Source organism: Benincasa hispida, chromosome 11 (assembly GCF_027475165.1).
Source record: "Benincasa hispida cultivar pf3 chromosome 11, pf3_genome.v1.1, whole genome shotgun sequence".
In the NCBI taxonomy this organism is placed as follows: Eukaryota; Viridiplantae; Streptophyta; class Magnoliopsida; order Cucurbitales; family Cucurbitaceae; genus Benincasa; species Benincasa hispida.
In genome coordinates, this window is record NC_143488.1 from 25,534,617 (window position 1) to 25,606,705 (window position 72,089).

Sequence of the window (72,089 nt, forward strand, 5' to 3'; positions counted from 1 at the left end):
ATCAATTAACTGTGGTTATAAAAATTGAGCTGGCAATGGAGTCATAACAGAAAAGAGTAAGCTGAGTGAGTCACATATATTTCATCAAGCATTATGCAAGTGATTCGAAAAGGAGACCCCTTTTGTCCATCTCTTCATGTTTTATATGGATCGGCTTTAACCCGGTCAAGTTTACCTAGAAGTGCTCTTTCAGGTGTTAGGATATCGTGTTGTTGTCCATCTGTGACTCGTTTATTTTTTTGTTGATGATAACCTTATTTTCCTTAAAGCTATTGTCGAGAAATTTTGGGTGTTGAAACAAATTATTGGCATTTCGAAATCTCCCCATGGATTGTTAACACTCTTTTGTGGCTCAAGTGTTAGAAAAGTTGATATTTTCCTTATTCCAATCTTATGTAGACTTTGGACCAACCCTCAAATCTCTTATTTCTAGAAAGGCTTTCTCTAGGATCTTAATTTATTGAAGTTTGATCTTGAAAAAGCGTCCATGATGGTGTTCAATTTAGGCCTTTGGTGATCCTTGAATCCTTAGACCATCAACTTTTCGGGTAACTCCCTATTTTGATAACTCTGATTTTACGTTCTTAAACCTCTTATTTTCTAGTTGTCAATCAGAGAATCGAAAAAGCTAAATATTTAAACCACATTTAGTAACCATTTTGTTTTTTGTTTTTGAAAACAAAGTATAATTTTCTCTTAATTTTTCACCATGATTTGTATCTTTCTTAAATACAATGTTGAATTTTTAGCCAAATTTCAAAAATAAAAACAAGTTTTTAAAAATTACTTTTTAAAATTTTCAAAATTTTGCTTAGTTTATAAAATCATTGATAAAAAGTAGATAACAAATCAAGAATTTTGAAAGTAGAAAAAGTGTTTACAGGTTTATTTTTTTTAAAAAAAAAAAAGTTAAAATCAAATAATTACCAAACAAAACCTTAATATTTCAGGTCATAAACCATTAGGCTACTTAGTTTGAGTTCCTCCCAACACGAGTGAAAACGTTGCCACTAACGAACAAATATCCATAATTTAGATACCAACTCCATTTAGCAACTATACTTGACCGTTGTTAGCTTAAAATGGATGGAGGGAATTCAAGGTTGTTTTGAATGAACATTTAATAAGTTAGGCTCCATTGAGTTTATAAATGATACCTCCATCCATAAGTTTCAGTTTTATCATCTATTTTGTACCTATATTTTTAAAAATTAAGTCAAATTTTGAAAACTAAAATAAATAGTTTTAAAAAATTTATCTTTATTTTTTAGATTTACTAGGAATTCAAGTGTCTCTCCAAGATAGGTGAAACCTAATATAAAATTGGAAGAAATTAAACCTATATAAATTTAAAAAATAGAAAACTAAAAATAAAAATCGCTATCAAATGAGAGTTTAACAATCCCTTTGACCTCTTACAATCATTGGATTGGTTATATCATTTTCATCCTTACAAATTCACTACATTTCCAATACTAATCACATTTGTCTAGAGAAAGTTTAATTTCTAGCCAACAATCGTACAATCTAGGCTATTTATTTTCTTATTTTAAAAAAATTAAACTTATAAATACTAATTCTATTAATAAGTTTTTATATTTTATTATTCACTTTCTACCGATATTTTTAGAAAACCAAGTAAATCTTCAAAACTAGAAAAAAAATAGTTTTTAAAGATTTATTTTTATTTTAAAACTTAGCTAGGTATTCAGTAAACACATTTTTAAATGCAATCATCGTTGAAACAACAAGACTTCTAATTTTTGACATATTAAAGTTAAGTAGAAACTAAAAATCATAGTTTAGGAAATTACTTTGAGAGAAATTGATAGAAATGATAAAATTTGACAGATGTGGAACGAACTTGAGAGAATTGGAAGACTTGAGAGTATAAGAGATTATTAAAATTGAGGTGTGAAGAAAGTGAAAATGGAATGGTAATTATTTATAGGTGGTAAAATATAATAAAAATATGAAATATGAAATAGAAAAAACTAAGTAATACTTTGTTATCTACAAGATATTTGGGAAATTGTAAATATGGATGGAAAATTTATGTTTTCTAATGTGAAAGTTGAAAAATTAATTAAATAAAAACATTAAAAAAAAGTTGATAATATACACACACATTTTTTTTAAAAAATGAAGAAGGAAAGAATGATCCACAAATTTATTATTATTGAGAAAAAAAAAAGTTATCAACTTCCAAAAAATTGTGTTCTCGAGTAAGTAGTCTTCTGATGCGTTATTTTATGATGTGGAATTGTGGATGAGATGCGATGATGAAAATATGTTGAGCACTCAAGTTTTCTCAGTAGAATCCAAGTGTAAACCCCACTGAGTTCCTGGTAAGTCCAGGGTCGAACTCAAGAACTTGTGAAAACAGGTTGCGATGGTAATTTTTAGAAAACTTTTCGGTAACCGGTAACTCAATTAATTGTTGGTTTGTTTATTGATTGCGGTAATGAAAAATAAACAAATACGGCAGATTTGAGAAAAGTCTGATTTTGTGATAGATGCACTGAGTATGCGGATGAATGGGTTGAGAAAGTCTTTAGCTAGCGTTACTTGGGAATGCATCAGACTATGCGATCATGCTATAACCATGCACAGCAAGTCATTTTCCAATGCAAATGTAATGCTCCTAAGTCTAGGACGCATGGATTGAATGTAAAAGTGTCCATAGAGCTTATTTCTAAGTCTATACTATTTTCTTATAACAGATTTAGCTACTCATGCGTAAATAACAGAGAGTGAACAGATATAGAGAAGTAAATTTCATTTCTATAAATGAGTTGAATACAAAATAACAATGGAAGATAAAGGTAGAGAGCTTGGTAGCAATCTCTTGCTGAGCGAGCTGAGCGAGGCTTTTGCACTGGCAATCTCTATTTGGTTCAAAAGATATTCCTGCTTCTGCAGGAGTCGGCCCTCTCTCTGATCTTGAAGCTTTTGGCGCTCTCCCAAGCTTATCGGAACGATCTGTCGGTACAACCTCCTTATCTCGCATCCGCATTAAAGTAAAAGAAAATCTAAGAACGAGGCTAAATTATGAACAGAACTTGTGAACTCGTGAACCCCTTTTCTGAAGGATGCCTTCGATATTTATAGAACTTCCAGGGTGAAAGGCGGCTTCTCTCTCATGATTGCACAGATAGGACGACTTTAATTCCTTGACTGATGTGCCGAATGTTTGTCATCGAAAAGTTGAATGTACTTGTTATCGTCTGTCAATTTAATTTGGATTCGATTATCATCAGCTTTCTGTCCCATTGTGATTAATTATGCCTTTCACCTAGATGCGCCCACCAAATTGCGCCCACCAAGTTGCGGCATTCCTTCTTGAGCAAATGTTTGCGAACACAATCACCGCAAAGCCTTGCGGTAATACTGCGCTCGACCAATGGTATCCTATGATCGCAATTTTCGCCTTGCGTCAACGCATATTCTGCATAAAAATACAAAAATCAACTGTTCCTATGCGATGAACGCATGCGACCACAATGTAATAAACTTAATGCTTTTTGGACGCAATCTAACACATTTTATCAACGCAAGCCAACATTGTTTAAGAACTTAGCACTATGATAACATGCATTTCTGCCCGTTATCATACCCCCAAATTTAAATAATGCTTGTCCTCAAGCATAAGCTAAAGATTTCCTTTAGCAAGTCGACCGCAATGTTATTTTCCTAGATTTCTCAAGGATACCTCATTCAGCTCTTATATACCAAAATTTCCTTAAGTCTTATTCAAGTCTCTTCTTAAAATATTTCTAAGACCTAGTGACCGCAAACTTAATCTTCAAAAGAACTTTACTAACTTTCGGGACATCGCATGATTTATTTCAAAAAGAAAACTTTTCCTCCGGGGTGTTAAATGATTTTATCCTTGCATATTTCTTGACATTATTTTTTTTCTGACCTTGCGCTGATCCAAGTGCCTTGCCTTCATTTTGACTTGCCCCCACGTGTGTCATGCGGACATCCAACTACGAGCAATGCGCTCTTCCTCAGACTAAACTCATACCTATTTGGCAACGGAGTTGCGATATTTATGCGTTGATTCTGGCAATTTACTTTTGTTTTGGCTTGCCCCCACACGTGTCATGCGAACATCCAACTACGGGTAAGTGCCCTTCACAACTTAACTCTTATCATCATGGGTTTCCCTATTGCGTTGATAGTGGAGTTGTTATTCTAAAAAAAAAATTTTATTATTTTATTTTTTTTCAAAATAGCAAGGTCGAAAATAAATACCTCACCCCCAAATTTAAAATGCGGCAATGTCCTCATTGCCAAAAGATTGAAAGAAGTCATGCAATGTTCTTAGAAAGCGTCGTAAAGAGAGTTTGAAAGAAAGCTAGCAGACCCTTAACTTCCAGAAATATTCCGTGAGGTGACTATCATTGAAGTATGTGTTTCATCATTGAAATCATAATTGGCAAAGAGACAGCATGCGGTAACTTACTAAATTTATCCATGTCAAATGATTGCGATAATTAAAGAGGATGCGGTGATAAAACTTTTACAACTAAAATATGATGCGATAGTGCAAAATTTGAAATAAACAATAGAAGAAATTCGAAACCGACATTAAAGGGCTTTAATGTCGGTTGGCAACGGACATTAAAGATAGTGTTATTAAAGCCTTTTAATGTCGGTTGCCTTTAATGTCGGTTTTAAACCGACATTAAAGGTCTTCAATAACACCAATTACACAGCCTTTAATGTCGGTTGCAACCGACATTGAAGGTCTTTAGTGATTAAAGCATGTTGGTTGCAACCGACATTAAAACCTGCTTTTTTTTTTTTAATTCTTAACCGACATTGAAGCCCGAATTTGTCCGTTTTATCAATTATTGTCCGTTTTTTAAAGTTCCCTTGCCAAATCCATTTTTTCGGTAAAAAAGTATAACATGACACATCATCATCGAATGCTATGGCTATGACATATTATTCATGTATGGATTGTAAATCTATTACATTTAATCCGCAAATTCTGCTATAGAATTATAATTTAAAAGGCGTACAATAATTCAGGCCTTGAAAATACAAATTACAAGTAATACAAAGATTATGATTTTACAAAAATTATGAGTTTACTGTGTACCACCAGCTACTTCTCCTTGATCTGGTTTCTCAACATTTTGAGCTTCCTTGCCTCTTTCTTCTACATCCTTGCTTCAAGTTTTGTGCTACTTGCATTACCCCGTCCCTCGGATGTATTTCCTTTGTCCCCTTTGTCACTCTTTTCCTTTTTATCTATGTCGGTCTGCCTGGTTGACACAGAGTGTTGCTCTTTTTCAAGCTTATCAATGGTTTTAGTATCTTTTGTTGATTCCATTTCTTTGACTACAAAAATAAATAGCAAGGGGATGTTAACATTTTAGTAGTAAATATAATAAAGTCAATAGTGTCTTTTAAGTAGATAAGCAATAGAAAAGTAGGGGATGTTAACATTTTAGTAGTAAATAATAAAGTCAATCGTGTCTTTTAAGTAGATAAGAAAAAGAAAAGTACCTTCCTTCCCTTCTTTTGCTTCCTTGGATATCTGAGATTTCAACTTTTTATATCAGTGCATAAATATAAAAGAGAAATCCTGGGTCTAAGAACTTAACGTGAGTCCAAGGCAACCATGTTAACCAAGGATTGGAAGGACAAGGAAATGAATCTGTAAATGACTAAACAAAACTGTGGTCCCACAAGAAACTTTAATTTAAAGTATAGCAAGCCATCCCCATGACCAATATTTTCTTAAAAGCAATGCAGCATGAACTTACACACATAACGCAAATAAATAACTTATATTTGAAAAGGCACACGATACCAAATCTTTGAACAATAAGACTTGAAAGGAATTAATGAATGTTCAATGACAGAGAAGGTAAGTTGTATATACAGATTCCAGTCATTCATATATAAGAAATTCATAATATTAATTCATACTTGGCAATCTCTTCATCTTATCAAAAGTTCGTCTCAATAATGGCACAACAGCTGGAATATCATCCTCATCTTTTAGAAAGTTCCGGTCCAAGTTGTATTACACATGGCACATTTAAAAACTTGTTTTTCATTAACAGGTAACAGCTAACAACCATAAGCTCTTCAAATAAAAAGCAGAAGAATAATAATATGCCAGATGTTCATGAAAGCTTCTACTTAGAACAAAACAATAGAAACACAAACCTCCTTTTTTGGTGCAACATGGCACTCTCAATCAACAGTAGCTTTTTTGGGTGCAAGCCATTGTTCCTTCCACACATTTAATGAAGGGAGACAATCAGACAATCAGATGGAACCAAGTTTCACAATCACAACAACCATCGAATCATACATTTCTGAAAAGATATATGGTAAATAAACCCAATACATCTAGAAGCTATGACAGGTTAACTACTTATCCAGTTTTAATGAAGGCTATATTTAGACCCATTCAATCTTGTGTAGCACATTAAACTTAAGGTTTAAGATCAACCTGAATGTAATGGACATACAGTAACCATATACCTTTCATGCTTTATTTGTAACAGAAAAGTAATTATATTATCAGCAATTCTGAAATAGGTGCATAAAGGTAAAACCTGATAGAAATCTCTCCTTGTTCAGAAACCAGAGTTGCCAGCTGGTTGAAGATATTGCTCAATTCATGAATGGTGGATTCAACATTTTGAAGAGCTTCAGCTCTGCTCTGCATGTAAGTATCTTGTAATGGAACCATCTGTTTCTGTTGTTGTTGCTGCTGCAACAACGGTTGACCATCCCCATCCACTTGCTTCCTGTAAATTTACAAGCAACATAATTTTCATTTCACCACATGATAATAATTTAATTAACTTTGACATGATCACAGGAAAGTAAATACCAGCATGACCAAAGAAAAGGATCAAAAGCAAAGAAGCAATATAGCACAACATAATTTTTTAAATATAGGAGCTCATGTACACTTTCATTAAAAACAAGGATAACAGACCCCCCAGCTTCAGCATGACCAAAGAAATTTTAATTACTTGAAATTTTGGCACAGAAGGTTACCTCAGCTACTTGAATTGTTGCTTTTCGCTCCTCTACTTGCGTCACTCTTCCAACCCAAACAAATATTTCAGCACCACAGTCCAGGAGATAACACTTATTATTTTCCAGTATGCTTAGGCTAACAACTACTCACATCCAAATTGCTAGATTTCTGTGCCAATGAGAAGTCCCTCATTGGCAGAGGGAAGATTTGAGTTTGCAAGTTCATAACTTGCAGTTATGGAATCCTTTCTTCCAAGAGGAACATCCCAGTAAGGGCCACCCACCTGCAAAGCAAACAATTCCACCATTAACATTTTGACACTCATCAATGATTTTAGATCCAGAATATAATTTTTAAGAAGTAAGAACAATGATATGTTTCCATAATCCCCTCCTCGTTTAATAACCATTTAGGCCTTGGTTGGTAACTATTCGGTTTTTTATTTTTTACTTTTTAAAATTAAGCCTACAGACACCCCTTTCACCTCTAGGTTTCTTGTTTTGTCATCTACTTTTTACCCATATTTTAAAAATTAAGCCAAAATTTGAAAACTAAAAAAAGTAGTTTTTATAAATTTGTTTTTGTTTGTAGAATTTGGCTAAGAATTCAACTCTTGTATTGAAGAAAAATGCAAACTAGGGTAAGAAAATGAGAGAATATAAGCTTAATTTTCAAAAACCAAAATAAAAAAAACAAGATGGTTACCAAACAAGGTCTTAGTTTTTTTTTTTTATTTTTGAAGGTTAAGCTTAGAAGCACTATTTTCACAAATAAGTTTCTTTGTCCTATCTCCTTTCTTTGTTTTTGTTCTTAGAACTTGACTAAGAATTCAAATGTTTCTTTAAGAAATGTGAAAATCATATTAACGGATTTGGTAGAACAAGCATAAAGTTCAGAAAACAAAAAACAAGAAATGCAATTGAAAGCTTAAATTTGGGTTAATAATTACCAGAATCACTACATCCCTGGCTGCAATAGTGAGTATATCTGCACAAGAAACAATTCCAGGGTATTCTGATTCAAGGTTGTTCTTAATCCTATCAATGATTCTAAAGCCTTTGAGGGAATGTATGTTGATGGAAGCCTTTTTCTCTCCCTGTAATGTTATAGTGTCATCTAGCAGAACCGACCCGTCACACCCCTAATTCAAATCCTAACAACTGTGAGTTCGGTTCACATGAATATCATGCCTATATTTTCAATTCGATAAGATAAAAACAAGATAAAAACTAATATATCCACCTATGAGCTTCTTTGTTTTATGATCCACTTTTTCACAAAATTTTTCAAAATTCAAGCCAAGTTTTGAGATGGAAAAAGTCACAGAATTCTAGTTTCAGACTTCATTACTCCTGAGCTTCAAGATTTGTGTCTATTTGATTCCTAAACTTTCAAAATTATAAATTTCATCCCGGAGTATTGGAATCTTTTAAAATCACAAACATACTAAACTCAAAATTGAAAATTCAAAGTTTCATAAGATATCATATTCAAAATTATATCTAATAGATCGATTAGTTTTTTAAAATATTTTGAATTTATCAAGGACCTATAAGACACAAAATTGAAGGATTAGGACTTGTTAAGCACAAATTAAAAGTTTAAGAACTTATAATCACTTTAAAAGTTTAGCAACCAAATAGACACAAACTTCAAAATTTAGAGACTAAACTTTACAAAAAGTATTATAACAAACAAACAATTACCTTACATATTTTTGTTCTCTTTTTCAAAAGAAAAAGAAAACAACAAATAAACAAGAGCTAAGACTCCGAAAATCCAAAACAAGAACGTTATCAAATAAGCCTGGCTTCACGAAAGCTAAGTTTCATTAAAAAGTAAAATCAAGAGTGGGGCTATGAACTTGAAATGCAAGCTCTAATTTAAAGAAGCAAGACAATTTCAGTATAATAAAGAGAGGTACCAAAACAAAAAGTGAATTGAAGGATGAAATGAACCTGAACAAAGCAGTCGTGAAAGTGCAATCGGACAACAAAAGCTGCATTGCGTGGTTCAGAAAGCACAACACACTCCATTTCTTTCCTCACAACCTGCAACACATTGGGACAAGATTTGGCATAATAATTCAATATCAATCGGGGCTCCCCTGTTTCAAACAAGTTGTGGCTCACAACAAAGAAAATAGAAAGCATTATGAACGAACGATTATGAAGAGTTGAATAGCCCAAACAATTATCCACATGCTCATCATTATCAAGAATGTCAAGTGTCTAAAGAAATTATTTTGCATTGAAGAATAAAATAAAATAAATGATATACGAAACCAAAGAAGGCATTACACTCCTACTATAGCCAAAATCCAAACATATACATTTCAAATATCATTTGGAAGGAGATATTTCCATTAATTGTCCATATCGAAGAGAATCAAAAGCATTTGTATAACAGAGTACCTTTTCCCCACCATCCTCAAACCGTTTATCCTTCTGTTCATTGCTGGGTTTACTTCTTGAAGTCCAAATGGAAAAATCTCCGAATAAAGCAAAATAAATAAGAGAATTGAGAACAGTAGGGGAAAAATAAGACACAAACACACACACACACACACAAACATACCAAATTCAAGAGAGTTAATTCCTTCTCTAGATTGAAAATTTTTATCTTAAAAAACAATAGATTTGGGTTCTTTCAAGCTCTCGCCCGCTTCCTTCATGACAATGCCAGTAAAGATCAAATTCACTAACCATAAAGTCAAGAACATACAAGAGATACCAAGGGAGTGGATGATTTAACTAATATATAAGAGTACCTGTTCAATTGAGTTAAGTGCTTCAACATCTCTCCGCTTCTGCAAAGAACAACATTACAAGAGGGAAAACAAAAAGAACTACCTTAAATCTTCTTAAAACATTCATATTAATCAAACATTCATATTGTACAAGGCTTTTTTTAGATTCATTAAACAGTACAAACGAAATATATGGTAAAGTCAGTTGCTTACAATGAAGGTGTAGTTGAGGGTTATTTTCTGCAATACTTCCACTTTCAAAGTCAATACCAAAAGGGAGGAATTGTTTCTTTCCTTGATTCTTGTGGGAAACAGAATGAAATGGTTTCCAATTTCTGTTGTTTCCAACTATAGGTGTTCATGATACCTATGCACACAAAGCTACATTAAACACATACAAGGCAGGGTATATTTAGCCAAAAATCTATAGAAAAAGAGATCAACACTTGTAGTAGTTGGAGCTCTGAGGTGCTGGATGGTACCTGGCGTTTTCTTCCAGTGGAAGGACACAAATCCAATCAAGTGTATCCAAACACAATATTTAGGGGTCATGACCCAATTTCCAGCCTTAATAAAGAATCCAAAAAGTTTATAAAATCTTAAGAACTTGTCAAAACACTTGAAACAATCTTTTAATACCACACAAAAGTTTGCTTCCAAACTCAAAATTCTTCTAAACCTCAAATCTATAATCCATACATTATAGGTAGTTCAAGATTAGGCCAAAATCTTAGTAGGTATTCAAGAGCAAACAAGAAAGTCAAATAGAAACTCACTAAATCTCACCCACAATAGAATCGGTGGCAACTCAAAGAACGGTGCAACCATAGATCCACAGATCTATGCGGTAGTGAGAGAGATTCAAAAGAGAGAAAGAGTGAAAAACTGAGAGAAGGAGAGAAAAACAAAAACCTATTATTCAAGGTAGGCAATGATTAACAATCCACAGCGTTTGAAGGTGTGGATGGGAGGCGTACGAGCGACAAAGGTGAGCGAAGAAGTTCCATATGAACACAGGCATGGGTGAGGGAACTCATAAGGGAGAGAGAAAAACACCCACTAAAATCTTCTGCAATCGACAACAGTGACGAACGAAGACCTGCATATGATCGATGAAGGTGGCGGCGTAGATGTGGTCGACGACGCTTATGTAGTTGAGGGTGATGAAAATGACGAGGGTCGTAAGTTAGAGAACTCGCGAGGGAGAAGAGAGTTGTATGCTAGAGTTGAAGTTTTCTCTTTCTTTTAGTTTTCCTATATATAACCAAACCCTAAAATTTGATAGGGAAACAAAAATTGAAAACTGATGGGGAAACAATAAATAGAGAGCTTTAATGTCGGTTTTAAACCGATATTGTAACCCCATCTTTAATGTCGGTTTAAAATCGACATTAAAGATCCGCTTTTTTATTTTTTAAGAAATCGACATTGTACATTCACTTTAGTTTTTTCCAACCGACATTAAAGCCCAAAATTTTTGTAGTGAAAGTTAAGGAAGAATACACCCCCAAATTTGCGCTGTCACCCACATCGTGTATTGATGCATCCTTCTTTGTGACGATCTATCTTTTATGAATTGCGGTGACGGAATGAGATAAGTTGCTTCTTCTTGTAACATCTCCACAATCTAGCGCCTCAATCGTTGCGAGAAAAACAGAGAGATGGTCAAATCATTTTAAACAAAACACAATTCTTTTACCACAATCTCCATTTTTTTTAGAATAAGAATAGACAAAAACTGAAAAGATATAGTGAAATGAAAATTCTGAGTAGTAGAGAAGATTTGAAGATTCCATGATTCCCAAAACTTGCATCCCTGATGAATTTCGATCGTCTGATAGCGCAGGGACCACCTACTTCTTTCTTTATTCAAAGTTTCTCAGTTCCACGGAGTCGACTTGGCGATGCCAGCCTTCTCCGTGATATGCTTTTACTCGCTGCCCATTAACTTTAAATGTCTGGCTCCCATCTTCAGTAATCAACTCCACCGCACCATGTTGGAATATTTCTTTAATGATGAAGGGTTCATACCAGTACGATTTTAACTTTCCAAGAAAGCGTCGTAGCCGTGAATTGAAGAGCAAGACCTTTTGTCCCACATGGAGATTTTTACTGTATATGTGTTTGTCATGCAAGCGCTTTGTGCGCTCCTTGTAAATCTTTGAATTTTCATATACGTTAATCCTCCATTCTTCTAGCTCGACCAGTTGAAGTTTTTGTGCTTCTCCTGCTTTCTCCAAGTCAAAGTTTAGCTTCTTCACCACCCACATTGATTTGTATTCCAGCTCCAGAGGCAAATGACATGCCTTACCAAATACCAACGCATACGGGGACATACCTAAAGGTGTTTTAAATGTAGTCCAGTGTGCCCATAATGCATCGTCAAGCTTTGTTGCCCAATCTTTTCACGAAGGTCTTACCACCTTCTCAAGTATCAGCTTGATCTCTCGATTGGACACCTCGACCTGACCATTCATCTGCGGATGGTATGCGGTGGCCACTTTGTGGAGAATGTTATATTTGCGCAACAGCTCCTTGACAGTATGATTGACAAAGTGAGACCCCTCATCACTTATTATGGCACGTGAGGTGTCAAAATAAGTGAAGATGTTTTTCTTCAAGAATTGAGAGACTACGCTGCATCGCTTGCGGCACATGTCACTGCCTCTACCCACTTGGATACATAATCGATGGCTAATAAAATATATGTTTACCATTCGAGGGAGGGAATGGTCCCATGAAGTCAATACCCCATACATCGAACAACTCAAGCTTCAAGATGATGTTCATTGGCATTGCATGTTTCCATGAAATGTTACCTGTGCATTGGCACCGATCACACTTCATGGCGTAGTCAGCTGCATCCTTAAACAATGTTGGCCAAAAGAATCCACTCTGTAAAACCTTGGCTACAGTACGCTGTCCTCCAAAGTGCCCACCATATGGTGAGTCATAACACTGCGATAATATGCGTTGTTGAGCAGCATTTGGTACACATAGTCGCAGGATCTGGTCTGCCCCTCTTTTGTACAGATTCGGCTCATCCCAGTAATAATATCTGCATTCATGTTTGAGCTTCATCTGTTGGTGGTAGGTATAATCTTCAGAAAATTGTTCGCAAACCAGATAGTTGACTATGTCAGCGTACCACTGCAATTCTTCAATATGGAAAAACTGCTCATCCGGGAACACCGCACTCACCTCTGACTCATTGTGGTCAACCTCAGGGTTTCCAATCTGGACAAATGATTCGCAACTTGGTTCTCCGTCCCCTTTCGATCAATTATTTCTATGTCAAATTCTTGAAGGAGGAGAACTCATCTGATCAACCTCGGCTTTGCGTCCTTCTTTGTCATTAAGTACTTTATTACCGAATGGTTAGTATGGATGAGTACCTTTGTTCCCAGCAGATATGCTCAAAAATTTTCCAACGCAAAAATTACCGTAAGTAACTCTTTCTCAATGGTGGTGTAATTGGTCTGAGCAGGATTTAATGTCTTACTCGTATATGCGATGGGATGTAAGATTGTTTTTCTCTTTTGTGCCAAAGCTGCTCCCATCGCATACCCGCTTGCATCGCACATTATTTCAAAAGGAAATATCCAATCCGGTGTAATTAACACGGGTGTGGTAATCAGTGCATTCTTCGAAACTCTGAATGCGTTGAGGTAGTTGTCGTCAAAATCAAATTTTCTATCAGCCTCCAACAATGTACTCAGTGGTCGTGCTATTTTCGAAAAGTCCTTGACAAAGCGTCTATAGAATCCAGCATGCCCCAAGAAACTTCGTACAGCCTTCACGCTTATTGGAGGTGGAAGTTTTTCAATTGCTTCGATTTTTGCTTTATCCACCTCCAACCCATCCCGGGAAACCTTATGCCCCAACACTATGCCCTCCTTTACCATAAAATAGCATTTTTTTCCAGTTAAGAACCAGATTCGTCTCTTCGCATCTCTTCAGTATCTTCTCCAAGTTGGCTAGATAGACTTTATAGGTGCGCCCATAGACAGAGAAGTCGTCCATGAAGATTTCAACAGAGTCCTCAAGATAGTCTGAAAAGATGGCCATCATGCACCTTTGGAATATGCTTGGTGCATTGCAGAGGACGAACGACATGCGGCAAAAAGCAAAGGTCCCATATGGGCAGATGAATGTGGTCTTGTCTTGGTCTTCAGGAGCTATCATAATCTGATTATACCCGGCATAGCCATCCAGAAAGCAGTAAAAATCATTTACAGCTAGACGATCTAGCATTTGATCAATGAACGATAGAAGGAAATGATCTTTCTTTGTGGCTGCATTCAGCTTGCGGTAGTCCATGCAAATGCGCCACCCAATGACGGTTCTTTGCGGTATTAGCTCATTGTTTTCATTTGGGACTACCGTCATGCCACCCTTTTTTGGCACACACTGCATGAGGCTAACCCACGTGCTATCTGTTATAGGATAAATAATGTCCGCATCTAAGCATTTAATGATCTCTTTTTTAACGACCTCTTTCATTGCAGGGTTGAGCCTGCGCTGATGTTCGATCGTTGCCTTATGGTCTTCTTCGAGACAAATGCAGTGCATACAGTACACTGGGCTAATTCCTCTAATGTCGGCGAGCATCCAACCAATTGCTCGCACATGTTTCCTTAGAATGCTCATCAACGCATTTTCCTGGTCTTCATTAAGTTTCGAGGAAATTATTACTGGCAGCTTCTCATTCTGCCCCAAAAATGCGTACTTTAGATGGTTCGACAGGGTCTTTAATTCCATTGTCGGTGGTTCTACTAGAGACGGTTGCATTGTTTTTCTTTCTTCTTTTTCTGTTGGCTATTCTTCTTGGTTTGCGATCATCCCTTCTTCCTTGCTTGTTTTTGTTATGATCGCATTACAGGCAGCAATGGACGCACTTGCATCCTCTTCTTCATTTTCTTCATCAAACTTTTCTCTTCAATTAGGTTCTGGTCGTTGTTTGAGTCATGTAGGTCTTCTTCATCAGGAAACTTCATGACACGGATTACGTTGAACTTGAGCTTCTATCCATTGATGTTCAAAGTGATCTCCCCTTTATGCACATCAATCTGGGCACGACCTGTTGATAAAAATGGTCGCCCCAAGATGATGGGCACATCTTTGTCGGCCTCATAATCCAAGATGATGAAGTCGGGTGGTAGGATAAATTTGTCGATGGTAATCAGTACGTCCTTCACCTTTCCCTCTGGATGTACTAAAGATTTACCGGCCAGTTGGAGAGTCATGATCGTGGGCGCAAGTTGCCCCACATTCAGCTGCTTAAAGATCGATAGAGGCATCAAATTGATGATGGCTCCAAGGTCTCACAATGCTTGCCCGATGTACAGTCCTCCTATGGAGTAAGGTATAGTAAAGCTCCCAGGATCACTCATATTCGGTGGAATTATTGCTTTCGAATTCTGTGTTAACGCCACCGTGGCAAACTTACCGGTGCCCCTCTTCTTGGTTACCATATCCTTCAGAAACTTTGTGTAGGCAGGCATCTCCTCAATCGCTTCACTGAATGAAATATTAATATGTAATTGTTTTAACATAGACAGGAAGTGTTGGTACTGTACCTCTTCATTCTTTTTCTTTCTTAGTATCTATGGGAAAGGTGGTAACTGCACTCTCACCGTCCCCTTCTCTGTTGGCTTTGAGGTTGATGCAACTTCTGGCTCTATTGCTTCTTTTTCACCTTCTTTTTCTTGTGTCACTGCAATTTCAGGTTCCGCCACAATGGGAGCAATCTGGCTAGGCTCCTTTCGTTCTCCCTCCACAGTTTTTCCACTTTGCAATATCACGACCTTACATTGCTCTTTACCTGATCCTCTCGGATTGCGTGGGAGTTCTGTTGAACTTGGCAAAGCCCCTTGCGGTCTGTTCTTTAGCTCACTTGCAATCTGGCCCATCTGTAATTCGAGATTGCGGATGGACGTAGCCTGACTTTGAAGCACAGTTTTGTTTTTCTCTATACACTGTTTCAACAGGCTCTCCAAGGAAGAGGATTGCGGTGGTTGCGAGCTACTAGCTTGATTGCTTGTCTGACCGTTATTACGCGGGAAGAATCCAGGTGGCCCTTCTTTCTGCGCCACAGATTGGAAATTCTGTTGTTGAGTCTTCCATGCAAAATTGGGGTGATTTCTCCACCCAGGGTTGTAGGTATTCGAAAATGGATTATTTGGTATTCGAAAATGGATTATTTTTTACAAAATAGATAGACTATGAATTCTGTGAGCATTCTTCCATTGCGTGCCCATCACTGCAAGTTGCACACCTTGCAATATTTTGACTAATTGCGTTGACTTGCCCATTTTGCGGTGTTGGGTTGTTGATCGCAATTCCCTGAATTAAGTTCATCATTGCGGTCATCTGATTTTGTAGTGAAGCAATAGCACCATTACTTGCGTCGGTATCCTTGATTCTCAGTCTCTGATCACTCTCTCTCCAATCCTCGTGGTTTTTAGAGATGCGATCTAAGATATTCTTAGTCTCGTCATATGTTTTGTCAAGCAGACCACCAGCGGCCGCCACATTGGCAGCGGTCTGCGAAGTGGGATTTAAACCATGATAAAAGATTTCCATTTGAAGGCAGTCTGGTAAACGATTGTGTGGACAGTCCCTGACCAACCTCTTAGACCTCGCCCAGGTATCGCTGAGTAATTTGTCCATGTCTTGTTCAAAATTTGTTATGAGTTTCCTTCGTCTAGCATTCTCGGTAGGTGGAAAATATTTCTTCATGAACTTCTCTACGACCTGTTCCTATAAAGTGATCTCTCCCGACTCGAGGGAATACACTCATTTCCTCACCTGGTCATAAAGAGAAAATGGAAACAAAGTTAGTCGAACTTCTTTGGCAGAGATGTTCGGGAACACAAAAGTATTGCAAATTTCTATAAAACTTTGAAGGTGGGCATGCGGGTCATTGCCACACCATCTTCCAAATTGTCCTGCAGTCTGGATCATCTGCAGTATCATCGGTTTCATTTCGAATCTACTTCCATCGCGGGCAGGCCTCATGATCCCTGGAGAGAAATCATAGAGGTTTGATGATGCATAGTCCCTAATGGGCCTATTGCGATCGTTTGCCAGAAGGATTGAATTCGCCATGACATTGTTTTCGTTTGGTACTCCATTTCCAGGCTGCTCCGCCATCTCTTCTTTATCTGACTGTTGTTATTGGCAGTCTCTTAATCTCTTTCTGAACATCCTCTCAATCTCCGGATCATAATTCGCCAGAGATTGAGAGTCTGCTAGGAAATCCAAAAAATTACAGTTAGCACACTATTTTGCCGAAGTCCTTGCAATGGCGCCAAAAACTTGATGCGTTATTTTATGATGTGAAATTGTGGATGAGATGCGATGATGAAAATGCGTTGAGCACTCAAGTTTTCTCAATGGAATCCAAGTGTAAACCCCACTGAGTTCCTGGTAAGTCCAGGGTCGAACTCAGAGACTTGTGAAAACAGGTTACGGTGGTAATTTTTAGAAAACTTTGCGATAACCGATAACTCAATTAATTGTTGGTTTGTTTGTTGATTGCGGTAATGAAAAATAAACAAATGCGGTGGATTTGAGAAAAGTATGATTGTGTGATAGATGCACTGAGTATGCGGATGAATGGGTTGAGAAAGTCTTTAGCTAACGTTACTTAGGAATTCGTCAGACTATGCGATCATGCTACAACCATGCACAGCAAGTCATTTTCCAATGCAAATGCGATGCTCCTAAGTCTAGGACGCATGGGTTGAATGCAAAAATGTCCATAGAGCTTATTCCTAAGTCTCTACTCTTTTTCTATGCGATGATGCAAGATGCACAAAAGCAACCGCACACAATCATATCCTATCTCTAGGATGCATGCAATGCGTTAATAGCAAACAGTGCTTATTCCTAAGCTCCTATCTCTTGATTATGCGTTCTAAACTGACTCTCCCGAGCCTAGATTCTGACCTAACCTTCCCAAGCCTAGATCCTGTCCTTAGACTACCCTCCCGAGTATCTCTAATGGATGAATGAAGCATACATAATACAAGATAATCGCATAGAATGAAGATCCCCAGTTAAGCTAGCTAAGTGCTTCTCAACCCATTCAACAGATTTAGCTACTCATGCGTAAATAACAAAGAGTGAACAGATATAGAGAAGTAAATCTCATTTCTATAAATGAGTTGAATACAAAATAACAATGGAAGATAAAGGTAGAGAGCCTGGTAGTAATCCCTTGCTGACCGAGGGTTTTACACTGGCAATCTCTATTCAGTTCAAAAGATATTCCTGCTTCAGTAGAAGTCAGCCCTCTCTCATCTTGAAGCTTCCGGTGCTCTCCCAAGCTTACCGGAACGATCTGTCGGCACGACCTCCTTCTCTCGCGTTCGTCTTAAAGTAAAAGAAAATCTAAGAACAAGGCTAAACTATGAACAGAACTTGTGAACTCGTGAGATGGTGAACTCGTGAACCCCTTTTCTGAAGGATGCCTTCGGTATTTATAGAACTTCCAGGGTGAAAGGCGGCTTCTCTCTCATGATTGCACAGATGGGATGGCTTTAATTCCTTGACTGATGCGCCGAATATTTGTCACCAAAAAGCTGAATGTACTTGTTATCATTAGAGGCTGTCAACTTAATTCGGATTCGACTGTCATCAGCTTTCTGTCCCATCGTGATTAATTATGCCTTTCACCCAGATGCGCCCACCAAATTGCGTCGACCAAGTTGCGGTAATCCTTTTTGAGCAAATGTTTGCGAACACAATCACCGCAAAGCCTTGCAGTAATGCTGCGTTCGATCAATGATTTCCTATGATTGCAATTTCCGTCTTGCGTCAACACATATTCTGGATAAAAATACAAAAATCAACTGTTCCTATGCGATGAACGCATACGACCACAATGTAATAAACTTAATGTTTTTTGGATGCAATCTTACACATTTTATCAATGCAAGCCAACATTGTTTAAGAACTTAGCACTATGATAACGTGCATTTCTGCCCGTTATCATCTTCAAATCTTTAATTAGTCATGAAATCATACAACACTACAATTTTTCTCCTATAATCCCAAATTTCATCAATATTGTGTTCAATATATTGATATTTTTGTACGATATTTTTAAAATCTTAAGGTTTTATAGTATAATTCAAATTTTGAAATTTCCATCGAAATGAGGAAAAACGAAATTCTCCCATTTGGTACTTGAATTTCAAGCGAAATTTAACAATAATCATTCTAAGCATTTCCTTAATCAAAATGTGAAATCCAATGATTTGAGATATTTGTAGACTGATAGGAATTTGATTTGACTTTTGTAAACTAATAGGAATTTGCATAATAATATCAACGTTCTCTTCACAAACAACTCCCTTTAGTTTCCTTAAAACTTTTATAGCTGTGTCAAATTTAGTCCATTAATTTTAAAAAACTTTAACTATGTCTATTCAACCTTTTGAATTGTATTTTTATATACTTCATGTCATTAACATCATTAACATCATTAACAAATTGATTGTAAACTGGTCAATCTAAAACTTATTTACATAATACATATTTGGGAGTAATTTTTAAATGGTTCAAATCACTTTTATTAGGTTTAAAGTCACTCTAAAACATAATTTTAACGATCATTTAAAATCAATTCAATATTAAATTTTACACTTTTTAATGTAATTTTCATACTATTTTGAATTATTAAAAGCATTTTCAGAGTAATTTTGAGATTAACAAAAGTGATTTTAACCATGTCAAAATCACTCTCAAATATGCTAATAATTTTAGATGCAATGATATATAACTAAAAGTAATAAAGATGACCAAACTATAATTTGTGATATTAGTTTGAATATATATATAATTCGATATTAGTTTGTTTCTTACAAAAAAAATTGATCAAATAACTATACAAACTTTAAAATTATGAAACATTTGCAAATTTTATATGGATTTAAGTTTCCTTTTATGCCATTACTAGCATCAAATATAAATATAGATTAATATATTATTATATGCTATAAATCAGAAGTGTTATATATATATATATATATATATATCTTAGATGTAACTTGTTTATAGAAAAAGTATCGTGTAGTTTAACAACCGTGATATATAAATGATGGAAGAGAATAGAGCAGTGGACTCCAAAATATTAAACAAGATTGTAGTAAATATTGCAAATTTATTTTATTTTTCTTTAAAGCTTCTTTTTCTTTATTATTTAAGAGGTAAAATAAGATTATTTAATATTGCATGATTGAAAGGAGATGGCAATGAAAACGTTTAATTCGACACCATTTTGGGCCTTCTTAGTGGGTTGAGTCGATGTGAATAACTGGTCCAGATCCGGCATGTTGGGCCGTTGCAACAGGCTTACCTTTGGCCCAATTGATGTCAACTTCGTGAAGGTCCGTAGAAGCCATCATTGGATGAAAGTGATAAGATTCGCAAGGTTCATACTCAAATTTGCTGCATTCATTTGCTGGACAAACATAGCCCAACATGCAATCATCGTACCGTTCTATTCTTGGCTTAGGCCAATACCCTGTCACTGGCCTTGGCCCAAAGCCTGGAGGATAAGATTCTGAATTGTGCCCAACTCTGACTCCAACTCCATTAACAATCGGATCAACACCTTTTCGCCCGGCTCTCGGACCAGCACCCATGCCACTTACCCCTAACTTAGGTCCTGAGCCGGCTTTCTGTCCGGCTCTCGGACCAGCACCAACATTGCTTACTTCTCCCTCGACTCCTAGGCCAGCTTTCGGTCCGGATCTTGGACCAGCACCAATATTGTTTACCCCTCCCTCTATTCCTAGGCCTGCTCTCGGTCCGGGTCTTGGACCAGCCTTGACATTGCTTACCCCTCTGTCGACTCCTGGACCAGCACTTGGGTCGGGTATTGGCCAAGCCCTGGGACCGGGAATAGATCCGTCATTGGAGTTGAAGACTCCATTGGCAAAGGTGTAGCTTAAGCATAGGAAAAGAAAGGGACAGAGAAGGATATATTTGAGGGAAGCCATGGTTTTTTGGTGGAAATTTGATGGTTTGGATGAGTGTGACGTGAAGATGAATAGGGGTTTTTATATATAAGAGGGAAGGGAAGTGAAGTTGGAAGCGTTTTGGGAAGGTAAAGTAAACGCAATTTGTTTGGTTTTATTTTCCAGGAATCTAGTAGTCATGAAATTCTTGTTGTTATGGACAGATTACGTCTTTATTCTAATGGGATTGTTACATAAGGGAAGAAAATGTACAAATTCTAAGAACAATTTTTGTGCTTAACGTTGTCTATTTAATCACTAATTTGAAATCTTTCCATATTATGTTTATAAATTTTGAATTATACTTATGTAATTAAACCAACATGAATATAACTCAACTTGTTAAAGCATAGTCGTCTGTTCTAAAAATTAAATATTCAAATTCTAATCTCCTCTACATTGTTAGATTTAATTGATGTGTATGCATCATATCAAACTCAACAAAAGCATATGACTTTTTAGATCTTAGCAGCTGAGAATAAATTGTTATGGTATTCTAACAATTGAAGGACTAAATAGCATGCCTAACTTACTATGCAAACAGATTACTATAGATGTTTACCACGAGAGTGTAAGAAGTTCTTTAGAGAAGCTAAATAGTGATTCAAGTGAAAGATAACTTTAAACTCAATCAGCATAATTCATACATAAAAATAAATTTGAAATCATACCCGACTAAAGGTCCATTTAGTTCGTGATTTGATAACGAACTTTTAGAACAGGAAATGTAATGGAAAGATAAAAGATTAAATGGCAAAATGCATTCTTAGCCTCCCAAGTTTGAAGTCAATATCTATTTGGTTCCTGAAATTTCAAAACATATACTTTAGTCTATCAAGTTTACAAATTCTAAATGGTCTCCAACTTAACTTCAAACTAACGGAATGTTGACTGGACCTAAGTGTTGAGACATGAATGGAATGACAATGCTTCTTCGGTTAACTACATGGTAAAATATATTAGATTGATTGGTAAATAAATTGAAATTTTATTTTTTTTAAAAAAAAATAAACTAATAAGTGAAATTAAAATTGGTTAAAGTACATTAAAAGAATCTAAACCAACCCTAAATTATATTTTCTCCACCTTGCCAAAAGTAAGAATTGTTAGTATACCATTGATGCCATCTGCCATACGCAATCAACTCAAACTAGTGTACCTTCGTTTCATCTTCAACCCTAATCTAAATCAATTTTATATTGTTGTTGGAAGCTCCAGAAAATTTTTAGCTGTCAAATGAAATTTCAAGAAAAGGGAACATAACTGGATGTTGGAGTTCGATAATGATAGATGATTTTGGTTTGCAAGTTCCTTACAGTTGGATATTGGCATTTGGTAGTTTTTCTCTGTAGCTAGCCTTCTAAATCTAAAGTAAGCCTCTACCTACAATATCCACTTTTATGCTTTCAATCTATGAAAGGATCTTGAAATCCATAAACTGATTAGTCTTCTAGCATACCTTTATTAAACCAGCAGAGGGACAAATATTCACATCCAAGCTATGCCTCTCAAGTCTTGAATGTGATTTCTGAGGTGTCAAATTGAACCACTAACAAATCGATTTAGATTAGGCCAGAAGATGAAAAGAAGGTATGCTAATAAGAGTCATGGTACACCATATTTTGACTAGGAAAATTTGTAGAAGGGGTAGAAGGAGAAATTGTAGAAGGCGTAGTAAAAAATCGTTGGAGAAAATCTAATTTAGAATTGGTTTAGATTCTTTTAATATACTTTAAACAATTTTAATTTTCACTTATTAGTTTATTTTTTAAAAATAAAAATTTCAATTTATTTCCAACCAATTAAATAGATTTTGTCAAGTAGTTAAATGTAGTAGACTTGTCATCCCATCCACGTCAATACTTAATTGTCCAATCAATAGTCCATTAGTTTAAAGTTAAGTTAGGGCCCATTTAGAATCATTTTGCAAATCTAGAGACTAAAGTATATGTTTTGTAACCTCAAGTATCAAAAAGACATCAACTCCAAACGTGGTGGACAAAAAGTGCATCTAGCCCAAGATTAAATTATATATACATATATAGAATCTCTCTTCAAAACTACCTTGGAAGTAGAAATCCATTACAATGTCGAACCAGCATCGATACCAAAGACAAAAATTGAACTATCACACCATTTCAATTCATTATCACACTGTTTCTTCCCCGCCCCCTAGTTGTACTTGTACCATATATATAGAGATAGATATATGTATGTATGAATATATGTATATGTATGTATGAATGTATGTATATATGTACGTGTATGTATCTCTGTCCATGTCTGTATGTCTATATATGTATGTTATCACACTGTTTCTTCCCCGCCCCCTAGTTGTACTTGTACTACATATATATATATATGTAAGTATATGTATGTCTGTATGTACATATATATATATATATATGCTTATCCTTGAACTTAAGAAAGTTTCAAAACTACTTTGGAAGTGAAAATCCATATAGAATGTCAAACAAGCATTGAGATTCGAGACTTAAAAAAGACAAAAATTGAACTTCTCCAACTGGTAGTAAGAGATACAAAAGTAAGATTTAGAAAAAGGTAACAATTTACACCCAGATATAGCAAGTATGTGATACTATCCAACAGATGAACAAAAGGCCTTTCCTTGCTCCAAATGGTTCAATGGTTTCGTTCGTTCCATGACCAAAAAGAAGGCTTTGATGAAGTTAACCCAAAGATAGCTCCTCATTCTTAAAAGGATGCACTGATAGAGTGGAAGCAAGGAGGTGAGCTTAACTGGGAAAGGAAGCCGTCCATTCAAAGGCACTCACAAGGTTTGTCCATAGTAGTAAGTCAAAAAAAGCAAGAGAGGAAGCGATGTAATGCAGACGACGTTGAAGCTTTTCATGAGTTTTGATGGGGCAATGAGCAATTTCCCATGGGAAGAATTTGGTTTTCCTTAGATATGAGCTTGTGGAGAAGAATGGTTAGGAATTGGTTTAACTAATAAGAAGGGTTTACTTTCTCTAATGAATTCTGTGACTGCTAAAATAAAAAAAAAGGTCAGGGATCCATTGGTTTTGTGCATAAAATGGGGAAGAGTTTAGTGATGAGATAAAAGATGGGTAGGTGGGTGGGGGGGATGAGTCTTGAGTATTGACCAGCGCCATAGATTTTGCTAGAAGACAATGTCGTTTAAATCAGAGGGGGAGGGGGGATGAGTCTTGACTCTTGAGCATTAACCAGCACCAAAGATTTTGCTAGAAGACAAAGTTGTTTAAATCAGATTTCCATTCAGGTACATCGAGGAGAAATCTATTATGGTCACGGTTGAGAGATTAGTGAAGACAAACATGGAGTAAGAAAGAGCTGAGAGGGAGAGATAGAGCTGCCATTTCTAAAGTACAATGCTCTGCCTCAAGGCGTTCCTCCTTCCTTTAACGATCATACTTGTAAACTCATCCAGAGTAACAAAGAGATTGGCTTTCAAGGAAAGATGAGGTGTTGGAAAGGTAATACCCTACCTCTTAAAGAACGATATCAAAGGAGAAGATGCATAGGTCTATTGACTAATGAAAACATTAAAAACACGTTTTTGAAATTTTTGAACTTCTGAGATGTGTGTTTCTGAATCCCATTTCTCAAATTGGCCCACTAGAAACTGATTCAGTATAATTATTGTATCCCATGAATTCAAATAAGATTCAAGCTCATCACCAATAAACACGGCTCTAATTATTTCACAATGTTGGAAACTCACAGTATTGAATTGTAGCCACCATAAGGGATGGAAGCAATTTGCAAAGGACAAAATCTTGATAGTATGGAGCTCACATTCCGACAACGCCCTAAAGTGCCTAAACATTTTCACCACTGCCTCCTGATTCCGCGTCTTTCAGACTCTCAGCCAGCATTCGTTGCCTGTTCTGTAATTGTCTTTCTTGAGCAACCATATACAAACCTAGACAAGTGATAATAATTATCAAGTTAGGAAACTTCGTTATACCTTTATGAAGATAAAGAATGTTACTCTTAATTAATTAGATGAAGATTTACTTAGAAAATATTCATATACAAGAAGATTACGTGCATATACTTTTGTCATACTAAAAATCACTCCTAAGCATTAATTTAATCATTCAAATCAATCTAGAATTTGATCTTGCACTTCTAAACTGAAATTACATACAACCGAAATTGTTTCTGAATGATTTAAACGTGACTTTAACCATTTCAAAATCAATCCCAAACATGTCTACCCTAAAAGGGCTTACCAATTGCACTTCCTAAAGCACAGACCCAGAGAACCCTCATGGACCATTTGTCACCAATGACTCCTCTGCCTCCCATATCCTTCTGCAAATATTGAGCAAATAGCCTATCTTAGTAATTACAGCACTCGGAGAATCAAGCCTCCAAAAGGGTCAAAGTACATGGCGTGATAGGTTCATGTTTTACTATTTGAAACCCCTGAATTTGGGAGGATTTCGATTCAGTACAGATTTTAAATAATTCTTCTATATTCAAGAAATAAATTTACGCCACCTCACATCAGTTATGCGTCGATACTTTCTTCTATATTCAAGCAAACTCAACTCTGGAAGCATTTTAATTTTTATGTTTTAATTTGGATTAATTGAACATTGATGGAAGAATAAATCAACAAAATAATGATAATAATGATGAATAGTGCTAGTTTTGATTTTATACTTCGTGGATGCACAGAATGAAACAACTAAAAAATAAAACAAAGAAGCAAAACCTTGGGCTGGATCTGAAAAATGAGCGGTGGCGATCTCACCAACAGTGAGGGTTAAGGACTAAGAGAGTTAAGTAACTCTGATTGCAGGGAGAGGCGAGAGAGTGTGAGCGGGAGGGAGGTGCCGCGAGTTCGTTGGGAGGGTGGGGGCAGACGCTGAGACTGCTTCAGGTAGGAGCGGCGGCGGACTGCTGCGAGCGGCGGAGGGATGCAGTAGCTGGTAATGGGGTGGCGAGGGACGCTGAATTAGAAATAGAGGGTTGTTTTGAGAGTTAATTCGGGATAATGGGTGGTGTCTAACTTATTTAGGTAAAATTGGTGGGTTTTTTTGTCACCATCCGAGTGCGCCTCTTGAAGAGATTTTTATTTATTTATTTAGTCCCGTATGCTACATTTAAAAAAAAAAAAATTAAATCGGTCATTTGGGAATATTTTATTTAGTTTTTTTTCCCTGTAAGTCGTATTAATGCATCTGTTGAACACAATCGTTTAATATGCGTTTAGTAAATTACTATGCGATCATTTAGTAAATTATACACGATTGCTTAGTAATTTATACATGTTCGCTTGGTAAATTATACACGATCGCTTAGTAATTTGTACACGATCGCTTAGTAATTTGTATACGATCGTTCACTTATCAATGACTTGTTTATCCAATTGTAGATCAATGTCATTACTTCGCATCTTTGTACGATTTGGTGGGGATTGGGATGAGTCCGAAAGAAATTATGTTGGTGGTCCTATGAAAGGTCTGAAAGTCAAAAATGATATAATAGTCATCTAAATTTATCTAAACGATCGCTTAGTTATTTATATTCTATACAATACCAATTGTACAGTACAATATGTAATTTTAGCACAATTTATTTAAACAATCGCTTAGTTATTTATTTGCTTAGTTAAATGTACAACCCCCAATTGTATTCTACAAATTTAGCACAAGTTTATCTAAACGAAAACTAAACGATCGCGTAACAGTTAGGTAAACGATCGCTTAGTATTATCTAAATGATCGCTTAACAAAACCTAAGCGATCGCTTAGTATTAACTAAATGATCGCTAATAGTTAGCTAAACAATCGCTTAGTATTAGCTAAATGATCGCTTAGTATTATCTAAACGATCGCTTATTATTAGCCAAACGATCGCATAATGGATATCGAAACGATCGCGGAACAGTTAGCTAAACGATCGCTTAGTATTCTCTAAACGATCGCTTAACAAAACCTAACGATCGCTTAGTATTATCTAAATGATCAAATAACAAAACCTAAGTGATCACTTAGTATTAACCAAACGATTGCTTTATAAATTAGTATACAATCGCGTAATGGATATCTAAACGATCGCTTAGTATTCTCTCCGATCGCTTAGTAATATCTATATGATCGCTTAGTATTCTCTTCGATCGCTTAGTAATATCTATCCGATCGCTTAGTATTCTCTCTGATCGCTTAGTAATATCTATCTGATCGCTTAATATTCTTTCCGATCGCTTAGTAATATCTATCTGATCGCTTAGTAATATCTATTCAATAGTATTCTTTCCAATCGCTTAGTAATATCTAACCGATTGCTTAGTATTCTTTCACATTGCTTAGTAATATCTAACCGATCGCTTAGTACTATCTATCTGATCGCTTAGTATTCTCTATTCGATCGTTTAGTAATATCTATGATTGATTTGATAGTAATATTGTTATTTTGAGATTAAGAAATTGCTATGATTGATTTGATATACTTGAGATTAATTTTTATTTTCAAATTATTTTTTTTGTTTAAAGTTGTTAGAAACTTATGCAAAAATGTAGATATTAACTTTCGACTATGGTAAATAATTGAATTTCAAGTGCATTTTCGTAATTGAATTTCATTAATAAATTTAATCATATGTACAATGTTCTTTATTCACGACTAGAAGAAGATCCTCTATTACGCCTAGATTGATCATGTTGAGTGACATAGTGTCCACGATCGTCACGCCCTCTTACACTTGGTGGTTGATTTTCCTCTAAAAGGGTATAGCCTCACTACGTTGTCGATATGTAACATACTGGTCATGGATATTTGGATGGACATGTGAATTTTGTCTTTCTTTCATGCTTAGTTTACTGAAGGTTGTTGGAAAAAAACCAAATGTTGAAGGAGAGGACATCATGGAAGTGTACTGATCGACTAGCGTTGTTTGATATTCATTCTGAACATTAGGTTGAATAGGAACATCCTCATGTCGTGCTGGATCACTTTGTTCTTCCATTGGAACGTCACCATCGAAATATCGCACTCGATATATCGAAGTGAGTCTACGCAAGGCTCTTTGAGTAGATATTGGCAAATTTGGAAGCTCAGCCTAAAAAAGAATTGAATAACAAGTTAATAACTTTAAAATTTATTTTGTTGTGCAATGAAGAAATAAAATCAAACAATCATAATAAACAATAAACTCATACCAGCAAGTGATAGGATGCTCCTGCTTTAGTTATGTACTGCCTACTCACAGTGGAATACCATTCAATATATCCAGGCTCGGTACCTACACTATTATTAATAGAAGGTCCATTAACAACCAAACTGTGTCGATTTTCCCGGATTGTAATTTGAGAAGCTAGATATGCAATCCAGTCTTGTTCATGCCTGCCCCTTAGATCGTGTGAATGAAGTCGGGCGTCCGTGTTGCAAGGTTGAGGAATTTATTGCAACATCCCAAATTGACACATCACACGATCTGGGTGATACCACTTCACAACGAAGAAGCATATGAATGGACATCTGGATGTCCATATCTCATTGCCATCGAGACAGTATGACAGGAATAGTTGGATCAGATAATTATACGGCTCCCAAATAATCTGCATGCATATGTGTCAAAAAATGAATTAACTAGAAGATTGAAACATTATGAATATATGATATATGAATGAATAAAATATTACCTGGTTAGGCATATGTGTATCGAGTATGTGCCTATATTGTACTAGAACATGTGTAGGTGCTCTAATTACAGAATAGTTGTCATTCCATTTACAACAATCAGAAGTTAAATTTTAGCTATTAGTATTTTCATAATGAAAAAACAATAATGAGGTAAATATGCTTACCTTACTGCAAGTGGTCTATCGCCTAAGTTATGCTCATATCTATGGAGTCGTCGAGGCGCTAGAGGAAGAAATTGATCCCATGCCCAAATTTGTAGCAATAAAAATGGGTCTGCAATGTCTTTTCCATCTATAACTGCACCCTTGCATAGTTGCCTATACAACCATGCAAGACATCCAACGCTCCAACTGTAAGTCCCGACAACATCAAAATCCACCAAGGGAGGAAGATACATCAGGTGCACTCTGCTGTTGGATTTGTCGAGAAATACCAATCCTCCAATCAACGTGAGAATATATGCTCGAGCATATCGTTGCAGGTTCTCTTCATCTGCATGGTCTGGTAGATGGGCGAAGTTGTAAAATTGACCAACTAACCATGGCAGACTTAGACGACCTCCCTTAAGAATGACGTCATTTGTGGTTACGCCCAAGAGAAGGGCAAAAATTTGTTCCTAGTCATAATTTAGAGACCCAATCAATGGTCTTCCATTAATCGGGAGTCCAGATTGGATGGCTACATCTTGAAGTGTAATTGTACACTCTCCATGCAACATGTGGAAAGTATGTGTCTCTTGGTGCCATCGTTCCACTAATGTCGTTATCAGATGCCAGTCTAGTTGTATAAATTTTATACAAGAGACTCCGTAGAATTCGGCAGCTCGTAGATAGTTCAATATACGAGGGTCTGGATTATCCTATCTACGAATAACAGCCTCTCTTCGCCGATAATGTATTGCATCGATATGCTCGTCTTCCCAAACAACCTCGGATCTATGGTTGCGCTGTAAGTACAAAACCGAGTCGTTGTATGGCCCTGTGGTAACATCCCCGTCCATCTGGTCCCATAAAAACAATATTAAATTTAGTCAAAATCAATGTGATTACAATCAACAAATATAATGTCAGTTAATAAAGAATACACCCATCATTATATAAATACAATGACAATTAATAAAGAATACACCCTTCATTGTATAAATACAAACAATTAATAAAGAATAAATAAGTAAATGAAGTTATAATCAATTAAATACAATGAGAATTAAAAATAAATAACTAAGTCACATCACAAGCTCGATTGGGACAATTCCGTCTATTATGCCCTTCTTGTTTGCAAATTGTGCACCGTGTCTTTAACGTTCCCTCCAATCCATCTTGTTTTGCATGCGAGAAATACACGGTCTGCCAACCTTCCTAACTCGTGATTCGTCTGGATAAATAGTTGGGAAGTTAGGATCAAACCAACATTTTTTATCAAGGATGGGCTTGAATTGGGGTGAATAACATGCCAGATAAGTGGAAATTTTGTAGTAGTCTTCAATGTAGTGAAAGTAGTCTAGCCGAATGGTCTTATACGCAGCCATAGCATGAGAACAGGGGATTCCAAAACTCTGCCACTTATTGTATGTGCATGTTCTTTCACTCAACTTTACTCGGTGTGTGTTTCCACCTTTAGTGTTATTGGGTTGATTGAGGTGGTAACTTCACACAGCCCTGTTCGATGGTCAAATATGTTGACGGAATATTTGGTTGCACATTGTTCCCAATAACTTATTTTCTTTATCGCATACCCATGATAAATACGACAATTTCTTAGAATACATCGATAATTAGTATAAAAACGTGGGTAACTAAGATGTGAATAATTTACCTCGTGAAACACTCTCCCGATTCAAGGGCAGTCTCTATTTCTACACGACGAGCAGCGAAATAAGTAATAATTCGGTAGAATGTTGCTTGGACTAGTGTAGTGATCGGTAGCTTTTTGGCTCTTTTCAGAACAACATTTGTACTTGCGGCCACATTCGTGATTAGCCATCCATAACGATGACCACCATCATGTGACTGTGTCCACTGCTTAGGATCTATGGAAGCAAAATATCGTTAGCAATTAGGATTTGCTATTTAAAGTTCGGCCATATAGTCATTAAACTTCCGAACTTGAAATTTTGATCCTGCACTATACACCAAATTCTTCAATAAACTATTTTTGAACTTGTCGTTAAAATTACTGCCACATGTCGCAAGCAGAATTTGTGGTGTACTCCAACCCAACCGTTGCTAGGGTTTCTGACTGCAGATATAATGCATTTGTATCTATCTGAAATTAGACACATTCCCTCCCTTCTATGCACCAAATGATCCCGTAAATTTCTAAAAAATTAGACCCACCAGTCAGCACTTTCCTCCGGTACAATGGCGTATGCAACTGAATAGACGTGACCATTTGCATCTACTGAGGTCGCTATTTACAATGTTCCTTCATACTTCCCATACAAATGGTTTCTGTCAATTTGAAGTAGCGGCCTGCAATGCTTGAAACCCTCGATAACAGGTCCAAACGACCAAAACACGCTACTAAACATTACAAGCCTTTCATCACAATCCACCTCATTTAGCCTCCAATGGACGATTGTACCGGGGTTTGTGATTTGCAAGATATTCATCCATTTGGGTAGCAAATTGTACGATTCGATCCAATCTCTGAATATCTTTGCAATTGCTTTTCTTCTTCCATCCCACACTTTCCAGTAACTGGCGAAATAACCATACTGTTTCAAGATAATACCTTGTAATGTTTTGATGTCAACTGACAGAATTTTTTTCACTATGCTACTTACCTTAGATGCAATTAGATCTGAGTCCAATTGATTGTGATCCTGACTCAGTCTTGCATACACACAAGAATGTGGGCCATTGTACTGGGTGATTTCAAATTTAGCGTGTGTTTTACAGCAAACAGCTCGAAGTCTCCACGTGCACCCATTGCCATATCTCTTACACCTGACATCCCATGTTGTTTTGTTTGATTCAATGACTTCAAAATTTTGATGTCGAATGATTGAATAGTTTTTCACTACATTTTTGAAATCCGATTTGGAATTGAATATCATCCTCTTAAGTAGTGAATCAGACCCCATATTACTGTCATCCCCCATTGTCGAATCGGGTTCAATGATCATCTTGTTCAAGTCTATCTCAGTAAATGTTTCTGAGACTTCATGTACGCCATAAAATTGACCAGATAGTTCATCTAGATTGATATCATCATCGTCTATTTCAACTTCTTCATCATTTGTAGCAATAGTTAGATCACACTGCTCATCCTCCACAACATGGCTTTTCAACTGAAGAGTAGTTTCAACTTCTTCTCTCGTTGATGCTGGACTTGGGACACTGGGTTGGGATATATACTGTTCAACTCTATTTGGAGGGTATGGAGCATAACTATACATTAGTCTCACTTTGTAATGAGATGGGGATATAGAAAGTAGATCCCGCTACATAACTACCATATCTAAATATTACTTTTACCCCATCATCTCTATTTATGGATAATGCATCACATAATCCATCGATTAATGTGTTGAAGTCAACTTGACGATGCATATTTATAAGAAGAGATGGTTGCCTATCATATTCTATCCTGTTTGGCCCATTAACAATGTTCCGTGCATAAAACATAAAAATTTCACAACATCCATTGTAGTTTCCCCAATGCAATCTGATATTTATCATAATATTTGTAAGTATATATTAGGCTAACAATATTAATGTGTTATTACTATTTTTTTGTTTAATATGTAAAAATAAAGGAATGTTTTTTTTTAATAAACAAACAAAATATTAAGACATGCATCATCATTTGACCATAAATCATTGATAAATATTCTTTTATATTGACATGAATCTTTGTTCTTTAATCATCATAAAATTTACAACAACACAATATCACTAACAATAACATTTAACATTCAATATTCAATAATGAATACATCATTCCAAATAATGGGTAAATAACTATATACATACCTTTCAAATAACTTGATTGTAGAGTTTTCTCAGAAACACTATACAAAAAAAAAAAAAAAAAAAAAAAAAAAAAGTCAATACAAAATTATGGATTTTTTTTACTATGTAATATTTTTTTACTAAATTAATAGACATTAGGAATATATTAATAATTTTATATTAATAGTCATTAGGAACATATTATATTATTTTTATTAATGACTTTTTTATATGTTTCTAAACTCTTAACTATTAACTTTTTTTTATTTTTTTTTCTTTTCTTCACAAAATAAAGTAATATCACTAATTTTTTTTAAATATCACTAATTTAAATATAAATTTAATATAACTTTTACATTTAAAAAGATTTATTTTTTCCATTAAGAACATATTTAAATACCTATTTTTAGATTCCGTTAAAATTTTCTTCCAACGTGAATTAAATATAATCTTTTATTTTTAAAAATTCGTGTTAGATTATTTTTACTAAAAGTATGAAAAAAAACCATTATTTTTACCATATAATATTTTTTTAAAAATAATATCACTATTCTTTTCTCCACATATTCTTAATTTTACATTAAAAATTACTAATAAATTTTAAAATTTTGGCAAAATGAAAAAAATTTTAATATAAATTTTACATTTTAAAAGATTTATTTTTTTTCCATAAAAAACAGATTTAAATACCTATTTTTAGAATTCGTTAAAATTTTCTTTCAACCTATTTTTAGATTTATTTCTTTTTCCATTAAGAACGTTAATATTTTTTTATTAATGCTTTTTTTATAAGTTTAAACATAAATAATTTGAGACTATGATGTAATATTTAAAAAATCTAAATATCAACTAAATACCAACCAGAAAGCAACAACAGAGATTCTATCGACTTATTAAATATATCAACATACTTACCGATATTGCACACTATAAAAAATATATATCAACTATAAAAAATATATCAACTTATTAAAAGAAAAATATTGTACACTACCAAAAAAGCTTTGCACCTTACCAAATATTCCAACTTACCAAAAAAACTTTGAATAATATCCACTGTAAATAAAATAAACATTAAAAAAATCAGTAAAAATTATCAAAAACTTAATTCAAAGTTAAATAACAAAAATATATCGACTTACCAAATAAAATACTACACTAAAACAAATGAAGGTAGAAAATAATAGGTATTTGAAAATAAATGAAGAATGTGGAAGAAATGAAGGAAAGTTTGTTTTGGGTGAAAATGAAATGAAGGCTTCGGTGATGAAAGGAAAGATGAAATGAAGGTTTCGGTGAAGGAGAAGATGGGATGAAATATGTGAAGGAGAAGATATAATTGATAAATTTGTGAAATGAGAAGATGAAAACGGTGGAATGAAGGTAAAATGTGGGATTTTTTATGCTAAAATGGGGGAAAACGCCAAATTTGGTCAGAATGACCACAGTGTGTCATTCTGAATGTGTCTGTTCAACAGACACAACTCACTCTGACGCGCGCGTGACCGATTTAATTTAATTTTTTTAAAATGCGGCTTACGGGGCTAATACTAAGCGATCGTTTAGGTTTTGTTAAGTGATCGTTTAGAGAATACTAAGCGATCGTTTAGCTAACTGTTCCGTAATCATTTTGATATCCATTATGTGATCGTTTAGCTAATAATAAGCGATTGTTTAGCTAACTATTAGCGATCGTTTAGATATCCATTACGCGATCGTGTACTAATTTATAAAGTGATTGCTTAGGTTTTGTTATTCGATCGTTTAGATAATACTAAGTGATCGTTTAGCTAATACTAAGCGATCATTTAGATATCCATTACGCGATTGTGTACTAATTTATAAAGCGATCATTTGGCTAATACTAAGCGATCTCTTAGATTTTGTTAAGCAATCGTTTAGATAATACTAAGCGATCGTTTACCTAACTATTACGTGATCGTTTAGTTTTGTTTAGATAAATTTGTGCTAAATTTGCAAAATACAATTGATGTTGTACATTTAACTAAGCAAATAAATAACTAAGCGATCGTTTAGATAAATTTGTGTTAAAATTATTAAGCGATCGTGTATAAATTACTAAGCGATCGTGTATAATTTACTAAGCGATCGTGTATAATTTATTAAGCGATCGTGTATAATTACTAAACGATCGTAGATAATTTACTAAGTGATTGTATGCGATCGTGTATAATTTACTAAACGATCACATAGTAATTTACTAAATAAAATATTCCTGAATGACGCATAAAACGATCGTATATAAATTACTAAACGATCGCATAGTAATTTACAAAGCGATCGTGTGCGATTGTATTCAACAGATGCATTAATGCGGCGTACGAGGGAAAAAAACTAAATAAAATATTTTCGAATTACGGGGAAAAATAGTAAAATATTCCAAGAGACGCACTCAGATGGGGACAAAAAAACCACCCATTTTCCCTAAATAAGTTGGAAACCACCCATTTTCTCAATTAACTTTCAAAACCACCCCTATCTAAATAACCTAGGTATAGAAAAGAAGAAAGATACCAACATGGTTAAAATATCATTTTAGTTCTCATCATTTGAAATTTGTTCCAATTTTGTTGTCTACTTTCATTCGATTTTAGTATACTTTTAATAAATCTTAAATTTAATTTTAAAAATTAATTTTTATTGAAATTGATTGAATAATCATAATAATTTTTATGTAAAGAAATACGATATGAAAATATGTTTTTAGACTAAGACTAGAAAAGTTGACGAATTTTAAAGTATAGATACGAAAATGATACTTTAACCTTGAAAATAAAAAAAAGGAGTTTGAAGAATTTGGATAAACAGCTTCAATTAAATAGGTCATTACTAAAAATAAGTTGGTCTTTGACTAAGTTGAGTTGAGTTCTATGCATATGTTTGTAACAATAGAAAATTTGTATTTGTTTAGGCCCATTTGATAACTTTTTATTTTTTAAAATTAAGTTTATAGATATTATTATTTTCAATTTTTTCTTTTATTATTTACTTTTTATCGATGGTTTAAAAAATCAAGTAAAAAATTGGAATCTAAAAAAAAATAGCTTTTAAAATTTTGGCTTGATTTTTTAAATTATTGGCAAAAAGTAGATAAAATTTTGGAGATTGAAGTAGCATTTATAGGCTTAAATTTGAAAAAAAAAAATCAAATAGTTACCAAACGGGACTTTAACTTTTTGTTTAATTATTCAATTGCACACATATTTTCTCAAATTTTTTAGAAAAATTCTTATAAACGAAAAATCTAAAAAATATTTATACTTAAAAAAGTCCAAAAGTACTTTTATAACTTTTTATTATAAAGTATAAATATTTTTAATATTTGAAAAGGTCCCAACTTTTTACATTCAATAATTTGGTAGAATATAGAGTGTAATATGACAAAATAAAAATATAAATGTATTTAGTTACATTTTGACAAATTTATAGGCGAGTTTGTTTGATTTGACTATATATATGCTCAAAGTATTTCCATTAATTTTGTCGAAGTATGAAGGATGAAAGAATAGAATAAGTAAATGAGGGAATTTAGAATATCTTGATAAATGTGTAATTTTAACAAAATTTAGAATATCTTGATAAATGTGTAAATTTCAACTGCTTATAGCACTGTTAAAGTCGTGGAGTCGAATTATTTATTACTAACTAGTGAGGTTTGGCAAGTTGGGTTTAAAAAATTCAACTCAAGTCAATCCCCCAAACACCACGAGTAACTTAGAAAAAAATTGGATAATTCCTCCATGTTCTTGTTAAAGAGTAGAACCCCTAACTTTTCCATTAAAACAATCCATCCATTGTTCAGCCGTTAACGCAAAAAAAATGACTAGAAATGCCATTTCTTCTCTCTGTCCATTTCTGAGGGCACAACATATGCTCAAATTCACGACCCACATTTGGACTGCTAACTATAACTACAATTAATTCTAGCAAGGGGAATGTTTTTTTACACCTAGATAACATAAGGACTTTATGCAACTACCCTTATTATCCAAAGGAAAAACAAGTCAAAACCATTCCTGTACTTATCCATGGGATGCTATAAAACTACAGAGGTTGCCAGAAATGATTGGGATTGGAGAGCTTCCCTTTGTTTGGAAATCCAAACACGACCTTCCGGAACTTTCGGAGTTCTTGAGAATGCAACCGTGTAGTACCCAAACACGAGATAATGCCTCTTTCTCTCAGTTCTCACAAGGCAACATCTGGGTCCAATCTTCGCTGGATGGCAGCTGCAGCCTGTAATAAAATGTAGCAAAAATTTGAGGAACTAGCTTGAGAATGCACATCAAAATGAAACCGCAGGAAAACTTCGTTCACGTTTATGCCTACCTCAAAGTTTCCAAGCTTATACTGATAAGCCATCTCCTCCCTAAGTCGAGCTTGTTCTTTCATTGCTTGTGCCTGTGAGGAACGGAAGTAAGAAACTTGCAATAAAGTTGGATAATCCAAACTACTTCCAGAGAGTAAAATCACTGACCATTCCAGTCTGCATAGAGCGCTTCAAGGCTTCCACTTGTTCTTCCTTGTGCTTTTCACGTTCTATGAGTAGTTCTTGCCTGAAAAGTAGAGTGAAATTATTAACCAAACCAACAGACTGTTTGAACATCTCGACCCTCTCTGTTTTCTTTTTTCTTTTCATTTTTATTTCTTTCTAGGGTTTAGCCATTGGCGGGTGTTCAAGGGAGACCATATGATGACATTCGATAATAGTTTGACGGCATTAAGTCCAGGAACAAGATAGCACTTCAAATTATGTAGTGAGTTCAAGAATTGGTTAATTAGTTTTATTAGTAGTTTATTGAACAGTTTTTTAGTGTAATTTTATAGGTCTTTTAGTTAGTAGATGATTCCTCAGACCTTGTATTTGAAATGATTTGATATACTTTTGAAAAACTGAATAAAGAATTTCTTTGTGAATTCTTAAAGTGTGGTGTGGCTCCACCATCAAACATTCATATTCAACCACCAGATGAGCAACAAAATTTCTAAATATGAAGTGTGTTTAATTCTCAAAACGAACAGCAGGTAAAGAAAGAAGAAGAAAAGTAGAAAATACCTCCTTTGTTCTTCATCATCGAACACAGTGCGTTCTCCTTCCACAATCTTTTTGTGGCCTTTCTTCATATCTTTTTGTATTTTACGCTGGTAATAAGCGTCAAGATTGTAGTACCTGAAATGACATAAAATAAATGCAAGTGGCTGACATTGCAAACAACAAAATGAATACCCGTCTAATAAGTGAAAGCATAATTAACAACATGAGTTGATCTTCAAAAAAAAAAAATCAGTTCATTGCTTTCTTGGGTTTAAAATAGAGATTTTGTTTAAAATCCTGTAGAAAATGCACACTAAAAGAAATATTGACCATAGCAATGTTCCATCTAGGATTCCATGTTCATTTCTTTCATTCTACCTCTCAAACAAGAACATAGTAGCTGCATATACAAAAATATTCAGAACCTTACTTTTTGGATGGAAAAGTGGCCGTGTTATGGTCCTCCATGAATCTGTACAAACAATCATCACAAGTTCAGTGAGATTGAACTTTGAAGTTATTTACAATTTTAAATAATTTCTCAAAAATGGATCGAGAATTAAAGAAGTAAATACAACAGCTATCTTCAAGAGTAATAACCGTGATGAGTAAAACTTAACATGATCAACATGATCAGTTTATCTACTTACTCCTTAAACATTTGCTTCTCTTCCCAATTAGCTAGGCTTTCCAAGTTAACCTAAGAACAATGTAATATTCAAAATAATATGATTAGCAGAAACACGACAACTATGAAAAGCAGTCAGATCGTATATTGTTCCGACTTTGGTATACTTTCATGTTCAATCCAAACAATAGGCATGCTGCTCAAGTAATTTGAGTTCAAAAAACAGCAAAAGAAGGTTATGTGGATTGGTATTGGAAGTCGTCTTTCATTTCTCGATGGTGAAGTTACATGAAGAAACTAATTTGGTTCTACTTAATTCAAATCCATATATCGAAGACATGAAATACTGAAGTTGGCACCACCGTATTGAAAGTATGAAGTCCGTTAAAAATGAAGGAAATTCAACTATTGCATAGAGCTATCCTACACGCTTTGTAGTTGCAGAACACTTCAAAATTTCAGCAATACGATCATGTCACCAGCTTACAAATGTCATAAATTAGCATTATTGAGCTAATGGAACGTATTGGGCATAAATCAATTTACCTTTTTAATTTCAGCCAACCATGCAGTGAACTCCGGTCGCTTGTTCCTATGAAACAAAGTTAACAAGAACAAGTTGAAGAAAGGGTCCATGGTTATGCAGAAGGAATCGAGAAGCAACATAGAAACTCTTTCACAGTATAACAAAAATCAGGTTCAGTTGATTACATGCACACAGCTTCATCAAAGCCAAAAGTGTTCGGCAAAAAGGAAGACAGTAAGAAGAGGACTTGAATTTAAGAAAATGAAGACAAATTTTCGCAGTAAGCAAACAGAAGCATTCAAGGAACAATTCAATCGTCACGTACCACATATCAGTTTCTTTGATAATCCCGTACTTTCCCCACGAATTCGTCACTGCCCCTTTCTTTCCTCGTTCCTTCTTCTCCTTCTTTTTCTTTTCCTTCCTTCGTTTCTCTTCCTCCCTCTCTTTTCTCCTCCTCTTCTTCTCCTTCTCTTTTCTCCTCCTCTTCCGCTCTCTCTCCTTGTCTCTTCTCCTCCTCCTTTCTTTCCTCTTCCTCCTCCTCCTCTCCTCCTCGCTATCGCTATCGCCTTCCGAACCCGAACTATTTGAAGCCGATTCCGCGTCCGAGTGTCCCGAATCCGAATCATACATCGAGCTATCAGATTCGGTATCCTCGGAATCAGAATCCTCCTCACTACTACTGTATCGTCTACGGGATTTTCCCTTTCTTCTCGAACTCTTCCCACGTTTCTTGTCGTGTTTCTCATCGGAATCCAAACTGTCTCTCGATTTTATTCTTGATTTGCCGCGTTTTCGTCCTTCGTCCGCATCAGAGCCTGAATTTTCACGATCTTTATCAGAATTCCTACCGGAGCTTATCTTCGAGGGAGCACCGTTGTCTTCTCCTTCTCGTTCGCCGGGCTCTTCGTTATCGGAACTTCCTCTCTTAGTAGATAGCTCACCATTTCGATCTCTAGCCATTTTAGTTGGGGGTTTAGAGAACTTCAGAAGATGTTCGAACAAGAAAAGAAGGGAAATGAGAGTCGAAAGCCGCGATATGCAAGATTCTGTTTTACATATGTATATTGTGACGGATCATCTGAACCGATGGGCCGTCTATTTTTTGCTCGGATGAAGCCCAAAGTGGGTGTGTTGGATGCATGATCCAAAAATTAGACAAAAAAAAGGTGAAATGATCCAGTTTTTTAAAAGATGTCAAATGTTCTTTTGCTGACGTCAAATTTGGGTAAAATTACCAAAATATACTCAAGTCTTGCTCACGCTCTCGCTTCTCCCGCTCTCTCTTCTTTTTTCTCTCACAAATCACTATGTCTCTCGCTCTCGCTTGTCTCGCTCTCTTTTTTTTCACTCACAAATTGTTAGCTTATTTCGCTCTTCGCTCTCTCTTTGTTTCCTCATTCACAAAATCACTCGTCTCTCCTCTCTTGCTCACCGGATTTGGTCGCATAGACTCGTCGTGCCATAGAAGAAGAAGATGACGTACAGAGGAAAAGAAGAAGACAATGTGCAGAGGAAGATTTCTCGCACCAAAGAAGAAGATGAAAAAAAAAAAAAGAAGGGCAATACTGTAACTTCACGTGGTCATTGAAAACAGAATCATTAAGCACTCTAATTCATCAATTTTAGCTTCGAACTTAAGCATGTTCATCAAATGAAAAGAGGGTTTCAGAAATACCTATGAAGATCTTCTTCTTCCTACAAAATCAGCTGCAATCTATGTTGGGATTAGTGTCCTAATTCTCCCGGTGGTCTCGTAGTTTATAAACGTTTTGTACACATTGTTATTAATAAAATAAATGTTATTTTATTTGCATTTACTCATATCCAATAAACTAAGATCCTTGGTTATTTCATGTAACTTAAGCATGTATGTGAGACATACAAGTGGATCATGTCTTAAGTAATAACTTAAATGGTTTTTAGTATAAGGATAAAGGAGGGATATCTTATCCTTGTGACACTACGAATACGACCCGTTTTGTAGATATTTACAAATGTTGTAAAGTGCTACAAAAGGTCTGATCCTGACCATTCATGAGGAGACATGTGAGGCCATTGGGAGACTTAGGACACCAATCTCTATAGATCATGAGTTCTAATGATCTAAGATTAATTGGCTAAACTCTTTAAACAGAATTAACCCTCATTCATTAATTACCGGGTCACTCCACTAAAGTCCAGTAGTTGCACTCCTTTCACTGTAGATATATTGTGTATACTCGATATAACTATGATTAGTAAGTTAACCCTTCACAGATTGTTCGTAATAGCGGCTGGGTCAATAGTTGTTTTATCCCCGAGATTACCTTTTATTCCTTAAGTTCTACTGATCCTCTAATGAACAATTAGTTTGAGATCCAATCACCAAACTGAGTCCCTCTCAAGGGAATGACAGGGTGGGGCCCCTTGTTCAAGATCTGGAGTCAGCATTTAAGGGAACAACCTTTCTACTATCTCTAAAAACGGGTAGAAGTGAATTCCATCTTGTACCCTATGTCTCCAGCTATCTATCCGGTCTTACCCCTGAAATGGAAGGCTTATTAAGTCGACGTTGTTAAGCCAACCCTCACCTATGCAAATCTAAGGATAATCCCGAATAAACAGGAGGTCATAGTTAGTTCAGAATTAAGGTTAAGTTACCTAGGTCACCGCTTTGAAATAGTCAGTCTTAAATAGTAAACAACATTATAAAGTAAGAGTCACTTATTTCTTGGTCTGATCTTATGCAAACTTATTGCACAGGACGCCCCCACTTCTCATGTCTCCACATGAACGAATTAGGATCACTTCGTTTGTAGCACTTTACAATAAATTGCAACAACTACATAATAGGTCGCATCCAATAGTGTTACCAGAATAAGGTACCCAACCTTATTCGTATACTATAGATCATTTTGACTATTTACTCGAATCTGATCCACTCTTATGTCTCCACATAAAGTTCAAGTACTCATGTAATAGTCATGGATCTTTTAGTTTACTGGATTTATTTCTAAAACAAAATAAGCAATTCATATATTCAATAATAACTTTATTGAATTACAAACTAAATTTATCGTTTACAAACCACGAGTTTTAGGACATAAAACCTAACAAACTCCCACTTGAACTAAAACTCCAGTGGTGACAAACATATGTAAACATAATTTTGAGTTTTTGAGTTTTTAGAGAGAAATACAATAAACTAGAGCATCGCATACCCATAGTTTGCCTTCATTAGGTATTATCTACCCATGAGTTTTTCTCCCACTTGCCTTAGATTATATAACCCGTAGTCCTAGACTCGCTAGGTGACCCTAGAACACTTTTGCCGAGAAGATCACTGTAAACATATCAATATACAAAGGGCTTCTTAACTATTAATAAATGGAGAAGGCATGTTAAACCCTCAACCTTTTGCTTCTTGACGTCAATATCAAATATTAGTGGCTTGAGTTTCGACTACACTCATGCTATGGGTAGTCTGTCACACAACCCTCCCACTATATCAAGGTACTTTTAACTCTTTGAGTAAGATACACCTGACCTATCTTAACAACTCTTTTTTCATGGTCAGAATAATCAATAATTTTTATTGATATTCTTTTGCTATTATGGAAACTTAATACAATATTTGATGATCTCTAATGTATACTTCTTCACATAACCAACATTTGTCAAATACAATTACTTAGTTTTTCTTCTGGGTTAATGAAGTATATTGTTTTTGGGTAGCCTACAGATAGGCATACTATTTGAACAATGTTCCAATTTTTTAGGGTTCGATACTAACAAATGTGTCGGTCTTTCCCATTTTCTGAAATATGTAAACATCCTTTACATGTTATAAACAACATTTATGACCTCTTCATATCTCATATGAAGTTTCAGAAACACTTTTAATGGAACAATGTTCAAAATAATATATAATAGTCACTACTGTATATCCCCAAAACAAAAGGCAACTAGGTATAGAGAGTTGTTACTGTACTCCATGTTCTATCAAAATATTCCTTGAAATCTCAGTTTTTCTGTACTCTACCTCGATCTTGATCGAAGTGTCTCAATCATGTTACCTAACAATTTTTTATACACTTTGAACCTTTCAAGTGTTTTAAACTAATGATTTAGGTAAATATAACTATACTTTGAATAATCATCATTGAAATATTCATACCCTTCATTATGCCTTGACATTTGTCAGACCATAAAGATCTGAATGTACAAGTTTTGAGGGTTCTTTGGGTCTTTAAAACTTTTGGCCATCTTATCTTAAGATAAATCACACATAGTGTTTAAAAGGTTTGTCTTCTAACTTATTTAGATGACCACTTTTAACTTTCTTCTTAATCTCATTAAGACTTATGTGACCAAAATTTAAATGTCAAAGATAAGTACATGAAGAAACCGTTGCCTTTTATTTGTCAGCTTTTTAAATATCTAAATATTTAAAAACGACATTTTTTTTTTGTTGATTTTAACATAGAAGTTGCTTTATAGTAGAACAATTAAAATACTTCTTTTGCTAATGAACACTTCATTTATGACAAAAGAATATTTCTATACAACTTGTTTTTTACAAAAGATAGATACAAAATCTTTCATTACATTAACACAAGTACATAGATCTATCTTTTGATAACAACTTCAAGATTTCCCACTGTTTTTTCTAAGATAGTCTCCCTTATTCATAACTTGGAGAATTATCTCTTCTTCTACAAGCAATCTTCAAGAACTAATTTCTTTGTTTTGATTTCTCCGCTTTCTTTTCTACAAAGTACTTCAGGGAGTTTCTTTTCCAGTGTCCGTCTTCGCTGTAATATAAACATTTTCCTTTATCTGCAGCTTTGGCCTTGCCTTTGCGGCCAGTAGAAGCCTTCTTTTTCCTTTACTCTGTTTCACTGGAATACTTTTATTCTTGGATGAAGAAGCAGAGTTAGACTTTATTTTAGAGAACGATCCTCTTTTATCAGCAGTGGCAACATTTACCTTTGCTTCCTGTCCCTTAGTTCTCAAAATGGACTGAAAAGCCTGCAATTCATTGAGAAGAGTGGTCACGTTATATCCTATCTTTTTCATTAACACATTAGTGTGAAATTGCAAGAAGCTCTTCGGAAGAGACTTTAGGATAAAATTGACTTGGCTCTTCCCGTCAATGACAACTTCATTTACTTCTGCCACATTGAAATGGACCATCATGTCCAGGACATGTTCTCTAACAAATGCCCCTTCTTTCATATGACAGTTGTAAACATACTTGATAGCATCATGCCTCAGGGAAAAGGATGGCTGCCCAAACATCCCTCATAGTGTTTCCATAATCTCTTTGATGATATGCATGCTATCATGTTTCTTTGCCAAAACATCAGACATTATGGGAAGAAAGTAGGCTCAGACTTTCTCATTCGCCTTCGTCCACCTGTCATATGCTTCCCGAACAGTTCAATTCGCATTTGGGGGTTTGGAGGACACTCCTTTGTTAAAACGAACCTTAAATCATCTATCACTAGTATAGTATTCAAATTCGATTTCTATGTAGCATAATTGTCCCCAGTGAATTTATCAGAATCCGACAACTGTATAATGAGCTAGTCATTCTGAAAGTATAAACAAATTCTTATTAGCAAATTGTTTTTAAATCCAATCAGATTTTAGCAAAGTAATAATATACCCAAATTTCATTATTTTATTTGCAACGATACTATAGTGAGTCAGAATAAGTGTTACTGAGGGGCAGTCAAGAATGTTTCTTCACTAAAGCAAGACATTCTTGACTAAATACGATCTCCAGAATAACTCATATTTCGATAGTCACTTAGCTACCATTCTCGGTCAAGAACTTACTAACACTTAGTAATTCTGTAAGTGTAACCCTCCATTTTCAGATCTCAGAGATTAACAACCCCAACAATGCTACCAAATTAGAGAGTCAAAGTTGGGAATCGACCTAAGAAATCCTATCCATTTCTGGAGTTTGAGTTGTTCCAAATCCTACGTTACAACCTACCGAGGGGATAGTTGTCGTAATAATGACTAGCGTAGATCGTATAAAGTCAAAAAGCAGGCGCAACATAGGAATCTCACAGTTCAAACTAATGGAAGACACTGCAGGACAAGTTGACACACATCTTTCACCCACTTACTATGCACTACTTCCCCTATTCACCTTGATATTGACCCATGCAAACACTTTCCGAATGGAAGTAACTTCCAGGGTGACACGAAACATTGCATGGATCTTATGTGTGAACTCTTAGCGACATGAGAACTAAGAACAACATATCGTATATGTTATTAATCTCACACTGAAGTTTTCTATTTTCTTTTAGGTAAATATTTACTTAGATATGTTCTGGCTAATTAAACAACCTAAGTCTAGGTGATAAACCAGTTTTAAAACCTCACACTATTCACGTATACTCATAAAACCAGGTTAACAATGCTCAATTATTGGGCCATAATCCCCAGGTAGTAAGCGTTCCATAGACCGTCAACTTAAGTACCTCCAACCTTAGACGGGATTATATACCGATTGACTTTGTAACCAATATTTTACAAGATAACGACCTATTTTAACTTATTAAAACAAACGGTTAACCTACGTGAGCATGCAACTTATTTTTATTATGGATTTTAAATATCTAACGAAATTTTATAATAACTTATAAAACTTTGGACATGCTTTGCATCCATAACAAACATAAGATATTTCATGATTTAATATAACACTTATATTAAAACATTTGAAACCTTAAGCATGCATACTATATATTATAAGCCTTTATAACATACTTTCAATACATGTAACATGCTTCCTATGGTGGGATATTAAATCTACATGGCATACTATATGTACATACAAGATCTATTTAATTATAACATACATCACATGCATAAGTAAATAAACACTTAACCAAATAGTGGCTTGACCTAAACTAAACTCATTCCATAGCTTCGAACAATAATTTAATCATTTGCACATTCAATAATAGGCATTAAAAATCCACATTACAATGATTACATCAAGGCCCAAAGGATTATAGAATCTGATTCTCACCAAAATTCACCTATATTGTCCTTAACACTTGATGGTCAACAAGCCAACATTCTCCAAACCTTGAATCTAAAATTCCAACGTCATGAGTTAATTGATTGGACCAAAATTTTAGTGGGTAACCATAAATCTATGTCAAAACTTGATAGGCATTCAAGCTACTTTAAGAAAACCCATAAAAATACTCATTAACTTACCCAAAATCTCAAGAATCCAACGAGAGCAGTGGCGAAAGAAAACCCACACTACAAACCCGCAATGACAGCTCAACGACGGTAACAACCGCAACGCATAGGTCTGCAAGGCTGGACAGACGAGTGGCGTGTGGGTCAAGGCTGGACGACGCACGGCTGCAAGCGTGGACGAGGCTGGTCGGTTCGTGGTTTCAGATCTGGGCAGAACGGACTGAAGAGCAGCGACAAGCAGAAGCGGAGCGGTGATGAAGAAGGAGACTCGATCAAGGCAGCCTTGCAACTAGCTGGTTTGGGAAGCGATGCGCGGTTGAGCTCGTCTGACCTAGAGGCGCGAGCGGCTAGAGAAGACCGTTGGAGCGACGGTCACGTGGAGAAACGACGGCGATCTAGATTTGGAGAAGGGCGTTCACGCGAGGAGGAAAAATTTTGGGGGGGAAAGGTCTTGGTTTGCATGCGAAAGGGAAAGAGAAAAGAGGTTTTATAAAAAAATATATATTATTTAATTTATATAAATATTATTTAATTTTATTCTATCCTTTTATTTTATATTATTCTATTCCAACACAAATACATACATATTTTTCAAACCCTTTTCTCCTCCTCTTCAAATTATAAATTCAAAATCAAACCAATCACATTCCCCAAATTTTAAAATTAAAAACATATATATCTAGACATTAACTAAAAGTTAACTTACTTAAAATTAAATTAATTGCGACATAAATCCAAATCTTTCCTTTAAACAAAATTGAATTTCAAAATTAACAAAATATTCCTCAAATTTTATGAGAATATAGAATTTGAATTATGAAAAACTCGGGACATTACAGAAATCGTCATCTATATAACTAGGACACTCTCCCATGGAGTAATCTTGTGGCATAGGACTCCATTGCAGACTTCAGTATGCTTGCTCAGGGTGATCAATCCTACATGCTTGTACCTGTTGCGGGTTACCTGCAACCAATTGACTAACCAAAGAAGTTAACTCAGTAAGTTAATCTCGAAGGTCACAAACCTCGTCACTAAGCCGAGATGCTCCACTCGATTGTCCCCATCCTTGTTTATGATTTCTGTTCATGCTTAGAATACTGACACAAAAAAGGAAAACAAATAATAATAAAAAAAAGAATACTCTAACTAGAAATTTAACTAACAAAACGTCAATGGCTTCCCCGACAACGACGCCATTTTTGTTCGAGTCTCTTATGGTGTCGTTTAATACCCAAAAAATACTAGAAACAAAAGAAAAGTTATAATATTGAACGACCCCTATAATTACTAAAATGTAGCAATAGTGGTAAGTCTGAGTCGATTTGCAAGGAAACGCAATTTGTTTCATTAAGTTAATTTTCTAACTAGAGCGGTGAATGAGGGGTTTTGGTGTGGAAGAGATAAATGCGTAAAATTAAAATAAAAGAGATAAATGTAATATAAAATATAAGTCTATCTAATTTTTAGAGCAAGAGAGAGTTTCCTATGCAATTTCTATCATGGAAATCGATAAATGAACGTTCAATTCTATGCATGCACGACTACTAAATCAATTCGACTTAACTAATCTCTACAAAGGCCGACAATCAATTAAATCAAAATCAATCAAGCGTCCTAATTATTAATTAAGGTCGGAAAGACCATACCCTAATTAAACTATATGCTTTAATTCTACTGGGTTCTTAGCGATCATATAGAATTAGAAAAATATATGCATTAAGAATAATGATTCAATCACGTCGATTAAAAGTCAGGAAAAGTCATATTCAATTAATAAATTTATTTTTCGAATCTGGATTAAACATGTAATGCCAAAATTCAAGGACAATCTATAAATCTCAAGCATACACATTCAACCATTGCTATCGGGGTAAAATCAAGCATATAAGAACTACGAAGAAACGTGCGAGCTCGAAATTAACTAGCGAAGATATGCAATCATGATAGGGTCATCAGTCCAACACACAAATGCAAATCTAAGTTCATCAAGATTCAAAGAAAAATATAGAATTGAAGAACATTACATTTAATTATTGAAAACTTAAGAAATTAGACATAGGGCTCTTTCTCAAAGAAATTAGATAGAAGTTACCTCTTAATTCATAGACAAATCAGAGACACACGTTCGATCCATTGATTATAACCCAAAACAAAAAGAAAAACTAACCTAAAGACACTAAATTCTGAAGGGAAAGAAAGAAGAATGAAGGTTAACTTCGGCCTCCATCAGTTCAGCCCCCAAAAGTTAGCATGCTTTAACCTAAAGATGAAGGGAGGTATTTATAGAAAATTACGTAGTGTTACAATACTGGAAACAACATTGCAATGCTCGACAAATAATCCATGAGCGTCAGGAAAACATTGCAATGTTGGCATTGCTGCCAAACTCGAAGTGTTGCAACACTAGGAGTATCGTTGCAATGCTCCCCTACACATCAGGCTACTACCTTTCAGGGTCAGGTGAGTGTTAGGGTTCGTATAGGGTGAGTGTTGGGATGTTGAAGTAGGGGCATTTTTGTCTTTTTAACTCCTTTAAAGCCCGGATGCTCAAATCAACTCCAATTTTCTCCAAATGAACCATTTTCAGCTCCAAATCGCCAATCCTACATCTTGATTGCTCGGTACCTACAAAATTGGAAAATTAACATATAAAATTTAATAACGAGTTCGAATTATACTAGGAATAATAACTTTTTTTTAGAGATATTACCCAACCTTATCCATCTACTACAGACCGTTTAGGTTATCTCTTAAACCTGATCCACCTGTATGTCTCCACATACATGTTTAAGTTACGAAAGATAACCTTGGATCTTAGTTTATTAGTTTTATGGGTTAATGCTACTAAATGTCAAATAAAATGCCTAAGATTTTATTAGATAAATAAATTGTTTGTACATTACCATTACAAACCATAGGACCCACAAGATTTAAGGCATTAACCCCAACAATCTTCCACTTGTCCTAAAGCTAGTGGGGTGTACATCATAAAAGTCAAACTATGACAAAAGTACACAAAAAACAAGAAACTAGGGCATACAAAACACGCCCAGTACAAAATCTCTCACTTGCTCTAAGCTAGATGTGGTCTGTCCCGTAGACTCATACTCTCCAGGTGACCTTCAAACACGTTAGCCATGAGGGCCTTTGTAAAGGATCAATAATGTTGTGTGTCGAAGCTATCTGCGTAATGATCACATCCCCTCGATGCGCAATGTCCCGTATTAGGTGATACTTCCACTCTATGTGCTTCCCACGCTTGTGACTCCTATGCTCACTGGAATTAGACACAACATCACTATTATCACAATAAAAGATGATGAGCTTTGACATGTCTGGAACTACTTCCAAATCACTCAAGAACTTTCTAAGTTAGATGACCTCCTTGACAGCTTTATAAGCTATTACATACTCTGCCTCCATGGTGGAGTCAACAATGCACCCTTGCTTGGTGCTTCTCCAGACTACAGCCCTTCCGTTAAGAGTGAACACTGATCCTGAAGTAGATTTCCTAGAATCCCTATCAGTCTTAAAATCAAAATCTATGTATCCAGTAAGGATCAAATCAGACCCATACACGAGCACATAGACCCTCGTTCTCTAAAGATACTTGAGGATAGTTTTAACGGAAGTTCAGTGATCTAATCCTAGATTTGATTGGTATCTATTGACTATCCCTACTGCATAGCAGATGTCAGGTCTAGTACATAACATCTAATATATCAAGCTACCAACAGTTGATGCATAGAGGACCCGTCTCATCTCCTCAACTTCTTGAGGTGTCTTAGGACATCATTCCTTAGACAAAGCAACTTCATGCTTGAAAGGTAGCAAGCCTCTCTTGGAGTTTTGCATCGAATACTTGAGAATCATCTTATCAATGTATGATGCCTGAGACAAGGCCAACGTTTTGTTCTTTCGATCCCTAAAGATCTAAACACCCAGAACAACAACGTCTCACTCAAATCTTTCATTTGGAATTGGGTCGGCAAACAATGTTTATTTTCAGTCAGTAGACCTACATCATTCCCGATGAGTAGGATATCATCTACACACAACACTATGAAAGCTACTGAACTGTTGATGATTTTCTTGTAAACACAGGACTCATCAACATTATCAAAGCCATAAAACTTGATTGTAGTATCAAATCTTATATTCCAAGATCGAGAATCTTGTTTCAAACCATAAATGGACCGATTAAGCTTGCAAAACTTTTGCTCTTGACCTTGGATAATGAATCCTTTAGGTTGCTGCATATGGATAGTCTCTTCAACATTGCAATTCAGAAAGGCAGTCTTTACGTCCATTTTCCAAATCTCATAGTCATGATATGGTGTAATGGACATGAGTATCCGAATAGACTTCAACATGGCAACAAGGGAGAAAGTCTTCTCATAGTCGTCTCCCTTAACCTAGGTATAACCCTTTTCCAGAACTCTAGCTTTGAAGGTTTTCACTTTCCCATTAGCACCCTGTTTCCTCTTGTAGATTCATTTACAACCTATAGGTGTTATCCCATTGGGTTGATCTACAAGATCACAGGTTGAATTGAAGTACATAGAATCCATTTCGAGATTCATAGCTGTGATCCATTTATCTTTGTCAACATCCTCCATTGCCTTCATATAGGACATTGGATCCTCAACGTCACCATAAGTAATGACGGCTAGGGTTTTTGTGAAACCCAAATCCTGTTTTTCCTACTTAAGCAAGTAATTAAGGAAATAAACCAAGTGTAAGTTAAATCTTATGTTGAAGGAAAAAAAATTCTAAGTATTTAAGTAAACGTTTGAGTAGCTTTGAGTTAGAGCTTAACAGGTGGAAATTTGGCTAAGTGTTGAAGCCTAGGACAACCATGCATTAAGACTTATGAGGCATGGGCGCATGGTGAAAGTTGGCTATGCGTTGGTCTTGACATTGAAGGATGTCATGTTGGCTAAAGTGGTGGACACATGAGAGCACCATGCGTTGGTATAGGGTATGCAACCAAGAGACCAAGCGATGGGTTAAACGATGATGGATGCATGTTGACTGAGCGTTGGCATGAGGTGCTGGCCAAGCATTAGGATGATAAGAGGTTGTGTGATCGAGCAGTGAGAAAGGGCCATCGAGTAACGAGGATGGGCCAAACGTGAGCAATGATGCGTGCGAATGTAGGCCCTAGGCGTTAGGGCGTTGCATGAGGGCGACCACATAGCTTCTTGCGAGGCTGCACGATAGCGCCAAACGATAGCACTAGACGATGAGCATAGGCAATAGACGATGAGTACAAAGCTAAGCGATTGAGGCTAGGCATGCGTACAGGCCAGTATGTGGCGATGAGCGCAAGGCGCTGGCTACTCGATGTGCGCTAAAGCTATGCGATGGAGTGAGGAAGTGTGCGTTGTGGTATGCGACGATGGGTATGCGATGCGCGTAAGAGCTACATGATGAAGCTATTTGATGGGCCAAGCCATGATGGGTGCATACTGTAGTGTCTATGTGTTGATGGGGCTTGTGGCACATAAAAGGCTTGGGGGGTTAGGTATGCGTTGGTCTTGTGCACATGGCTATGGATGTTGGCAAGCAACAAAAGCATGCTTACGTTGGTCATAAGGGTATGCGTTAGCAAGAGGCTAGGTGATGATCAAGGCCTTGAGAGGTTAGTTGGCCTTAGGCATATGTGTGCACATGAATTAGGCATGGTGTGCACTAAACGTTAGACGTAAAGCTATGCGTTGGCCAAGGAAGTATGCGCCAACCGGGGGACTAAGTATTGAAGGGGTGCAGCAAGGTAAGCCATGGGCGTTGAAGATAAGACGTTGGCTTGAGACCTAGCTTGACCCAAGGCTTGGCATACGATGGTGTCATGCGTGGACAATAGGCCAACTGATGGTTGAGTGATGGCCAAGGATGCGGCCAACAAAGGGATAGACATTGGAAAGCTTGCAACCAAGCAATGAGACTAGGTTGACGCCATGACTAGGAGGTTTGAATAGGGTAACTATGCGAACATATAGGTAAAAGTCATGCGTTGACAAGGTAGATGTGCAAGGAGTGCTATGCGACCAAAAGGGAAAGTATGCATTAAGATGATGAATTGAAGGAAACTTGGAGAGCAAGGTTGAATTAGCAAATCATTCGGACAAGTGGCTAAACCGAGAGGAGTTTGAGCTTAAGTTAGGAAGAGGTGGATGGATATTAAGGCATATAAAGAAGACTTGTGCATGGGGAGAACAACACAACTTCATGCAAGTAGGAAGTGGCATGGAAGTAGGTGGTGGCAAAGCAAGGTGAAGACACTCCAAAAGTTCTTAAGTAGGAGATGTCATGCGTTAGAGCCTTAAGAGATGATAAGGATCAGTTGCTATAAATACCACCTCGAGGCTTCTCTTCAGTTCATAACACAAATTCTCTTCGAATGACATTAGGAAGAGTGTTTGAGGGCAGATTCGGAAGAAGCTTTACGTAGATCATGAAGAGCATGCGTTGATAGCAAGACCGTGCGTTGAACAAGTGGTTCCAAGAGGTGGAGATGCTATCGGACAGTAAGGTCATGAAGTAGCATCAACTTGGAACGAGGAGTGCTTCTAAACGACTTGTGCATTTTGAGTTATTCCAAAGACACTTGAAAGCTCTGGGTGTTTAGTTTTCAAGGCAGGGATACCGGAGAAGAATCTCAAAGGAATCGGGCTGAAGACTGAAGAAAAGACAGAAGGGTCGAGCTCTCGGGTAAGCTTGAGTCAGTTTTGATGATTTGAATATTCTAGCCAAATCACGAGGAGTTCTGAGCTGAGATTTTAAGGTAAGCCTCCTGAGACAATTTAGAACATGTTTGTAGAAGAAACCTTCCTGAAATAGTGCTCAAAAAGCTGAGTAATCTAAGCTTGAAGTTGAATATGGAAATTAGGGTTCAAAAGGAAGCCAGGGGAGACCAAGGAACTTGGAAAGCGAGAAAGGTTCCTGCCAATCAAGGTGAGTGGTATTCTTTTAAAGGCCTTAAAGCATATCTTTTAGAATATATGTTTATGTTGTGAATGAGTAGCCAGAACAAGAATGAGAATATGTGATTGGGATCGTAGGGGGGTCAACAGACCTAGTTCCTACGCCCGGAGCAGAATCTCACGGGATGGTCGGGGGGCCATGAGGCCTAGTTCCTGAGCCAGTGAGAGGAACCTCGTATGGGATGGTCAGAAAGCCAACGGGCCTAGCTTCGGAGCCCATAAGCGATCTATGTGCACATAGGGAACATAGAAGATTAAGCGTTTATGATAAGTATTAGTTTTAACTATCTATCGTGTGTGTAGGTAGGGTTGAGAACAGACTCATTCAAGGGTGAGGTTTGAATGTTAACCTCGTAATGTGATATGCTTTTATTGCTATAAGTTGAAAGAGACTTGTTAAGTTGTTTACCATTCACTGAGCTTCTTGAAGCTCATTATTTTCTTTCATGTTTTCTTCCCAGGTAGCGAAAGATGAGGAGTTCTAGGGTGCTGCTAAGGTTAAGATCTGTCATGCCATAGGCACACTTCCGGTCTTAAGTTGTTGATGTAAACTTTGTAGTTAAGTTTGAGAATTGTAAAAATGTTATATTGTTTGTAATAAAATATTTTTAGCCAAACAGTTGTTGCTTATTTCCTTGACTTTAAGTTTAATGTGTGAAAAAAGGTTCAGATGGGCAGTAGGTATCACAAAAAGATGGTATCTGCCGTCCTCACACCTTCTCTCGGGTCCATACAACACAGAATAATAAAAAATAGAGATAAATAAGAATTTTGTTCAATACTCAATACATGATGCACGATACAAGATACTCGATTTCTCGATACCTGATACATGCTACATGGTGTCCTTTACTTGCTATATTACAAGTGACTAGATGGTCGATCGTCGAGCATTCAATTTGATTTTCCACTTTCATGCATTATTCAACTCAAACCCTAAACTCTAGGCGGTCCGAAATAACAAAAATATGAAAACTGAAAACGAAACAAACTCGAAGTCTAGTAAAAAAATGCAAGATATGAAAACAAAAATGAAAATCATGTCGGTCGAGTATCGAGTAACATGCAAGCGCATATCGAGGAACATGATGCAGAGATAGTCGGGTTTCGAGTGAATGATGCCAAACTACAATCAAGGAGAAAAATGTTACCTGATGCAGAGATAGTGGAGTTTCGAGTGTAAAGGTGTTGTCGTCAAAGGATATACAATCGGACGAACAGAGAGAATAGTCTGAGCTCGTGAGAAGTGGTGAAATAATGGACTTCAAACGTCTTCAAATGAGTTATGCATTCAAAATAATCGAGTATAAAGTAATCGAGCATCGACTATGATGTTGATATGATCGAGTATACACGTGTCGATTGCAGTCGTATCGAGTGGCCTTCAAACAGGTTATGAATTCAAAATAATTGAGTATAAAGTAATCGAGCATTGAGTATGACGTGAATATGATCGAGTATACACGTGTCGATTGTAGTCGTATTGAGTGACTATGAAGCTGAGTATCGAGTGACCGTGTATCGAGGAACGAGTGACGAGCCATCGAGGATCGAGTAAATTTGTATTGGCAGGCGCGAGGGGTGCATCTTAGGGGCAAATTGGTAAAATCACATACATACGACGTTAGCAGAATGCCACTTTCCATTACTTTCTCTACAGGTGGCCATTTTTCATTTAGGACTCCCAAATGAGGCCATCCGTATAAAAAATCCAAAAGCTAAACCTAAAGGTTACTGACATCTCCCCCTCCCTTTCTTTTTATCCTTCAGTGTCGCCTCCTGCGCTACCATCTTCCTCGACAGACGACGACGAACACGTTGGTGACAACAGCGACAAAAAAAAAACAAAAAACAAAAAACAAAGAAGAAAAAAAGGTTGCCCCCCCAAATTTTTTTTTCTCTCTTTTCTTACTCTTTACACCCCCCTCATTCCATCTTAACGCTAGAGAGGGACGAGCGCCACCACCTTCCTCGGCAGATGACGACGAGCACGTTGGTGACGATGACAGTCGGAAAAAAATGAAAAAAAGGATGAGCACCCACCACCATCTGCGATAGATAACACTGCTGACCACTGATAACGACAACCAGGGCTAAAAATGGATGACGATTAGTGTCCATTGATGCTGGAGGCTCGATTGTCAGCGATGGGGTTCTGATTCCCGATGACGAAAAAAAAAGTGAGAAATAGTAAATAGTGAAACGGCAACAAAAATAGGAAAAAGAAAGATAAGAAACAAACGAGAGTGGGAGAAAGAGAAAGAAGCCAAAAAAAAAAAAAATTCAAAGTTTGAAATCATATGAGGAAGGGCTGATATAAAGAAAAAAAAATCTTTCAAATCTCAGAAGCTGCAGTTTTTGGTTTGATCAAGAGGTGAATTCAACACGAAAAAAACAAGGGATTGAAGAATTACCCTTCTTCTTGGCTCAGTGTTAAAAAGTTTGGAGTACGGTTTAACCAAATTTATAGATGAGAGTTCGAAATTCAAATTCCAATAAGACTTCGTTTCATATCAAAACTTAAATTCTTTTCCAGAATCAAATCTTGAAATCCTTCCTCAAATTGGGAGATGATTCAAAATTTCATTCCAAATTCAGTTATTTATTTATTTATTATTTTTTTTTTCTAAATCAAATTTAGTTAGGATCTCAAATTTATCTTAAATCCAACTCTGGCCATATTTCAAAATTTATCCCAAATTTAAATTTCGTGCTTTTATCTCCAAGTTAAATTAAGTTGCGGAGATGAAATTCATCTCCAAATTTGATACATCAAATGGAAATCAAGAATAATATTTTGATTTCAACCCTATTTCAAATTAAAATTTGTGTATATTCTAAGTTTTATCCCAAAATTAAAATTAAGATTCTTTTCCTCAAATCAAATTAAATTAAGGATGAAAGCTCAAGTTCAATTCCAAACTTGATCTTAATTGAAAGTTGAGACATTTTACAAGTCAATGTTTGAGTGAATAAATCCCAAAAATGTAATGGGAGCATCCAAATCCTAAATTCCATCCCCAAGCAAAAGTTGATGAATCCCAAATCTCATTATAAGTTTGGTGACTTGAACACATATATTTATCTTCAAAGAAACCCAAATATGTCAATTGATGCAAATATATGCAAAATCAAATTATGAGCTAAATTCATATTCCGATCAAGATTATACATCAAAAGCAATAAAAAAGCATACTTTAATTTGAAATTATCTTGCTTTTCAAGATTGACCCACCACATAGACGTGCATAAATCTCGAAAATGAGATATTTGTTGAATGAGAAATTTCGACCGATTAAATTTTGTCATATCATCCCAATAAAAGTTGGGCCCATTGTGAAAATTATGAAATGGGTTGGGCTGAGTAATTAAAGTTTCTTAGGCCCAATCCAATTCAAGCCCATGGTAAAAATTTAGGCCAAGTTAAAGATTGGGTTCAAGCCCAATATTTGAGTCCAATAACAAGTAGGCCCAAGTCCATACAAGGCTCATGAGAAACTTCTATAGATAGAGGTTCACTTCTTCATTTGGAGGGAAAAGAATTGGCAATAAAGTGCTGAAGCTCCGGAGACCAAGATTAAAGCTCTGAAGCTCTCAAAATTTTGAAGTTCTGATCGATCTCGAGATTACCACCTTCTAATGATTGAAGACTTAGAAGATTAAAACTTCCTTAAGATCGAAGCTCAAATCGATCTGAATATTACAACCTTTTGAAGATTGAAGACTTGGAAGATTAAAACTTCCTTGAATTCTAGAAGATTGAAGCTCAAATGGATCTTAAGATTACAACCTTCTCAAGATTGAAGACTTGAAAGATTAAAACTTATTCCAGAAGATTGAAATTCAAAACAACTCCTTGAAGATTAAAGAATTATAAATTTTAAACTCCATCCCTTGTTTGAGAGAAGACATCAAATGATCAAACATTAGAGATTGTATCCACTATACTATACTGAAATCAATACAAAAATTTCACGAATTAAATTCCTTCGAAAATCTCGTATGAACCATGGTTATCTATCATGCTACAAGTTTTCTCCTATCCATTTTCCATTTCCCCTCCAAAGAAGCTGCCAACATATTGGAGGGATACTTTAGGAACATTGGCATGGAAGCAAGGAGAAAAAATTCATCTCCTTAATTAGCAAAAGATGAAACTACCCTTAAAGGAAAGCGGGCAGATATTGTTGATCATGGACCAAACACCAAATTCTATTTGTTAAATAGATATGTTAGGTTTTACACTGAAAAAACAACTATATGAAACAACTTCATAACAGATAAGAGGTGTTTATTTTGACCCATGGGATAGGGAATCCCCGATTATGTGAAAAATGGAATAGGGAGCGGAACTGCCCATTGGATAAACACAGACGAGTATTATATTCCCCTCCCTGAACTCCCAACCCTGACGCCGTCCTGATTCCTTGCCAAGCAAGTGATTGAAAATTTCAATCTCTACCGTTTCACTACAGTCTATCTGCATAAAATATCTTATATATCTAAAGAAATGTCCATTTAACCCAAGGGATTGAGACTCCGTGGGACCTACCTCGAACGGAGTGAAGAATCCTCGATTAGATGGGAATTGGGAAATTTTTTTTCTTGTTGACTAAACAGGGACAGGAACCGAGATTACATTCCCTACCCCTGCCTTCCCAATAATATATATATATATATATATTAATGCACCTATCAAAACTATAAAACTCACCTTAAAAGAAAAAGACTATAAAACTCTCAGTGAGTTTATATTTAACTCACTGTGAGAGTTTTATATATAAACTCAAAGTGAGTTTATGTTAAACTCATTGTATTAGTTAGTTTATTATTTATATATATAGCTCTTTTCAAGTACAATATATGTATTAAATTGAAATTAGATTATGTTAGTGTAATATTTAAAAATTATATAAATTAATCATTTAATTATATCCTTATCACATATATGAGGAATTTAATTATTTAATTAAAACTTTTTCATATTAAATTAATTTTTTAAAAAAAGAAAAATAGAATGGAAAAATATTCCCTGTGGGAAACCTGATCCCCATGAATTTCTTATGGGAATTCCCGCCCGGATCCCCATGGAGATTTTTGCAGAGATGGGGAATGAAATGGGGTAGCGAGGATGAGGACGGGAAGCCATCCCCACCCTTGCCCAGCCCTGTCCTGTGGACATCTAATTTCCTATCTGACATTGACAGTGTTATAGTTGTAATATAAGGGATTTTTATTATTGTAAATATCTTTGTTATATTTTCTTTTTATGAAATTTTCTATGCTTTCCTTCTCTGGTCATTCTTGTACACTTCTATATATTCATATCTTTAGTGAATGGAATAAAGTACTCTGATTCTTTCAAACCTAAGAGTTTTACATGGTATCAAAGTTTTAGAAAATAAGGGTTTTTTTTTTTGTGAACTTTAGGATTTGAGAATTTAGAACCCGTTTGTATTATATCTAGGGTTCTGTGGACGGATGGGTTTATACTTTTGCTCACCGCCGTCGTCTTCGATTTGTTCGCCGTCGTCCGTCGTCGCCGAAAAAAGGTGTCATTTTTCTTCGCTATTTTTCGACACCACCAGTCCATCGAGGAGCCCAGCCATCGATCTATAGAACCCCAAAGTCCGACGTCCATCTAACCAGTGTGTGAGGCACATGTAGGCATGTGTGCCACCTGCTTCTGCCCGTCTTCTGTGGGTGTCATCGTAGTTGCTTCCTTCCTTTGGTAGTATGTTTGTTTTGGCTATATACTCACTATTTGTGGTTTATTGGAGGAAAAAAATCTCTTCGGTAAATTAGGGTTTTCTTTTCTTCTGTCTAGTGTTTTTTTTTTTGAGGTAATGGCGGACAAGAAACTAGTAGTCATGTCTGAAATGATTCCTATGGTGTCAAAAGTAACTGAACACAAGTTGAATGGTCAAATTACTATTCACGAAGATCAAATGTTCGCCACTTTATTAGAAGCATTGAGATGGATGATCACATCAAGGAAGAGCCATTAACTGATGCTACTAAAAAATTTGGTGGCTGGACGATTTAAGAATGCTTCTAAAAATCAAGAATTCTATTAGCTGTGAGATCGTTGAGTTAGTAAATCACTGCAAATTAATCAATGAACTATTGAATATTTGGATTTTCTTTATTCTAAGAAAGAGAACATTAATAGAGTGTTTGATGTTTGTAAGACTCCATACCAACCTGATCAAGGAGAGAAATCCCTTACAAGTTAATTTATGGAGGTCAAAAATACAGATGTAGAATTCAATGCCTTGATGCCAATTACCATTGATCCAAAAGTTATAATGGCTCAACGTGAAAAGTTGTTTATCATGAATTTCTTAGTTCGTCTTGCACCTAAATATGAGATGGTCAAAGAACAAGTGTTGTCAAGCTCAAACATCTCGTTGTTGGAGGAAACTTATACTCGAATACTCCGTATAGAGAAGCCACAAACAGTTATTTCATCTGATTCTAATAGTGCTTTGATTAGGTGCACAAATGATTATAGAGATAATAAAGGGGATTGGATCAAATAACTTTAAAGGTTATCACAATAACCAATGATCAAATTCAGGAGATGTTGTTTGCTCTTACTATCGTAAACCTGGCCATACGAAACGTGAATGCAAAATATTGTTGAATAAGGATCAGAGGGCACAATGCACATGTCGCTTCTACTCCTGATAATCTTGACAAGTCAATTATGATTTCTGCAAAAGGGTTTGCTAAATTTCAACAGTATCAAGTGTCATAGACGAAATCATCTTCTACTCTCAGCCATCATAGAGACAGGTAACATCTCTAAATGCTTTCTTTCCTCCACTTCGAAATGGATCTTTGACTCTGGCTTTGCAGACTATATGACAGGTAACCCCAGTTTATTCTCTAACCTTTGTACATCTACCTCCTCACTTATTATCACTATAGCCGATGAAACCTTCACTTCTATTTTAGGATCGGGAACCGTCCATCTTACTGAATCAATTTCTTTGTCATCAGTTTTAAATTTACCACATTTCCCTTTTAATTTGATTTCGGTCAATAAACTCACTTGTGATCTTCATTGTTGTGTCTCCTTTTTTCCTGGTTATTGCTTGTTTCAGGATCCTACGACGAAGCAGACTATTAGTAAACGACGTGAATATGGAGGACTTTACATCTTTGAACCACAAATACCTACAACCATGACATGCTCTAGCGTGTCGTCTCCCTTTGAAGAACATTGTCGTTTGGGTCATTTGTCTATCTCTGTGTTGAATCGTCTTTGTCCCCAACTTCAACATTTTTCTTCTTTAGATTGTGAGTCATGTCGGTTTGCTAAATTTCATCGTTTGAGTTTGTATCCTCGAGTTAATAAACGATCTAGTGCTCAGATTGGATTAGTCCATTATAATGTTTAGGGTCTGTGTCCTATTGAGTCCAAAGGAGGGTTTCGGTATTTTTTTACATTTGTCGATGTCTATTCTCATGTAACGTAGTTATATTGACTTAAAAATCGGTTCTGAGTTACTTTCTCATTTTCATAACTTTCATATTGAAATTCGAACTCAGTTTAGTGGTGCTCTTAAAATCTTACAGAGCGATAATACTAAAAAATATTTCTATCATGCGCTCAAGTCTTATTTAGATGCCCACGACATTCTTCATCAATCTTCTTGTGTTGATATTCCATCTCAAAATGGGTTTGCAAAACGAAAGAATTGTCATCTTCTTGAAACAGCTAGAGCTTTGATGTTTCAGATGCATGTTCCAAAATCCTTTTGGGAAATGCTATAATTCAAATATTAGGGATTTTTATTATTGTAAATATCTTTGTTATACTTTCCTTTTATGGTCTTTTCTATGCTTTTCTTCTTTGGTCACTCTGGTACACTTGTATATATTCATATCTTTTGTGAATGGAATAGAATATTCTGATTGTCTCAAACCTAAGAATTTTACAGATAAGTTTACAACTTGATTTTACATAAGTTTTTTTTTTATATCTGCGAGTGTTCGAGCCAGCTTACGCGTACCTCAACTAATCTCACAGGACAACTTGCCCAACCCTACAATATTTGGATGTCAAAGAAACTTGTATGATATTAAATCCTAGATAGATGGTCACTATAAATTATACTTATGGCCTCTTTAGCCCTTTATAGAATCTTAAACAATGTTGTAATTTCATATGAGAATTAAATCACCTCACCTCTAGTTTTCCCCTTGTTGTTATATCATTGTCGTTTTCCAAGATTTCTAGAAGCTCATCCAATGCAGTATTTAGTACTCCATCCATGGAAGGTACAGTCTTCAATGAGCTCGAAAACTCTTTCAGCTCTTCATATCTTCTATTTTCAGATAGCCATCGCATTATACTTGATAAAATGCCCTGTTTGGGCCTCCACCCTTTATTTTGCTCTTTTACAGCAAGAGCTTCTTTCATGCTCTGAAAAGCTTTCTCCAGGTTCTGCTTTTCCAAGTACCCTGCTGCAATAATGGCCCAACTATTTGGTGATGGGATCCTCCCATCTCTGATGATGTTTCGAAGAATCTTTTCAGCTCTCTCAATTAACCCCTTTTGCGAGTATGCGATAAGAAGAACATTCGGAACTCGAAAATCGTAACATTGGCAAGATGACTCCCATTCCATGAGCAGATTCTCAGCTTCCTCAAGCAACTCCAGCTTTAGTAAAGAACTCAACATGGTAATATAATCCCTATTGACTGGCTTCTTACACTTCTTCTGAAGAGCCCACAATCTCGTTACTTCATCCTTATGTCCCAGACTGGTGTAGTGTGAAATGAGATGATTGAAGCCAAGTGCATCTTGATCGACCTTGTCCTCACATTTCCGAAGATAACTCATTGCTTTCTCATGCATACCGGCTTTTATGAAAAAATTCGCAACCATTGAATAAGTAATCCAATCCATGGATATGTGAGTTTGACACTCCATTTCTTTCAAAACCTTCTCCATAGTGATTACATCAGACTCAGCTCCATAAGAACTGATACAGATTCTGTAGCTAAAATTGTCAGGAAGAACACCATTCTCCTTCATTTCAGACAGTACATTTGGAACCTTATCAGCCTGGCCAGTGTTCAAATATAGACACATTATATCATTATAGCAGAGGGAAGAGGAAGCAAAACCCATCTCCTTCATCTTTTGCATATGGGCAAGGGACTTATCCACAAGGCCTTCCCTGACATAACAATTTAGAAGAGCACCATAGAGTTTACCAATTTCCTCTTGGTTAGAAACACTCCCGAAATACTTCTCCGCAGAATCCAACCCCCGAACTCGGCTAATCAAATCAAGCTGTATGGCAAAGTCTCTTGTTGTGAGGGAAAAAAGTCCCTTGCTACACATCCATTCAGACACCTTCAATTTGAATAAACCAAGAGAAAGAACAAAGATCAACCATCCACAATACTGTAGATACTTGAAACATAAAATCTAGGACTGATAAACCACCAAATGGGATAAAACGACAGCTTAGGGCATCAATCTAGTACCAAGCTAACCACAAGAATTCTACAATAGTTATTACATAACATTAAATTTGCCATCCTCTAGAGCCATAATGTAATGGAGGTAAGTGCAAAAGCACAATTAGCTTAACTACATGTAATCATTTCAATGTTCAAAATGCATATATACAGGATGTTGCCTTCCTTCACAGTGTTTTGAGCAATCAATCAAAGCATTATGAGAATAGAACACGAAAAAGGATTTGAGATTACTTTCTGGCCATCGTGCATTCAATAAACCACAAGAATTTTGCTTCATCCAAGCGAGATCATATACAATACAAGCATTCCTTTCACGGGAAATTAGGGCGTGTTTTTCAATTGCGCTCACCTCAAGGGCTTGGCCATACCGCCGGCGAGTACGAAGGTCGCAAACGATTCTCCGGAGCTCAAAGTTCTTGATCTTCCTGCCTTCCTCAATCCATTGATTAAGAACCGGAACTACAGTAAGTTCAGGGTCACCGAGAGGACTAATCCTCGCAAAGAGGTTTCTTCGATTGCAGCTTCGTCTCGCGCTGTAAAATCTCAACAACACAAAACCGTATGCATCTGTCTCTGTTCTTGGTGTCCTCGTGCAACCTGAAGAAACCCTGCTCAAGATTTTGAACATTGCCGACGCCGCCGCCATGGCCGGAGCTTTGGAGAGCTGCAATTTCAGAAGAATTATAGTCTGGTTGTTTGATTTGTGTATTTACAACAAAATGAAGATTCTATCAGACCGCTTTCTTTGAGTTCTCACTTCGTTCGATAATTTTCAGAAATAGCAGAATTTTTAGGTGTGTTTTGTATGTGATAAGAGTAAGAGTTGAGTTGAGTTGGTAATTATTATACGGAGACTTAAATTATCTGAGAGTTAAATAGTCTGTTTGCAGAATAGAATTGAGTTGGTAATTATTTTCTATATTTGTTGTATAGAGTTGAGTTGAATTGAAAGATTTGATGCAGTTTTTTTTGTGAATGAGATTAGTTCTATTTTTTTCTGTTTGTTTTTTTTTATTTATTTCTTTTATTTTTTAATTTTATGCTTTGCTATTGTTGATTAATTTTCAAATATACACGAATTTTTTCCAATCATTTATGACATAAACTAGACAATCTCAAATTTTTTTTTTCTCAATTTGTAGAACATAATATATTATTTTTCATATATTTTTTTTTCAAAAACTGTAATAATTCTAATTCTCTTCAATCGATAAAACATACCAACAAAATATATTGAATCTTGCTAACTTAACTTTATTATTTCACATATTATACCGTTTATTTTTATATAATATGGATAGTATATTTGGGGATCCAAACGACAAAGATGAGGGAAGAGAGAAAGAAATGAAAATAGAATCCAAAGGTTTGACGATTAAAAAAAAAATCTCGATCCAAACGGCAAAGATGAGGGAAGAGAGAAAGAAATGAAAATATATTGCTTTTTAGGGTTAGTTTTGAGGGATAAAAAAGGGAGTTTTGAGTGGATAAAAAATGGGTTTTAATAAGGTTTGACCATAAAAAAAAAATGGATCCAAACAACAAAGATGAGGAAAGAGAGAAAGAAATGAAAATATCCTGATTAGTTTTGAGGGAAAAAAAAGGAAATTTTGAGGGGTAAAAAAGGGTTTTAATAACCCAGGTTACAAACACATGGGTAATAAATACCTACCCAACCCAATAACTCAAACCCATTTATCAAACACCTCCTTAATCTTGGATAGAAATCACTCATTTTTGCCAATTATTTACGTGCATCTCTCCAAGATGAATACTAATACTTCTGCGTCCATTTTTTTTAACCATTTTGACAACTAGAAAAAAACCGTTTTTAAAAACATGTTATTGATTTTAGAATTTAGCTAGAAATTCACCTATTATATTGAACAAAGATATAAATTATTATAAAAAATGAGAGGAAATAACTTAATTTTAAAAAACAAAAGACTAAAACCGAAATGGTTTTTAAAGGGAGATTAAATTTGTGAAATTTTTCAATAGAATCTTGATCAAGAATACTTCAATACTTCCTAATAAAAGTGGAGAGAAAAAAATAGGTAAAAGTTTTGTTGAATAGTTCTTGCATTTTTCTTCTTTTCTATTTTTGGGCCCCAATAGTTTCTAGTTGTTACAAATTTCCTTCTTGTAAATTTCTAGGAAACAAATTTCATATTCTAGTTTGAAAAATTGTATTATATGACAAATACATTTTAAGAAACTAAAGCTATAACTTCAATTTTTTTGTAATTACAAATATGACAATCACATAACAATCATATACAAATCAAATAGCAATCACATAACAATCATATAAAAATTAGATAGAAATCAAAATTTTCGGCGGAAGGTTTTTGCCATGTTTTCAAAAGAAAAACCTAGGGACAAGTGCCGAATTTTCAATAATTTTTTTTAATTAAAATTGCAATTGTCCCTTTTAGTTTTGACCAAAAAAATCTCAAAAACTTCCAAATTTCACCAACAAAATCAAAACAATAGGATCCTAAAAACTTCTATTCCATAAGTCTTATCGTGATCATTATCCTCGTCCTCTATCATGGTCGGGAGTTTAGCACAAAATTAACGGTACAAATGTGTCAATTTTAAAAATTTTCTTTTGGCTTCAGTATCCAATACTAATCGAGATAACACAGAACGTCTATTAAAACAATTATCCAAAAAATGTATTATTTGAAAAAGATGATTTTTTTTATTATTATTATTTACCGTTACTCCAATTTATTCTCAGGTTTTAGGGTTGGGTGAGACACTTTTACTGTTAGATTGAAAGTCTTAAGTACAGAATCTACTTGTGTAAGAAATATTAAATTACGTTTGATAAATTAATGAATATTTTAATATTTATAGATGACAATGACAAATGAAGGATGTAAAATCAATAAAGAGCATGCAATTACTATAATTAATAAAAACCCCAATTGATGTTAAATAACGTGATAAAAATAATGTAATAAAAATAATGTAATAAATATACTCAATCAAACTCAACCAACAACAACATGCAATTAAAATTAAATGCAAAAATAATTAGGAAAGAGTTGGAGAAGAAGAAACCGTAATTTTTATAGTGGTTCATTCAAACTCATCTAAATCCATTTTCTTGAGTGCCTCTTGGGATTTTGATCTCAAAAATCTCCTTTAACTCTTTTCATGGATGAGAGTCGAACCGCTACACTTGCTCTTTTTTCGAGTTCAAGAGAAAACCCGATCCTTTCTACGAGTTAAGATTCAATCGTTACAATATTTTTGAAGCTTTAAATCACACAATAAAATTCTCTGAAAACAACAGATGTACAAATTTGAACTCACAATACTTAATTCTGACAATACAAATGAAAATATATTTCTGGAATAAGACGAAAAGAATGAAATTTGAGAGTTTGGACATAATAGTAGTGACATTTTTCAAATTTTGAGAATGGTAAAGTTATAAAAAGTTCAAGAAAATTTGGGAAGATAAAGTATAAAAAGAGAGAAAAATAGGGTAAAATATTGAATTTGAATTTGAGTTATTGGATTGATGAAAAAGTTAAATTTGAACTCGAGATTAAAAGTAATTAAAAGAAAAAGAAAAAAAATATATAAGTATGTGTGTGCGCACCAACAATAAAATATTTCTCATTTCTTTTATTTTTTCTTTTTTCTGTTTTCATTTCATTTGACCATTGGTCAAAGTTTTATTTTTATTAATATTAATCAAAACATTTTTTTTTTGAATTTGCAAATTCATTTTATTTTAATTTTCATTTTAAATGAAAACTAAAATCTACTGATTTCAAATTTATAGCACTATGCGTCACTCACACATAATTTTGAGTTTAATTTATCCAATTTAATAATTTGATTGGCACATCACCATTTTAGATATTTTTTTCGTTAAGCTTCTTTCAACTATATCTTATTTATTTAAACTCCAATCTAAGTGATTCAAAACACATTAGAATCGTTATTTCGAGCTCTATTCTTATGGTCTATTCAAAATGTTAAAATTATTAGTAAAAAAAATCAGATTTGTTATCCTCAAAACACTAATTAATTAATTCATTCATTAAAGTTAACTGATTTGAGATTAAGGGTAAAAAAATCAACAGCGGGGTCTACTCACCTATTTGTAATCAAATTTCAAATTGACTGAGGTGGAAAAGGTGCTCAATCTCATTGTATTTGAAAATGAATTGGGACCACTACATTTTAAAAGATAATTTTGCATGAATTTCCAATTTTTTCCCTCATGCGTCATCAATTATCATTCTACTGTTGAGTTTCTTAGTAACGGTTAGAGTACAAATGCCATTTTATCGTTTGACTTTTTTTTACGTTTATCGATCCATCGTTGCATGTTGTCGATAATCATAATGATAAAAAAAAAGTCCTTATTTTTTTTCTTTAGTCATCTTCTTACGTTCATGCATTTTTTCAATATGTGTAGCTTCATATTATCAATTTATCATGCTTATAGAATTTGCAAAGATCGTATGCAAAAAAAGGAAAAAAAATCTTTCTACATTTTATAACACTAATTTATTACTACGTGCAATCCATGTGTTATAAACATTTAAAATATGACCTCTTTATAAAAATTGATATATGATTTTATTATATATTGATATTATGTCGTTCGTTTAATAAATCAATCCTATCTTTTATACATGACTATTAATATTTCTGAAAATTTTATTAAAATAACTTTCTCACTTATTCCAATAAAATATTGAAATTTTCAATTCACTTAAAAGCACAACACTAATACGGAAAGAGAAAAAGATTTTCTTTAACTCATTTGATTAAAAAAACAAAATTATAAATACATTTGATTTCACTTAAAGATATATTAATTAAACTTTTTCTTTTTTGTCAAACTTAGTGAATAAACTAACCACGTTAAAAGTGTCCACAACTTAGCTTTAGTATCATCATCAAATTTTAATTAAATGGTTTTGTTGTACTATGATTCATGTTGATGTTAAATTTTGAACATGCACAAAAGTATCCGACTTTTGATAAAACTAACAAATTTGTAATTTAGGGAAGAAATGACTTTAAAAACAAATAAAAAAAAAAGATATAATGCCAAAGATGGACTTGCAGAACAATAGAATTGGGAAGGTCAAAAGTTTAAGTTAAGACAAAGACCACCTCGAAGCATTTTTCATACTTTGGGACTAAGGTGTTCTTTTGAAATTTCAAGGACAAAAATATATATTAACTTTAAACTTCATGGACCAGAAGTGTATTTTCTACTTAAATTTTTTTTCCTCAATTTCCTCCACTGAGTCACCCTCATCAGTGGCTAGACATGAACTTACCACTTCATTCCAACGTAGTCTAATTTTACCCCTACATCTCGATTCACGTTTGTTCTCCTTTTTATATGGATGGTTTATCTAAACACCCATCTCCCTAAATCTCTAGTACAACTAAATCCTGAAGTTTGTTGTGAAATCTCAAGTTCCCAATTATGAAATACCGTATATCTAAATTGATGTCTATATTTTTCTTTTCATCTCCTTCACCATCACAACCACCATGCCCCCTCTATTGATGAACTTCAATATTGGCATGGTTTTGCTTATATTGACTAACTTTCTCTTAGACGAATCCATCATCTGTTTAATGAGACTCATCTTTGGTAAATGTGTTCATACTCTTATTGTTTATTGGTCGACTTGGAAATACGTGTCGTTATCACACTTTGAGGACCAAATAAATTTGTAATTCCGATATAACAATCTACACTAACACTTAGTATAGATGACAAGAAAATGATCATTCATAGAGAATCTAATAATTGTTTAGCCTAATTTTGAATTCGAGTGGTAATCGGAAGGAGATGTGAAATTGACAAAATGTGCGAGAATGTAAAGATGAGAATATAAATGAGTGACTGAAAAGTGGAAACTCGATTTTTAAAATGATTTAGCCTAGTTTAAATGTCCTCGTAATTTTCTTGGTATTCATTGGCATTTGAACAAATGAAGCTTCTTGCTAATATACACTTAGCCTATGCAACCTAAAAGCCTAGAATTGCATAACCTCAATTTCATGATTAAACAATTCAACCAATCATAAATGACACAACTAATTGAGTTTGATAGGGTCCAAATTAATTGTGCATTTGCATTAAGAAGAGCCAATCTTGATTAAGATCGAATTAGTAGTTCGGAAAGCCTAGGTTACTAATTCAATTATTCTTGAATTTAACTAATCATGCAAAATTGTGAAGAAGATTAACTTAATTAACCTAATTCACACATTAGCATGCTTTAGTTCTTCCCCTATGAAATCAAACACATAGACATGTTTAAATTCTAGCATTCATTGAATTAAAGAAAATTGGCCAAAGATTCTAAAATCCAATGCATAGAAATTAAATTCAACATTCAAGAACGAATTACAACAAGAATTTATCAAAGCAATCAAGAATTTCAGCCTCACACCAAGAAAATTAAGAATCTAACCTAAACTAGACTAGATAAACTTACTTTCAGCCTTGCATCTCTTCAAGATTCATCAAGGAATTGCAAAAATCCCTTAAAGGTAAGTGAAAGAGAGAAAAAAAAGTCTAGAAAACTGGAATTCTTGAGAGAAAATCAAGTGAAAAATGTCTATTCTGTTGTGCAAAAATCGTGGAAATCTTTTTATGCTTAGGTCATGGCGTAACGACACTGATAAGAGCGTTACAACATTGTTGTCATAATTCAGACCTCGAGCATAAGGTAAGCATCGTTACTCTATGGTGTTCGGGCAGGTGCGCGCGTGGTATAATCGTGTCAATCTCCGGAGCGTAGCTATGTTCAGCGTAGTGTCACAAACACTACCTTACATCTCAACATTCTGCCTTTTAGCATAGGGCTACGCTGCTCCCAGTGACCTTTTGATATTTTTTTGCTCTTCTTGGTATTCGATGCTCCAATTCTCCAATTTAACTCCTTTTTAGCTCATTTTTGTTTCAATTGATTTCTTTGATCATTGGGATGATTTTACCTACAAAATAAACATTTTTATGCATAAAATTGCACAAATAGGGGAAAACTAAGGATATAAACTTAACCGTTTTTTAGAGCTATCAAACACCTCCAACTTAATTCTTGATTGTTCCGAGCAAGGTAAAAACATTCAACCATGCATAAAAGGGTTTTGTTTACTCAAGTCTTAACAGTCATTTAAATTTATGCAAACAATCACTTAATAATCTAAATTCAAGCACTTATTTGAAACTCATTGTAAAAGGTTTTTTTCAATCAGGATCTTATATGAATGAAATCAAGGCCTTGAAATTTTAAAATTAAAAAAAGCCGAAAAGTTTTATCCTACTCCCATTTCATTTTCCCTCTATTTTGGCTCAGTTGTTGGCCGAAAACATACCAAATTTGTAAAAAAGAGGGCAACACTAAGACAAGAGTGCCTAACTCTCACACACAAATGATAGAGGGTATTTGTTTTACCTAGAGGGCTAGTTTTCACACACCCAACAGTAGGAAACCATCCACTCTTTTCTTGGGAGACCCTAACTTATCACGATAGAGATAACCCTTTTCACCTCTATCCATGCACACATACCACTTCTTTTTATTGCTTTTTTTTTTTATACTTGCAAGCTTGCTTTTTTTTTTTTTTTTTTTTTTTTTAAAGGTTAACTTACTCTTTTTTTAAAAGCAACTATTTTTTTATTCACACACACTAGGCTTATTTTATCTACTTTGTCTAGTTTTGCTCTAAAACAAGTAGGATTACTCTAAAGCCAAAGGTGCTCAAGGGTTATTCAGATATATATATATAGAATATTTGTTATGATTCAAAAAGTTTCAGAAATTTCAAAAATTCATAAATGTTTCACAAATTAAGAATCACAAACTCGAGCTCAAGTGCTCAAGGGTTAGTCAGATATATATATAGAATATTGTTATGATTCAAAAAAATTTTAGCATCGACTATACATCTAAATATTAAGCCAAAAGTGAACACACATGCGAAGCACCCACCCCAACTTTCAAATCAAACATTATCCTCAATGTTATAAAAGTAGAGACAAACACTTGGATAAAGAAATGAAATAAAGAGGAGTAAAAAACTCCCCTGATTTGGACGTGTGCTTGGGTTGAACATGCAATACTTCTTTTCTTTATTTAATTTCAAGATTATGTACAAAGAAAGAAATTCAAAATTCTCTCAATTTTTTATTTATTTAAAAACTAAGTTAAGCTATAGAAAAAAGAAAAAGAAACAAAAAATGAAAAATGAAAATTTAAACTTCTGGTTGCATCCATGTGGCGCAATTTTTAAGGTCGGTTGCTCGATTGTTCAGCTTGATCATCCTAGATTGGAGTTTATAGGTTTTTTCCATCCATACATTTTTACTGATTTTCTCCACCAACATCTTGTGGAAAAGTAGTTCACTCAAGGAAAATGGGTTAATGGAGGCGTTTTCATCTAAATTAATTTTTTTTCTAACAATTTCTTCAAATTCAATAGATAGGGACCTTTCACCTACATCAATTTTTGCTAGTGCAGTTTATAAGAAAGGTCTAGCTAAAATGATAGACTTCCAAAGAGAATGCATATTTTGGTCATCGTTAAGAACATAAAAGTTAGTCGGGAAGATTAAGCCATCTACATACAGAGACATAATGTACTAACCCTAATGGCTTACTAAAACTACGGTCTGCCAATTGGATAACAATATTTGTACTTTTAAGATCTAGCAACCTAAGCTCATAAAACAAAGACGCATACATAATACTCACAACTGCTCCTAGATCTATCAGAGCATTTTGCAGCTTCTTCTTACCTACATTGCAAGGTAAGAAAAACGTACCTGGATCGTCTTGTTTCAAAGGTAGCTTACTTGGCATTATCGTTGTTGCTTGAGCAACAATCATTTCTTCTTCTTTCTTGATCCACTACTTTGAGCTCGTTTAAGGAGAGCTAGCAATCATTAGTTTATTTTTTTTTCTTCTTCTCAAGACATAAGAGCCTTCATGGAAAAGGAGCAACGAAAATATAAGCTTTAAAATTATATTTTTCTAAATAATTAGAAATAATCTGTTTAGAGCTCTTAGATGCTCTGGGTCTACAATCATGTTCATCAAAACCAAACAGTTGATTAAATTCTTTTTCATAAATTAAATTGACAGATTAAGATTTCATAAATTCAAGTTTCAAGGAACCTAAAGATTGAGGATTAACAGATTTAAAAGATTATAATACAGAAGATTCAAGAGAGTCAATACCTTCAAAATTCACAAAATTAGAAGATTTAGGTTCAGAAGATTCTAGGGAGGTAGAGACACTAATTGTAGTCAGAGAATTTACATTCTTAAAAAAGTGTTTAGGTTGTGCCGGGAGCTTACCACATTTATATCAAGTTTACTCACCGCGGTGATCAACTCGGAGACTTGATTGGATAGATGTAGCATACCTTGACTTGTCTCTTTTTTTGAAAGGAGCATTTTCTTCTCGTATCTTCTTGGCTTCTTGTTGGAAGGTACTTACATCTTTTGAAACCATGACATTTTGACAGCCAATGATCTCACCATATCCTCTAGTGGTGCACTAGAGCTAGATGTACTCCTATGTTGGTCTCCTTGATTTCTCCAACAAAGGTTCCTAGTCTTGCCAACTGGAATTGTAAATGTTACTATATGGGTCTTGTTGGGATTGGTGTCCTAATTCTCTCGATGGTTTTGTAGTTTCTAAACATTTTGTACACACATTGTTATTAATAAAATAAGT

At 35.1% G+C, this 72,089-nt stretch overlaps 4 protein-coding genes across 5 annotated transcripts; all 4 read right to left on the reverse strand.

Moving 5' to 3' along the window:
* Window positions 1-7,048: 7,048 nt before the first annotated feature.
* LOC150032539 (peroxidase 11-like) lies at window positions 7,049-14,767 on the reverse strand. Its single transcript, XM_090306935.1, has 5 exons — window positions 14,669-14,767; window positions 9,792-9,830; window positions 8,980-9,252; window positions 7,971-8,162; window positions 7,049-7,304 (listed from the first exon to the last, which is right to left on the reverse strand). Exons 1-5 carry the CDS (start codon window positions 14,765-14,767, stop codon window positions 7,182-7,184), a joined length of 726 nt encoding a protein of 241 aa, XP_090163061.1. The 3' UTR covers window positions 7,049-7,181.
* Window positions 14,768-21,471: 6,704 nt separating this feature from the next.
* LOC120089884 (HrpN-interacting protein from malus protein) lies at window positions 21,472-25,825 on the reverse strand. 2 transcript variants are annotated; one of them, XR_005485343.2, is made up of 4 exons: window positions 25,527-25,825; window positions 25,039-25,120; window positions 24,525-24,725; window positions 21,472-21,604 (listed from the first exon to the last, which is right to left on the reverse strand). XR_005485343.2 is itself a non-coding variant. In XM_039047310.2 (3 exons), exons 2-3 carry the CDS (start codon window positions 25,112-25,114, stop codon window positions 24,622-24,624), a joined length of 180 nt encoding a protein of 59 aa, XP_038903238.1. In that variant the 5' UTR covers window positions 25,115-25,120; window positions 25,527-25,823; the 3' UTR covers window positions 24,357-24,621. The 2 variants fall into 2 exon arrangements, 1 of the variants encoding a protein (XP_038903238.1); XM_039047310.2 differs by lacking the exon at window positions 21,472-21,604 and having other exon boundaries at window positions 24,357-24,725; window positions 25,527-25,823.
* Window positions 25,826-36,179: 10,354 nt separating this feature from the next.
* LOC120092131 (uncharacterized) lies at window positions 36,180-39,693 on the reverse strand. The gene is made up of 8 exons (XM_039050343.2): window positions 38,951-39,693; window positions 38,646-38,691; window positions 38,122-38,171; window positions 37,902-37,943; window positions 37,493-37,606; window positions 36,914-36,992; window positions 36,766-36,837; window positions 36,180-36,672 (listed from the first exon to the last, which is right to left on the reverse strand). Exons 1-8 carry the CDS (start codon window positions 39,586-39,588, stop codon window positions 36,625-36,627), a joined length of 1,089 nt encoding a protein of 362 aa, XP_038906271.1. The 5' UTR covers window positions 39,589-39,693; the 3' UTR covers window positions 36,180-36,624.
* Window positions 39,694-47,973: 8,280 nt separating this feature from the next.
* LOC120090141 (pentatricopeptide repeat-containing protein At4g21705, mitochondrial-like) lies at window positions 47,974-63,112 on the reverse strand. The gene is made up of 3 exons (XM_039047656.2): window positions 62,689-63,112; window positions 61,033-62,208; window positions 47,974-48,474 (listed from the first exon to the last, which is right to left on the reverse strand). Exons 1-3 carry the CDS (start codon window positions 62,983-62,985, stop codon window positions 48,433-48,435), a joined length of 1,515 nt encoding a protein of 504 aa, XP_038903584.2. The 5' UTR covers window positions 62,986-63,112; the 3' UTR covers window positions 47,974-48,432.
* Window positions 63,113-72,089: the final 8,977 nt, after the last annotated feature.

Coding starts and splice junctions, on each gene's coding strand:
- LOC150032539 (XM_090306935.1), bottom strand. CDS start 14,767: ATGAAGTTTCCTGATGAAGAAGACCTACATGACTCAAACAACGACCAG. Junction 9,831..14,668: donor AAATGAAGAAGAGGATGCAA/GTGCGTCCATTG, acceptor TGTTCTTTGCAG/AAGCGGAGAGATGTTGAAGC. Junction 9,253..9,791: donor CACTTAACTCAATTGAACAG/GTACTCTTATAT, acceptor TAATTTCTTTAG/ACACTTGACATTCTTGATAA.
- LOC120089884 (XM_039047310.2), bottom strand. CDS start 25,114: ATGGGAGGCAGAGGAGTCATTGGTGACAAATGGTCCATGAGGGTTCTC. Junction 24,726..25,038: donor TGCTTTAGGAAGTGCAATTG/GTAAGCCCTTTT, acceptor TCACTTGTCTAG/GTTTGTATATGGTTGCTCAA.
- LOC120092131 (XM_039050343.2), bottom strand. CDS start 39,588: ATGGCTAGAGATCGAAATGGTGAGCTATCTACTAAGAGAGGAAGTTCC. Junction 38,692..38,950: donor ATCAAAGAAACTGATATGTG/GTACGTGACGAT, acceptor TTTGTTTCATAG/GAACAAGCGACCGGAGTTCA. Junction 36,993..37,492: donor GATGATGAAGAACAAAGGAG/GTATTTTCTACT, acceptor TCTACTTTTCAG/GCAAGAACTACTCATAGAAC.
- LOC120090141 (XM_039047656.2), bottom strand. CDS start 62,985: ATGGCGGCGGCGTCGGCAATGTTCAAAATCTTGAGCAGGGTTTCTTCA. Junction 62,209..62,688: donor GGTATGGCCAAGCCCTTGAG/GTGAGCGCAATT, acceptor TTCAAATTGAAG/GTGTCTGAATGGATGTGTAG. Junction 48,475..61,032: donor CAACAAGGGGAAAACTAGAG/GTGAGGTGATTT, acceptor CCAATTTTGTAG/GTACCGAGCAATCAAGATGT.